This window comes from Zingiber officinale, chromosome 7A, assembly GCF_018446385.1.
Source record: "Zingiber officinale cultivar Zhangliang chromosome 7A, Zo_v1.1, whole genome shotgun sequence".
NCBI classification, from domain to species: domain Eukaryota; kingdom Viridiplantae; phylum Streptophyta; class Magnoliopsida; order Zingiberales; family Zingiberaceae; genus Zingiber; species Zingiber officinale.
In genome coordinates, this window is record NC_055998.1 from 131,766,524 (window position 1) to 131,838,612 (window position 72,089).

Here is a 72,089-nt window from a genome sequence, read left to right on the forward strand (position 1 = left end):
TTTAAAACAAGAGTATAAATGTTATCTTAATCCATCTTAATCTAATAAGAAGTATAATCAAATATCAACTGTGCTACAAACTTGCACAGTAGTGTCCATATAGTATATCTCAAACCCATAAGCCGGACTATGTTTTTTCATAATCCTCATGTAAACATTTAAGATTTGACTATTAACCGGCTTACCAAATAAAAAAGGACAGAATATAGGTCCAGTCAAACTCAGGAAGTCATCTTGCCAAATGACAATACTAAATGGAGAGAAAAATTATTTCCATTACAAATATTGAGAAAGAAGTGTTAAAACAAAATTTAACATAATCAAATTAAACGTACTCCAATTCATCCCTAGACAAAAATTCTATCAACACATTTCTCTCTCTTCTGATCCTTCTTCATGACCACAGAAATCACCTCTGTCTTTATATGCATCCATTTTATTCTTGGCAGGATTCTTGCCATCCTTCTCAACATCTACAATGGATTTTATCTATGTGGCAACATATTTAGTAATATAAGTTAAAATCTATACATGTTTAGCAACAATATATACTAACACACAAAAATTAGTAGACTTCAAAATAACCATTCTACGTTATGCTCCATTTACCCTTTTTTTTTCCCTTTCTCTTGCGTTTTGGTGTTGAGCTAGGGGGAGTTACAAACATTAACGCCTTTCTTTTCGCTACACGATCAGCTCTATTCCTCACAGTATCCACAATAGAAGATTGAAAAAGACTAATCTTCTCTATTTTTGAAGTAGCAACGTCACTGCCAGAAACACGCTCCTCACTTGAACCACTATTCTTTTCTACTTCCAATCCATCACCATCAGATCCTACTAATCCAGTGTTTTCTTTATTCAATTGAGAAATAACATCTTTTACTATCAAATCAACATTATCATCCAAGTTAGAAGTTAAATCTTCATCCACTTCCACATTCAACTCAAATAACCTGACAACTTCAGTCTCACCACCGACTTGGACTTCCACATTTTTATTCTCTTCAAAATTAAAATTTTCTTTTTCACCACATATTTTTTCACTAACTGGTTCTGCCTCCACATCATCATTACTCTTTTCTTCACTGCTTGGTTTAGTTATTATCTTATTAGTTAATCTATGATATCTCACATAATACTTTTACCATCAAAATAAGAGTAATGCAGTCAAAAAATATCTTATCATCATTATTTCTATATTTACCAAAGAACTTCCTTGTTTACCGCTTAACAGAATCTCTTCATCCGGAAATAGTACTATATCTAATACCTTTTCATAATTATAAATAACAAAATATCACTTCTACAATCATATTTAGAAAAAACATATTAAAAACATAGTAACTTACCCTACTGAAATCAATGCCGGTAAATGATCTCTCGGCAGCATCAAGTTGGATAAAAATCTTACTCCTTTCCCAATGAAACAACCGAGGAAAACACCATAACGACCTTGCATGTCCAAATAAAGGTATTCTTTCATATAACCAATCCTGAATACACAAAGATATTATTATAATAATATGAAATATTACAATCGTACTTAAAAAATTAAAAACTCACCATTAGGCCAACAGTACAACCATCTATATACTTTTTGCTTCCTTCCAACCTATTACCCTTATCGGCAGTATATAAAATAAGTTAGTGACACAAAAATCCATACGTTACATCTCCCTATGAGTAATTAAAGAACCTCGTTAGGTTATCAATGTAGGATATAATAAATCGAGGAGTGGAATAGTTACCAACATTAAAAAATAACACAGTTAAATAAAAGACAAATAAACAGCCTAACAAAATCATCCACTTCAGAATCATTCTCTGATCCAACTAATACAAACATTTTATCATGAATTGTAGTTTTATTTATGTTGCCGACTTTTCCTCCAAATAATCGAGCCACAAATTTGGACTCCATGTTGGTATCCAAATCAATAGGTTGCCCCATATGAGGCAAACCAAGGATGATGCAAAACTCAGTCGATGTGAATGGAACTACAATGTTGTCACCAAACAAGAAAGAACGCGAAGACTGCTGGAATCTGTTTAATACTAAATCTATTTTGGTACTACTAATTGGCATCTCAGGAATCTCGAGCCACGGGGCAAGTGGAGTGCTTTTGATCCTTTTTTTTTTCTTATTACCCAAATTGGGTAATACTTCATCCAACACTTCTTTGAAATATGTCAGTGAACAACATGAACATGATTGTTTACTGCTCTTGCTCTTATTCTTCTCCACAGATTTCCCCTTAACCTCATTTAATTTTATAACTCTGGTTTTCTTTCCCATTTCTGTATAAAAATAAATTACTTAACAATTCATACCATAAACTATAATTCATGGAAAATATGAGCATCAAAGCAAGTATATTATTCAGTTTATTGATAATCACTACACAACAACCACATATCTCATTCAATCATTCAATTGAAGAAGATAAAACACAATCATAAAACAAGTTACAATTAGAAATTCAGAACCCATTTTTATTCATACTAACAAAATCAATCACACTCAAACAATAAAAACAATTTATAATTCATACTATAAAGTACAAGTCATGGAAAATATGAGCATCAAAGCGCTTAAATTGAGTATATTATTCAGTTTTTTAATCAATTCATAAAAGTAATATATATCTTTCAATTCTTCAATTGAAGAAGATAAAATACAAATACAGTCATAAAATTACAATTCGAATATCAAAACTAATTTTATTCTAGCTAGCAGATTGGACAACATCAAAAATTTAAACTATTTATCCATTCATACCTTAAAGTACAAACCCTAAATATTTCGGGCATCAAAGCGCTTAAATTGAGTATATTATTCAGTTTATTGATAATGAATACCCAAAACTAACATATATCTTTCAATTATTCAATTGAAGAAGATAAAACACAAACATACTCATAAAATTACAATTCTAACATCAAAATTAATTTTATTCGAGTCAGCAGAATGGACAACACCAATAATTATAACAATTTACCATTCGTAGCCCTAAAGTACAATCCTACATATTTTGGGCATCAAAGTGCTTAAATTGAGTACATTACTCAGTTTATTGATAATCACTACAAAATTTACACATATCTCATATTCCTTAAATTGAAAAAGATACAGTACAAACTCATTCATAAAATTACAATGCAGACACCTAAACCTAATTTTATTTAACCTCAACCTCACAAAAAACACCCATGAACTAAAGCTTTGATTTTTCTAAGAGGAATAACAAATTAGTCAAAATTTAGAGCATACAAATTTTACTTACCAATGATTCAAGGGTTTAAGAGGGTTTAGTCGGGTTTTGCTGCGGGTATGATTTTTGCCTTCAACGTTGATGGAGATGGTTTAGGGACAAAGCCAGAGAGCGTGTCGCCGATGGTTTGGAGTCACGGAGGTGGAATGCGTTGCCGAGGTTTGGAGTCGCGAAGTGATGTGCCGGGCATTGGGAGAGAATGTATTTAGTTGAGCGTTTTAAATCCAAAGGACAATATAATAATTTGGGTTAGGGACTTGAAACAAATAAACTAGTTTGGTCGGTATTGGAAATAAATATAGGGACTGAATGTAAATGTTTAAGTTTGCATGGGATTTAAAAGTAATTTACTGTTACTATAATTGAAATAATTTTAATTAAAATTATTATAATTAAGTAATTTTAATTAAAATTATTCAAGATAATAATAACAATACTTAAGTAATTAACTAAAATTATTTGGAACAAAACTTGTCTGCGCTTTTAATTTTTATAAAAAATTAATTTAAAACACTTTTTTTAAAATTTAACTATTTATAAAATTATTAAAATGATTAAAATATTTAATAGTAATATATAACATTTAAATTAAATTTATATACAACACCTCTCTGCTGACAGGTTTTCCGAACCGGGACGCTTTGTTTCTTAAACCCTAATTTATATACACTACCTCTTGTTTTGGGTATCTCAGAGATCGGGAGCTTTAGCGGCGGCGGCGGCGGCGGCGATGGGCAAGGTGAAGGGGAAGCAGCGTCAGGACAAGTACTACCACCTTGCCAAGGAGCAAGGTTACCGCTCTCGTGCCTCCTTCAAGCTCCTCCAGCTCGACGCCAAGTACCGGTTCCTCCCCTCTGCCCGCTCCGTCCTCGACCTCTGCGCCGCCCCAGGCGGGTGGCTCCAGGTAGCTGTTAATCATGCTCCCGTAGGATCCTTCATCGTCGGCGTTGATCTCTTCCCCATCCGCCCTATTCGCGGTGCTCATGCCCTTGCTGAGGACATCACCACCCCCAAATGCCGCGCTGCCATCAAGCGCCTCATGGACTCCAACGGCTGCTCTGCCTTCGATGTCATCCTCCATGACGGGTCTCCGAACGTTGGAGGCGCCTGGGCCCAGGAGGCCACCTCACAGTCGGCCTTGGTCGTGGATTCGATCAGGTTGGCCACTAATTTCTTGGCTCCTAAAGGAACCTTTGTTACCAAGGTAAGCTAAAAAAAATAGAAAATCCTTATTTATTACATATTCGTAGTACTCATGGAATCCGAAACTTGAACTTACTATCATTTTTGCACGATTCAGTAGCATCACGTTTACTGAATTCTTTGCCATGGGAGATTAAATTTTATCCCTCCATGATCTTACTTTGATTGGTTTATAGCAGCAAAAAGATGAAAAATCATTTCCTAAAACATATTTCTCCTTATACACACACAAACACATAAGAAAAGTGCAAAGCCATGCTTTGATAGTTATAATAAGTGATACCTATTTCCCTTTCAATTTTGCAGGTTAAATTTTTGTTTTGGGAGGTTGTTATGTTAACGTTGAGTTTCTTTCTCGTTAGGTTTTCAGGTCGCAAGATTACAGTGCCATTATTTTTTGTCTCAAGCAGGTCCGTGTTTGTCTTGATAATAATCTAATATTTGATCACCCATCATTCAGTAATTAACACATACACATTCTTGTACGGATGATAGTTTTTTGATAAAGTTGAAGTGACTAAACCAGTTGCAAGTCGGTCGACCTCTGCAGAAATTTATGTAATTGGGGTAAGATATAAGGCCCCTGCAAAGATCGATCCTCGGCTTCTTGATGTGAAACATCTATTTCAAGGAGCGATAGAACAACCTAAGGTATAAAATAATCCTTTTGTCAATATTTGTAATGGCTGGTTCTTACTAGATTCCTATTAATTACTGAAAAAAATCTAGCTTCCGTGATGTAGGTTGTGAATGTTCTTAGAGGATCAAAACAAAAGAGAAATCGTGAAGGGTAAGCTATGCTCTAAGTTGCGTTAATGTGTTTGTCGTATACAATTTGTGCAGGTTTATTCTGAATGTGTTTCTTGACTTCTGCATGTTAATCACCAAGAGAATCTGTTTGCTACATTGCTTTTGTATAGGTATGAAGAAGGGAATACTACACTGTGGAAGGTTGGCCTAGTTTCTGATTTTATACAGTCAGAGTCATCAGTGGAATTTCTCAGCTCTGTAAATGCATTATCATTTGATGATCCAGCATGTTTTTCTTTTAGGGATCACGAGTTAACCACAGATGAGGTATTGTAGCTGCACTCTGTTTATATTTCGGGTTGAATCATTTCTTCGCTGCACTCTATTTCACTTTCTGTTTTGATCATGTCTCTTCTATCATTTTCTTACAATCTTTATATTTTTGTCAGATTAAATCGCTCTGTGAGGATTTGTATGTACTTGACAAAAAAAGTTTCAAGCAGCTGTTAAAGTGAGTCTATTCTATCACTCATATTTAAACTTTTGTATCTTTCTCTGAGATTATGATCAATATTTATTAATGTCATTTCAGTTTAGCTTTCAATTACTATTGCATGTAGCCTCAAAGGTAGTAAAGATATGTTTTGGTTTTGCATCAAACATATTCTTTGCAATTTATCTTGTGAATTTTTTATCTTAGCTATGGAAATTACTTGTTATCTTTGAATTTTGATCTTTGCTATCGTGATTATATGCATTGTGACTTCAGGGTTATAAGAAAATAATTGTTGATGCTTCTGAAATATGGTCTTTTGGAACTTTCTTGTTGTATTTTGAAAGATATATTTCTGAACAAAATTCTGTTTTTATGCTAGTTAAACAAAGATTCTTCTACATCTGTCTTCTCACTTTTTTGCTACCCCAATGTTACCTTTTGATGAATATCACACCATGGCTTCATACTTGCAAGTGATATGGCTTAGGTATACTGCTAAATTTCATGATTCACACATTGAGGTCAGAATCACCAGTAGCTGAACTTTCACTGCATTTTCTGCAACTCCCCTCAAATTTGCTTAAATCTTGAATTCAATATTTCTAATAGGTTGCTTACAACACAGCTGCACAATAATAAAAAATACCATCTACTAGAAATCACTAAAAAAGCTAATAGTCTGGAACTTTGTGACAAAATATGAAACGATGTAAGTAGACTATGGTTGTGCAATGCCTCCAACCTAAGGATCTAGAAGTTACAACTACAAAAAAAAGCAGGGTGTTAGTTCTAAGAAATAGAACAACAAACGACAATGTACATTAAGTGCATAAATGTTTCCAAGAGTACAAGAATATAAGTGAATTTTAACCATGATCTATCCAACAACAATATAAACAATACTATCCAGTGGCATAATATATGAAATGTGGTCAGTGCCACAAGGATACTTTACCAGTGCTAAGCAATAGTGAGTACAAACTTGAGTCTCATGTTTCTTAGCATAAAAGTCAGAAAATTTAGTGCTTTACACATATCTCCTAATCCACACCGATTTTGTACTTGGCCCCTACTTACCCCACACGCACAAGTATTATGTAAAACAATCACCCTAGTTTTACAATTATTATCTAGGATTAGAAGGGTTCTAGGTGTTCATCCCCCCCACCCCCCCAAATTCCAACAAACTACCAGTCTAACATTAGATAATTTCCCCTAAGAATAGAATTTGGCTTTTTGGTCTAGAACTCTTAAGAGTGATTCGAAAAGGCATTAACCTCTCCTTGATTTAACATGCTGGCCTAAAACACAATAGATAGCATTTAGTTCTTACTTTTCAGTCTAGAACCCCACCCACTCACACTCTCAGCCCCAAGCCACCTAGGGAAAAATTTATACTATTGACGGAATATAAGAATATTATATATACAATATATATGTCAATGTTTAACTCAGGAGAGCCTTTCAGGACCCATTTATTAGTTCCCTTCCTGTCAGTCATAGAAGCTGTTCTCTTGCTTGTGACTTTATAGTTGTATGGAACTAAATCTGGATCATTGGAGGCCATGGAACTTAAGTCCTTAGTTAAACCTCCTGGAATGTCAATTTCTTGTAAATTTGATTGTGTTCTGTATATGATTCCCTCATATTCTGTCTATCCTATTTGAAGTGACTGATCCCAAATCTGATCTTGACATTTGAATCCATAGTTTGTTGGGTACCTTGTTTTGTGATACACAGATTTGCTTGTGTATGAATATTCTTTTGGTAAGGAAGGGTTTAAAGATATTATTGACTGTTTAAATATTAATGACTATAATGTATGGTGATGTATCATTCAAGAAACTCACATAATTCTCATAAGAAGCAGTGCTGCTTTTGAAATCTGCATGAGGATTGCAATGAGCCTAGTTTTGCAGTGAGCCTCTTGAACTTCATGTAACATGTTAGTATACACATATCAATCATATTACATCACCAGATCTTTAGTGCCCAACTGCTTTACAACCAAATATACCATACGGGGAAAGAAAGCTTGTACAATCTTATATTCTCACCACCCGACAACAATGGGAATTGTGATGTAATTGTGTGGTACATGATTCAGTTTCCTCTACTCATTAATGTTCCTTTGGAAATCCATAGCTGTGGCTGTTCAAAAAACCACAAAAAATGTAAACTGCTATAAATGACAAATTACATCTCTGCTGTACTAGCTATTCCTACAATGACTAAAATACCACTGGGCTAATCTGTTAATAAAAGCTCTAGTCCCTAATACATTTTTTTTCCATAGATGGCGCATCCACATTAGAAATGCATTGTCTAAAGAGAAGGTGGCTTCAACAGCTAATGAAGACAAGATTGTTATTAAGGAAGATGATGCGAAAGAGGACGAGCAAGAGGACGAGGATGATAAAGTTCTAAATGAAATGGAAGAGCTGTCACAACTGATGGACAAAAAGAAAAAAAAGGCGAAGAAACTTCTTTCAAAGCGCCGAGCTAAGGTTTGTTATCTATAGCTGTCATGTTGATGTAAAGATTTCATATTAGCTTTTAGTCTCTTTCCATTTTTTTTTTGAATTTCAGGATAAAGCACGAAAAGCAATGGGAATACAAATTGATGCCACAGAAGACAGCTATATTGAGAGGGATTTGTTTTCTCTTTCTGCTATCAAGGTCGTGACCATATTGATTTTCTTTAATAATTGCCTCCATGACTTAGGTTCTTATGTCTTCTCATTTATAAACTTTACACTCCTAGGGAACCTTAGCAAAAAGAATGATGAGATTGGAAATATTTTGTTTTTGCTTAGTTCATGAAAGTAGACAATACAAATTCTGCTTATTGTCCTTATTGAAGGATTTCTTGTGAAAGTTCCAAATTCTAGTATGAGATACACTATAAATATTTGTTCCAAGATGTTTTTTTTTTGGGTTTTGTTGTCGCGTCTTCACCAATATCTTTCATATTGCCATTAGCATTTAAGAGAAGAGCTAAACTTGTCCTCTATGGACTTTTGCTACATAGAGAGAGCAGTTTAGCTTGTTTTTGTGAATTTATTCCTTACTGCTCACCAAGACAAGACTAGATGTTTTGTTCTATTGATCATCTTTTGCTTCTGCTTTTTCAGGGTAAGAAAGAATTGCTTGCAATTGATTCAACAGACCTCAATGATGAATATGGCGAGGACAATTTAGTGGACAGTGATGACGAAGAGGCTCAGAGAGAAATAGAAAAGGAGGATTCATCCGATGAAATGGACTCTGATGAGGAGCAAAGGAGGTAGTTCTTTTATTTTGCATTATATTATAGTTTTAAACTTTGTTTTAAGTTTGTCTACATTGTGTATTAAGATTTTCCTGCAAAATATTCATACTGATCTAATACTTTTTTAAATAGATACAATGAACAACTTGAAGAAGAGCTTGATGAAGCATATGAACGATATGTGACCAGAAAGGGGGGAAGCACCAAAGAGCGAAAACGTGCAAAGAGGACATCTGATGATCTGGATTTAATAGAGGCAAGACTCAACACCTATCTTTGAAATTAACAAGTATTTTGTTTCTAAACCTTGTGGGTTAGTGCCAACCTTGTTTGAGTTGTCTGTCACCAGTATTTACTACGGTTGAGTATTTAGTTGTTTTTTTCCGTACTTTTCAAAGAGTATAATAGTGCATTGGTGATAGTTTTAGCTCATAGTTATTAGATGCTTTTCTTTTTCCATTTTCCATATTCCATATTTAATCCAGAAGATCACTGCCACTTTTGGTTTTATTTGGAATATTTTTTATCTAAATTTCTTAATCTTTTGAGAATATGAATTTGTTGTTACTTGGATTTATTCCATCTGTGGTGACGAGTTTAAGTGGACTAGTGTGTTGGATTTCTTAGATTATTGCCAACTAGTGAGTTTGCATTAAAATTACCTATTTTCTTCATCATACTATTAGTTTACTTATGCTCATGCTATTTTGAAATGCTTCTCAGTTTAGTGGAGTTCCTTATATTTTCCATATCAGAATTAAGTATTTTGCACTCATACCTGAAGATTCCTTGTAAACTTTTGTTGGTTATATTCTACTGCTCTGATGATGTCTCTTTATCATACCATAATGTATAAATGTGTAGTTGCCGATACACTTTGATTTCTTCAGTATATGGAAACTGAAGAATTGATAATGAAGAATTTTCACCGTCCGTTCTGAAGTAACAATTTGTTATTTGCCCGTCTTGCAGGAAGAAAATGATGGTGATGACCTCGTTCATCCTGTTGAGGAATCTGATCAAAAACAAAATAAAGAATCAAATCCTCTAATGGTACCTATTGTTGAAGATGAGCAGCCAACTGAAGAGCAAATGGTGGAGAGATGGTTCGGTCAAGACGTGTTCACTGAGGCAGCAACAGACGGCATGCTTGAAGACAGTGAAAGTGACGAGGAAAAAGAAGCAAAAATTGTCAAAGTTCCTGCAAAGACCAAGGAAAACATTAAACAACCGCTGGATTTGAGCCTCCCTAAAAGCCTTCCTAAGTCAAAGAATACTGAGCAGGATGGCTTTGAAATAGTTCCAGCTGAACCCATGGAAACAAGTGATGACGACTCTTCATCTTCTGATGAATCAGATGACATGGATGATTATACAAAAGCTGAAATATTAGCTTATGCAAAGAAGATGCTGAGAAAGAAACAGAGAGAGCAGATACTCGATGATGCCTATAACAGATACATGTTTGATGACGTAGGTTTACCAAAATGGTTTGAAGATGAGGAGAAGAGGCATTGCCAACCCATCAAGCCCATCACTCGAGAAGAAGTTGCTGCAATGCGGGCACAATTTAGAGAGATTGATGCTCGACCTGCTAAGAAAGTGGCAGAAGCCAAAGCAAGGAAGAAACGGGCTGCTATGAAAAAGTTAGAGAAGGCTCGACAAAAGGCGAACTCCATTGTAGATCAGACTGACATATCTGAACGTTCCAAGAGGAAGATGATCGATCAGGTATACAAGAAGGCTGAACCAAAGAAGCCTCAAAAGGAGTATGTCGTTGCAAAGAAGGGTGTCCGAGTGAAGTTGGGCAAGGGTAAGGTGCTTGTGGACCGGCGGATGAAGAAGGACGCTAGGTCTTATGGCTCCGGAAAGCCAGGCAAGGGTGGTTTTAAGAAGGGAAATAAAACTACTAAAGGGAAGAAGGCCCAGAAGGGCAATCAGTCTGCAAAAACAAACAGGTCGGAGAAGAAAGGCAAGGGTAAGGGACGCAAGCATGCCTAATCATCATCGACTCCTATCTATTACAAACATTTTGTTTACCTTTCCGAAGCCATTTTCCTCAGAGTTAGCCTCGTTTACTATCAATTTTGACACAGAAAACAATGCTTCTAGAGATTTTTAATCAGCTATTGTAGCTTTGTCTTGTGTCTGTTGCTATTGTTTCTATTTCTTGTAGACTCATAATATTGACATTATGCACTTATTGTAAATGCTCTACTAGGTATGTTTGGTCCTTCGTAGGCACATACCCTTTGAAGATGTGCCAAGGTTCAATTCCAGCAGTGTGCCAGAGTAGCTAAACGCTTTGCTGTCTGATCAGGGAGGATGGCCGGCACATGCCTCTGAAGTAGGGCCACTGTTGGCATCATAAACTTGATGTTGTTGAGTTAGCTGGGTCTTGTTAACGCAGGTCCAACACTGCTTAACACCCAACTTGATTGTGAAACAATCTCCCATGCTAAAAGATGAATTAATATAACAATTTCCATCAGGAAAGCTTTTTTTCCCCTCTAGCTCAAAGATGAATCAATGATAGTTCCTCTTTCTGTGAACTATCACTGCTGGCTTTCACTCCTGATTAATTCACTGCACAAACTTTTAATCAGTTGGAGCACAACTTCAGTGATCCTCCAGCATCTCCCCTTGCAAAGGATATCTGAAGATATATTCTGCTCGTCATACATAATTACAGATAGACGAGCAAAGCTTGTCTGCCATGGAATATTTCACACAAGTTGCACAAGGAACATCGTTTTCTTTTTATATATAAAAGAAAAACAGCCGGCCACCCTAAGACTTTGGAAAGCTAAGGATCTTCTTATCCAGACAACAACTGCAGGAATCTATCTGTAGTTTTCCGTCCACTTTTAAGTGCCTTTCTTTCCTGTCCAAGTTTTTAATTTTTTAATTATTTTTTTTTCCAGCATTTGCTCAACACTGACCTTAATTTAATTCTCTCTATTATGTCTGTGATGGAATCCAGACCAAGCTCGGAATATCAAAAATGACGAGGACTCTTGTAAACAGCTGGAATCAATTATCTGTTCTGCAACTTGAACAGGTGCTGATTCCTCCCAAATTGCTCATCCCTGAATCTAGCTTTTCATGCATGTTTGTCGATGAAATTATTATCCAACTATATATAATGTCGGCCTGACTTCTCCACTCCAAAGTCAAAGGGTGTAAAATAATTATCACAAGCTATTCAAAGTTTAGACTGATGAAATAGAATCTGTTCTCCATATATAGTTCGAATACTGAAAGTGTTGTACATTTTTGAAGTTCTTAAAAATGATCAGTATATTCGTTAATTAAAACTCTTGAAAGTCTGTCTTTAAAGTAAGATGCTGAGATAGTGAAGGCGTATAGCATCATTCAAACTTGAATAAAGGTTATAGAATCAAATCAAACCACCAGATCTCTCAAACTGTGAGTGAGTAAATAGCACCCACATAATGCATGGTTTACGTTCAATATTCATGCATGCACGCACAGTTTGACGAGACAGTATTTATTATTCATGTATTCATTTATAGATTCTAAACACTTACTTTGGTATATAAATAACTGGCCCCTCTAAATTCCTTAATTAAAAAATAAAATAAAACTTAACAATTAATATTATGTTCTAATTATTGAAGCCTATCACGCACAATTAGAATACAATTCCAGATCTTTACATCTGCATCAGATTTAGCACTTCGAATCACCAACGAAGCACTACTGCCCCACCACCAGTCCACCACCACCGCCACAACCTCCTCCTTCTCCTCCTACTTATAAGCACCAGCCATGGCGACGGCCAACCCACAACAGCCAGCCCCAACCGACATGGCCTCCGGTTCCTCGTCGACTACGCGCAGCCGGCTTCCGGCGGAGGCATGGAGCAAGGAGGAGAACAAGCGGTTCGAGTTGGCGCTGGCGCGCTACGGAGAGGGCACCCCCGACCGCTGGGCGCGCGTCACCCGTGCCGTCGGCGGCGGGAAGTCCGTCGACCAAGTGGTGCGCCACTACGAGCGACTCCTCGACGACATCAAGCTCATCGAGACGGCCACCGAGCCGTTCTACCACTACCCCACCTACAACGCGAACCGCCGTGGCGGCCCCGCCTCCACCGCCGCCGCCGGCGACCAGGAGCAAAGGTAGCCGTTAATATATTCTGTTAAAATCATCAAATTAAATTCAACTTAAAACATGGAGATTAAATCGGAGAAAATTATATTATAACAAGAAAAAAAGAAAGTAGAGAGATTCTTTTTGGCTGGCTTTACGAAGAGGGAGACATATGGAAAGTAACCCTAGCTCACATGATATCTAATCCATTAGGTTAATTATATTATACTTACGGATAAGCTACATATATCATTAGCATCGATCATAGATTCCACTCATCATGCTCACGTGCATGCACTTTGTGTTGCATATATATAATATATATTAATTCTCCCTTGTTTTCTTAATTTGGTGCATTTTTAATATGTTAATGAGTTCTCATAGATTTTGTGTTTCCAATTATGGCAGGCTGAGGATCTTGAAGATCTAGTGAAGTAGCTAGTGTCTATGGCATGCATGTAGTTAATTAATCTTAGTGCATGGTGCTGATGTAGTAGTATTTGATCAGTATAAATATATATGTACTTGCTCTGATGAAAAATAAAAGAATTGTGTTCTATTTATGCTCCTATAATGATGGTTTCGATGCGCAAAGCTAGCACGAATTGGGGAGCTCCATGCGATTTTATGGACGATTTTGATGGACAAAACTAGCGCGGAAAACTTAGCCTTAGAATCTTACGTACGAAACCATATATCCTATTCAACCATCTTGCTATACATTTAGGGTTTGGGCATAAATTAATTTTTTTACATCGTTAATTCAAATCATAGTTGTTTGAATAATTAGCTGCTTCTTCTTTTTGAAGATGAATTTCTTCATATCTAAGTTGGAATCATTATCACTTACTCGAAGGTGGATTTTTTTAATTCGTAGTTAATAATCTTCCCTCTTTTTTCTATTCTTGTGCATTAATTATTTTGTAAGTGATCCTGGCTGAGAACGTTGATGATTAATTAACTAAGCATGTTAGAATGACGGCTAGGAATTCCCTACTCTGACGCTCAAGTGAGTCTTCCCAGAAAGAGAAGTAGAAGATGCGTAAGAGAATTAGAGTTTGATGCATTATGTGTGCGTACCTTTTCTCATTAGGATAAACCACATTTTCACCATTGTTCTTTCTATGCCCCTAGTTTTTCGCCATTGTTCCCACATTTTTTGACATAAGTGATCCTTTATGTGCTTTAATTTCTGACAACTAGGACTATTTTGGGTTAGTCGGGAGTGTAGAGTCGAAAAAAATTTAGATATTTTCATAATTGCATGATATTGTTCACTTTGGGCCTAAGTCCTCATGATTTTGCTCTTGGGCTCTCCCCAAAAGGCTTCATGCCAAATGGAAATATCTTTCTCTTATAAACCCATGATCTTTCTCATGTGTTATCAATGTGGACTATATTTGCAACCTTACAACCTCAACAATCCCCCCTCAAACAAAGGACCACAGACTTCTCACGTCCGATCCTTGACCCACCAGGTCTTCCTGCCCCTCGGTCCACTTGACCTACTAAGACTTCCTTGCCTAGCCGCAACTAGAACTTCTTGTCTGATGTCTGGTCCTCTTGATCCGAACATAGGAGCCCCCCACTTTCTTTGTTCGAGGTCAATATTGTACCTACATGGCTCAGTCGGATCATAGCTCTTGTGCACAGTCGGCGATTAAACCTTCTGGCAGTCCGGAATTTGATACCAATTGTAGGATCGAAAAGAATTTAGATATCTCCACAATTGCATGATATTGTCCACTTTGGGCCTAAGCCCTCATGGTTTTGCTCTTGTGCTCTCCCCAAAAGGCCTCATGCCAAATGGAGATATCTTTCTCTTATAAACCCATGATCTTTCTCATGTGTTTTCAACGGGGGACTATATTTGCAACCTTGCAACCCCAACAGGGAGTGGGGAGTCGTCTGAATTGGATCCTAAATCGAGAACCAAGTTTGGTCTTGAGTCGAGAGTTGGGAGTCAAGCTGGCAATGATCATAGCACAATTGTTTTCGACTTTTGACTGCTTATTTAGCAAGACTACTGACCCCTCGGGCCACATGATTCCTCCTGATTACCTCCTGTATCACTAATCTCTTCTTTAAGTCTAGTCGAAAGAGACGGAAGTCCAACTGACGGGACCAGTATGATGTGGTAGGACATTCATCTTTATCCTACTTGGCTAGACACGTGGCCAAGTGTAAATCCCGATGTGACTTTCAACAAGATATGCGCCTTAATTGCTACCACACCTCAATTAAATGTGGGGCATGTTTTTAAGAGCTTTGGTTTCCGAACCAAGAAGAAGTCATTATCTCCGAGGTTATATCATATTCATGTGAGGTGGCTTCTAGCAGGGAAGATTGAGTGTCTACCTAAGTACATACAATGATGATTGGAGCTACTTTGACCCATGTGATTGATCGGGCGCCCAATGATCCTCTCTACTTTCTAGATGATCTGGATCTGATGGTGATGACCAGGCGCATGAAAATATTAATCAAGTTACGAGGTCGTTGTCGTATTGCATAACCCTTGCTCGTGCATACGTCACTCTTTGTTGTCTTCACTCAGAGTTTTTTTGCATCTTGTTGTTTAACATTCACCAATCTGCCTTTGCGCCCCAATTTTTCTCTGCCAGTGTCGCTTTGAGTATTGGTTTAGTGATGGTTGCGAGGTCTTCGTCTACTCCTTGGTACATGCCTATGGAGTCAAGTTTTAGCAGTGGTGTGTTAGACCAACTAAGGACCACCCATATGATTTCAACTAATCATGGCCTAATACATATCCCAAAGGGAATGATCACCATGGTTGTCATTCTTCAACATGTTTGACCTTCTTCTGAAGTCAGTGGATTACGCTTTCCTATTCCTACTTTCTTCACTGATGTGTCCCAATATTTTTGTATTTCCATGTGTTAGTTGGGGCCAAAGTCATTCAGAATTTTAATCGGAGTGGTTATCCTATTTCATCTGTAGCAAATTTTGTATTTGCTCGATTATTCCATTGCTTCTTTTATCTAAAAAATGGAGTATGAAGTATTCTTTTTCTCTTCTAGAGTTGACAATGACCTACTCAAGGGCCTTCTTTCATCACACAAGAGGTGGAGATCATAGTTCTTTTTTGTCTGACCACCGAGTCCCTGTCTTGGCCAACTCACTAGCAACGCGAATTACTCCCACCTCCTCATCTTAAAGATCATCACCTAAAGCAGGGTTATTTTCGTGCCTAAGAGAGATTACAAGACCTGAAGTTTGACAACACTTTCTTGCTAGAGGAATGATTGCTCTATATGTTTGGAATAAGCCCCATTCTAACTCCCCTTCAACATCCCTTTTGGCAAGTTTTTCTTCCTTGTTTTTGAATTTTGATTTCTAATTAAGGTTTATCTTTGTTTCTGCAACTGCCACTATGTTGAAATCCTTCTTGGGCCAGGCGATGAGTCTGTCAGACACTGAGTTGGAGGCCCATGGCACTGAATTTGCTGATCCAGCTAGGGAGGCAACAACAAATAGAAAGCACCACCTGATCCAACACCCGTCTTGGTGGAGACATCACCTCCAGCATTAGCAAACATAGATCCCACACTCTCGGGGGACTCTGGGGTCCCTTTACGGATGAACCGAAAGAGGCGTCGATTATTTGGGCATAGCCCCTCTCCACCACAGGCTCGAGATTTGCTTTCCCCTCCCCTTCACAGAATTCTCAAGGAGAATCTTGTCCCCTGGTGGTCCTTCACCTTTTCCTATTCACCTCCCAACTCCGCCTGTAGAAATGATCCGTGATCCAATGGATGCCAGTTCCTAGTATCCGCTTGATCTGACTCTTCTCGAGGCCACAACCCCAACTTCCCTCTTGCAAAGAGACATTAGGGAAAGCTCTTCATGTCCCCCGTTGGAGCTCGATCTCCTGGCCATTCAACCCGGGAAGACTACCACACCCCCCTATGGACAAGTAGCTCCAAGAGAGTTTTAATTGGATCTCACTCTCCTTGGTCCAGTGGCAGTAAGGTTGAAGGAGGGTAAAGCGGTCACAGAAAGTCTTTCTCTCTGAACTCTAGTAGAGGAGCTGATGGGAATCAGGGTCAATCATATGTCAAAGTTGATAGTCTTCAACTGGTGGTTCTCGGATGTATAATAGCGTGGTGAAATACGTGCTCATATAACCAAATTGGAGACCCAATTGTTTTTTTTGAAAACAAAAGCTACCCTATCGCAAGTAGAGTTGACCCGTCTAAAGAACCTGAGGGATGATATGACTGTGAGCAATAGGAAATTCTTTATTTAAGGAAGATTATATTTGAGGGAAAGTCAGATAGTCTCCAAATGAAGTATGCAATTAATCAACTAAAAAGGAAGATAGATTCCCTAGAAGCTCAGAATAAGAAGCTAGAATTAGGAAGGAAAAAGCAACGGAAGGAGATCAAGAAGCTAAAAACCACGTCGGAGGTGCAAAAGGTGAAGCTCGGAGCAGCTGAAGTAGGGATGAATATCGCTAAAGATGAGTTGAACTGTTAGTATTAACCCCAGTACCAATTATGAGATGATTGTAAAGGGCTCATTTTTGTATCATATATTTTACTATTAATAAAAGGAAAAGTTGATTATTATATTTATTTCAATTCAATACCGATTGAATAAGTATAATAATGTTCTTGGATAGTAGGTTCTTATCTACAATATATCAATTGGTTGAATTGATAGTGAGATATTATAGATATACATAGAACACTACTCTTAACTATTCCTAGTCAAGTATTAACATACAAGCACAATATTAATACATTGAGACTAGCATGTAGGTCAGCGGATGACTTAATCTCACAAGTCATGAATATGAGATATCAGGTTGACATATGGGTATATATTAGAGAATATATACTGAATGACCCGCCATAAGAATGTTTCATGGATCGTTATATGAGTGTCATAAACATTCTTATGTGACTATTGGTATGAATAGTTCTTAGACCTGAAGTCACTACGATTCCCTATATAAAGAGTTGTATACTTTGGTATCGGCAAACGGCATCAGGTCGAGGAAGACGCCCATTGGGCCACCAAAAAGAAAGAATTCCTTCACTCCAAGGATTTTTATTGCATGGTTGGCACATGTTTTGCCCGAATGGTGCGATATGGCATGTACGGTGCTTTGAAGCAGCTGCAAGAGTCCAACCACCTGCCCGTTGACAAGTCTCCGTGCGCCGCAGCCACCACTCGCCAGCGCCCTCCGTTGCGCCGCAGCCACCACTCGCCGACAGCCTCTGTGCGCCGCAACCACCACTCGTCGGCAGCCTCTTCGCGCCGCAGCCACCACTTGCCGGCAGTCCATGTGTCGGCCGCCCATGCGCCGACTCTGCCCTAGTTCCGATTCTGTGTCACTATTGTATGTCGACTCCTGTGATGATCCAGTTTGTGTGTCGTATCTCGAGCTACAACCGTAGTGTGCATCGCTATTATGATTCAGCCTTCGAGCTATGGTTGAATTTCGATCTATGTGCCATTATTGTATCCTGGCCTGTGTGCCGATAGTTGTATCTTCGCCTACGTGCCATTGTCATATTCCGCCCTGCGTGCCGATGTCATATTTTGACCGACATGTCATCTTTTTGGATCCTTGCTGCACTGGATTCCAAGGCATCACTCTCAGATCTGGCTCCTCAGTTGGCTCTACCCATCTACTCATTAGGGCCGCGACGACTCGATTGACACCATGATCAGTTCACCGATCTATCCGAGGGCGCCCCCCGGGGCCAGGGTACGTCACCGTACTCGTCCTACATTTATTTTATTGTCTTTTTATTATTCAATTGCTTATATATTCGTGGGACCCGCCTCGAGCATTGGGGTACCAGAGACCGGGGTGACTCGGTCGCTGGCTACAAGTAATGTTGACCGGAGGACTTCTGATGATTTGGTCAACGCAGAGGACAGATCACCATCCGGGTCATAGAGATGCGGTCAACATTCCAGACACGTCATTCCGACAGGTCCGTCTTCTCAGCTTCCCGACAGGAACAGGAATTATACTAGATTTAGTAAACATTATGCTGCATTTAGAGGGAAGTATACCTAATATTGGACTTTTTGTAGCTATATTTCATACATAATTAATAGTTTTATCATTGACCATTATGTATAATTATGATCGTCAATGATGTCTCTTAATAATATTTCGAGCAATAGTTAAGGTTATTATCGACCTATTGTTGATAGTGCTTAATTAGCTACAAAATATACTAGATTTTAGTATAAATTATCCTAAATTTTAGATGTGGTATACCTGATTTTTGACCTTTTATACTTATAAATTGTGTGCTCAGGTTGTCATCACTCAACATAATTTCTACAGAATAAAAACCATATGTCTATCAACATTACAACACAAAAACCAACAGTACGAGAAGCATTAGCCATCACATATATTTTTCCATAAACAACTCAAAGGACGAGAAAAATTAGCCAAATGTTTTTTTTCAACAATCCATTATCATCTGATAATATCGTTGATGCAACACGTGCCTGATAATTGTTCATCTTCACGTCATTGGCAAACCTCCAGAAATCATCAGTGTCACGGGATAGACACTCGACCCACATGCAGGCGTTGATATCACAGTCAAGAGTGACACCTTGATGACGAAAATTTGCTCTGATCACTTCCTGACTGCTTATGGCAAAACTTGAAAGATGAGCAATGCAACCAATCAAAAACTGTGCCTACAAAATAGGGAATGCTTTAATACTCGGTCTTAAGACTTAATGTAGTAGAATATTGTCAAACTCACATATACTCTGGTTGCCCCAGCTGAAAAGGAATCATGGTTTGAATTCCATAGTTTGAATTTTCCTTCAGATACTTCAAAAACCAATAGATACCAATGTCACCTATCATTAATAGGGAAAATTATATATCTGCATCTTGTAAATATATCAACATTTAGATCCTGCAGTCTTCTCTTGGTGGTCGATGTCAACCTGGCAAGAAAAGGTTCGTATTCCATGTTCTGTAACTGCCTGTATTTGCCATATACCTTTAAATACAGCAACACTTCTTGTAGGGCTGTAAATGAACCAAGCGTTCGTGAACAAGCTTGGTGTTCGGCTTGGTAAGAGCTTGTTTATGTTCGTTCAATATACATAAGATTAATTAAACAAACAAGCTTGAACAGCTCGTTAAGCTAAACAAACAAGCTTGAACACATATGTGTTCAGCTCGTTAACGTTCGTGAACAATGTTCGTGAACAACGTTCGTGAACAATGTTCACGAACCATATTTATTAATAAAACTCTTTCAATATGCTAAATAAATAAATAAATTTAAATTATCAATCTTAATAACTAATCAAACAATTAAAAATTTCAAACAATCAAACAAACTTGAATTGAGAGCTTGATAACATCTAAACAAACCAAGCTCAAACCAAGCTCAAGCCAAGCTCGAACCAAGCCCAAGCCAAGCTCAAGCCAAGCTTGAATTGAGAGCTTGATAACATCTAAACGAACCAAGCTCAAGCCAAGCTTCAAACAAGCTCAAGCTCATAAAAAATAAACCAAGCCAAGCTTGAACACTCATTTCAAAAGCTTGGTTCATTTTAAGCTCAGCTCGGCTCGGCTCGATTATCTTATCAAACAAGCTTGAACACCCCAAAGTTCGGCTCGGCTCGGCTCGTTTACAGCCTTAACTTCTTGCTAGATATTTAAAACAAGAGTATAAATGTTATCTTAATCCATCTTAATCTAATAAGAAGTATAATCAAATATCAACTGTGCTACAAACTTGCACAGTAGTGTCCATATAGTATATCTCAAACCCATAAGCCGGACTATGTTTTTTCATAATCCTCATGTAAACATTTAAGATTTGACTATTAACCGGCTTACCAAATAAAAAAGGACAGAATATAGGTCCAGTCAAACTCAGGAAGTCATCTTGCCAAATGACAATACTAAATGGAGAGAAAAATTATTTCCATTACAAATATTGAGAAAGAAGTGTTAAAACAAAATTTAACATAATCAAATTAAACGTACTCCAATTCATCCCTAGACAAAAATTCTATCAACACATTTCTCTCTCTTCTGATCCTTCTTCATGACCACAGAAATCACCTCTGTCTTTATATGCATCCATTTTATTCTTGGCAGGATTCTTGCCATCCTTCTCAACATCTACAATGGATTTTATCTATGTGGCAACATATTTAGTAATATAAGTTAAAATCTATACATGTTTAGCAACAATATATACTAACACACAAAAATTAGTAGACTTCAAAATAACCATTCTACGTTATGCTCCATTTACCCTTTTTTTTTCCCTTTCTCTTGCGTTTTGGTGTTGAGCTAGGGGGAGTTACAAACATTAACGCCTTTCTTTTCGCTACACGATCAGCTCTATTCCTCACAGTATCCACAATAGAAGATTGAAAAAGACTAATCTTCTCTATTTTTGAAGTAGCAACGTCACTGCCAGAAACACGCTCCTCACTTGAACCACTATTCTTTTCTACTTCCAATCCATCACCATCAGATCCTACTAATCCAGTGTTTTCTTTATTCAATTGAGAAATAACATCTTTTACTATCAAATCAACATTATCATCCAAGTTAGAAGTTAAATCTTCATCCACTTCCACATTCAACTCAAATAACCTGACAACTTCAGTCTCACCACCGACTTGGACTTCCACATTTTTATTCTCTTCAAAATTAAAATTTTCTTTTTCACCACATATTTTTTCACTAACTGGTTCTGCCTCCACATCATCATTACTCTTTTCTTCACTGCTTGGTTTAGTTATTATCTTATTAGTTAATCTATGATATCTCACATAATACTTTTACCATCAAAATAAGAGTAATGCAGTCAAAAAATATCTTATCATCATTATTTCTATATTTACCAAAGAACTTCCTTGTTTACCGCTTAACAGAATCTCTTCATCCGGAAATAGTACTATATCTAATACCTTTTCATAATTATAAATAACAAAATATCACTTCTACAATCATATTTAGAAAAAACATATTAAAAACATAGTAACTTACCCTACTGAAATCAATGCCGGTAAATGATCTCTCGGCAGCATCAAGTTGGATAAAAATCTTACTCCTTTCCCAATGAAACAACCGAGGAAAACACCATAACGACCTTGCATGTCCAAATAAAGGTATTCTTTCATATAACCAATCCTGAATACACAAAGATATTATTATAATAATATGAAATATTACAATCGTACTTAAAAAATTAAAAACTCACCATTAGGCCAACAGTACAACCATCTATATACTTTTTGCTTCCTTCCAACCTATTACCCTTATCGGCAGTATATAAAATAAGTTAGTGACACAAAAATCCATACGTTACATCTCCCTATGAGTAATTAAAGAACATCGTTAGGTTATCAATGTAGGATATAATAAATCGAGGAGTGGAATAGTTACCAACATTAAAAAATAACACAGTTAAATAAAAGACAAATAAACAGCCTAACAAAATCATCCACTTCAGAATCATTCTCTGATCCAACTAATACAAACATTTTATCATGAATTGTAGTTTTATTTATGTTGCCGACTTTTCCTCCAAATAATCGAGCCACAAATTTGGACTCCATGTTGGTATCCAAATCAATAGGTTGCCCCATATGAGGCAAACCAAGGATGATGCAAAACTCAGTCGATGTGAATGGAACTACAATGTTGTCACCAAACAAGAAAGAACGCGAAGACTGCTGGAATCTGTTTAATACTAAATCTATTTTGGTACTACTAATTGGCATCTCAGGAATCTCGAGCCACGGGGCAAGTGGAGTGCTTTTGATCCTTTTTTTTTTCTTATTACCCAAATTGGGTAATACTTCATCCAACACTTCTTTGAAATATGTCAGTGAACAACATGAACATGATTGTTTACTGCTCTTGCTCTTATTCTTCTCCACAGATTTCCCCTTAACCTCATTTAATTTTATAACTCTGGTTTTCTTTCCCATTTCTGTATAAAAATAAATTACTTAACAATTCATACCATAAACTATAATTCATGGAAAATATGAGCATCAAAGCAAGTATATTATTCAGTTTATTGATAATCACTACACAACAACCACATATCTCATTCAATCATTCAATTGAAGAAGATAAAACACAATCATAAAACAAGTTACAATTAGAAATTCAGAACCCATTTTTATTCATACTAACAAAATCAATCACACTCAAACAATAAAAACAATTTATAATTCATACTATAAAGTACAAGTCATGGAAAATATGAGCATCAAAGCGCTTAAATTGAGTATATTATTCAGTTTTTTAATCAATTCATAAAAGTAATATATATCTTTCAATTCTTCAATTGAAGAAGATAAAATACAAATACAGTCATAAAATTACAATTCGAATATCAAAACTAATTTTATTCTAGCTAGCAGATTGGACAACATCAAAAATTTAAACTATTTATCCATTCATACCTTAAAGTACAAACCCTAAATATTTCGGGCATCAAAGCGCTTAAATTGAGTATATTATTCAGTTTATTGATAATGAATACCCAAAACTAACATATATCTTTCAATTATTCAATTGAAGAAGATAAAACACAAACATACTCATAAAATTACAATTCTAACATCAAAATTAATTTTATTCGAGTCAGCAGAATGGACAACACCAATAATTATAACAATTTACCATTCGTAGCCCTAAAGTACAATCCTACATATTTTGGGCATCAAAGTGCTTAAATTGAGTACATTACTCAGTTTATTGATAATCACTACAAAATTTACACATATCTCATATTCCTTAAATTGAAAAAGATACAGTACAAACTCATTCATAAAATTACAATGCAGACACCTAAACCTAATTTTATTTAACCTCAACCTCACAAAAAACACCCATGAACTAAAGCTTTGATTTTTCTAAGAGGAATAACAAATTAGTCAAAATTTAGAGCATACAAATTTTACTTACCAATGATTCAAGGGTTTAAGAGGGTTTAGTCGGGTTTTGCTGCGGGTATGATTTTTGCCTTCAACGTTGATGGAGATGGTTTAGGGACAAAGCCAGAGAGCGTGTCGCCGATGGTTTGGAGTCACGGAGGTGGAATGCGTTGCCGAGGTTTGGAGTCGCGAAGTGATGTGCCGGGCATTGGGAGAGAATGTATTTAGTTGAGCGTTTTAAATCCAAAGGACAATATAATAATTTGGGTTAGGGACTTGAAACAAATAAACTAGTTTGGTCGGTATTGGAAATAAATATAGGGACTGAATGTAAATGTTTAAGTTTGCATGGGATTTAAAAGTAATTTACTGTTACTATAATTGAAATAATTTTAATTAAAATTATTATAATTAAGTAATTTTAATTAAAATTATTCAAGATAATAATAACAATACTTAAGTAATTAACTAAAATTATTTGGAACAAAACTTGTCTGCGCTTTTAATTTTTATAAAAAATTAATTTAAAACACTTTTTTTAAAATTTAACTATTTATAAAATTATTAAAATGATTAAAATATTTAATAGTAATATATAACATTTAAATTAAATTTATATACAACACCTCTCTGCTGACAGGTTTTCCGAACCGGGACGCTTTGTTTCTTAAACCCTAATTTATATACACTACCTCTTGTTTTGGGTATCTCAGAGATCGGGAGCTTTAGCGGCGGCGGCGGCGGCGGCGATGGGCAAGGTGAAGGGGAAGCAGCGTCAGGACAAGTACTACCACCTTGCCAAGGAGCAAGGTTACCGCTCTCGTGCCTCCTTCAAGCTCCTCCAGCTCGACGCCAAGTACCGGTTCCTCCCCTCTGCCCGCTCCGTCCTCGACCTCTGCGCCGCCCCAGGCGGGTGGCTCCAGGTAGCTGTTAATCATGCTCCCGTAGGATCCTTCATCGTCGGCGTTGATCTCTTCCCCATCCGCCCTATTCGCGGTGCTCATGCCCTTGCTGAGGACATCACCACCCCCAAATGCCGCGCTGCCATCAAGCGCCTCATGGACTCCAACGGCTGCTCTGCCTTCGATGTCATCCTCCATGACGGGTCTCCGAACGTTGGAGGCGCCTGGGCCCAGGAGGCCACCTCACAGTCGGCCTTGGTCGTGGATTCGATCAGGTTGGCCACTAATTTCTTGGCTCCTAAAGGAACCTTTGTTACCAAGGTAAGCTAAAAAAAATAGAAAATCCTTATTTATTACATATTCGTAGTACTCATGGAATCCGAAACTTGAACTTACTATCATTTTTGCACGATTCAGTAGCATCACGTTTACTGAATTCTTTGCCATGGGAGATTAAATTTTATCCCTCCATGATCTTACTTTGATTGGTTTATAGCAGCAAAAAGATGAAAAATCATTTCCTAAAACATATTTCTCCTTATACACACACAAACACATAAGAAAAGTGCAAAGCCATGCTTTGATAGTTATAATAAGTGATACCTATTTCCCTTTCAATTTTGCAGGTTAAATTTTTGTTTTGGGAGGTTGTTATGTTAACGTTGAGTTTCTTTCTCGTTAGGTTTTCAGGTCGCAAGATTACAGTGCCATTATTTTTTGTCTCAAGCAGGTCCGTGTTTGTCTTGATAATAATCTAATATTTGATCACCCATCATTCAGTAATTAACACATACACATTCTTGTACGGATGATAGTTTTTTGATAAAGTTGAAGTGACTAAACCAGTTGCAAGTCGGTCGACCTCTGCAGAAATTTATGTAATTGGGGTAAGATATAAGGCCCCTGCAAAGATCGATCCTCGGCTTCTTGATGTGAAACATCTATTTCAAGGAGCGATAGAACAACCTAAGGTATAAAATAATCCTTTTGTCAATATTTGTAATGGCTGGTTCTTACTAGATTCCTATTAATTACTGAAAAAAATCTAGCTTCCGTGATGTAGGTTGTGAATGTTCTTAGAGGATCAAAACAAAAGAGAAATCGTGAAGGGTAAGCTATGCTCTAAGTTGCGTTAATGTGTTTGTCGTATACAATTTGTGCAGGTTTATTCTGAATGTGTTTCTTGACTTCTGCATGTTAATCACCAAGAGAATCTGTTTGCTACATTGCTTTTGTATAGGTATGAAGAAGGGAATACTACACTGTGGAAGGTTGGCCTAGTTTCTGATTTTATACAGTCAGAGTCATCAGTGGAATTTCTCAGCTCTGTAAATGCATTATCATTTGATGATCCAGCATGTTTTTCTTTTAGGGATCACGAGTTAACCACAGATGAGGTATTGTAGCTGCACTCTGTTTATATTTCGGGTTGAATCATTTCTTCGCTGCACTCTATTTCACTTTCTGTTTTGATCATGTCTCTTCTATCATTTTCTTACAATCTTTATATTTTTGTCAGATTAAATCGCTCTGTGAGGATTTGTATGTACTTGACAAAAAAAGTTTCAAGCAGCTGTTAAAGTGAGTCTATTCTATCACTCATATTTAAACTTTTGTATCTTTCTCTGAGATTATGATCAATATTTATTAATGTCATTTCAGTTTAGCTTTCAATTACTATTGCATGTAGCCTCAAAGGTAGTAAAGATATGTTTTGGTTTTGCATCAAACATATTCTTTGCAATTTATCTTGTGAATTTTTTATCTTAGCTATGGAAATTACTTGTTATCTTTGAATTTTGATCTTTGCTATCGTGATTATATGCATTGTGACTTCAGGGTTGTAAGAAAATAATTGTTGATGCTTCTGAAATATGGTCTTTTGGAACTTTCTTGTTGTATTTTGAAAGATATATTTCTGAACAAAATTCTGTTTTTATGCTAGTTAAACAAAGATTCTTCTACATCTGTCTTCTCACTTTTTTGCTACCCCAATGTTACCTTTTGATGAATATCACACCATGGCTTCATACTTGCAAGTGATATGGCTTAGGTATACTGCTAAATTTCATGATTCACACATTGAGGTCAGAATCACCAGTAGCTGAACTTTCACTGCATTTTCTGCAACTCCCCTCAAATTTGCTTAAATCTTGAATTCAATATTTCTAATAGGTTGCTTACAACACAGCTGCACAATAATAAAAAATACCATCTACTAGAAATCACTAAAAAAGCTAATAGTCTGGAACTTTGTGACAAAATAGTAATGAAACGATGTAAGTAGACTATGGTTGTGCAATGCCTCCAACCTAAGGATCTAGAAGTTACAACTACAAAAAAAAGCAGGGTGTTAGTTCTAAGAAATAGAACAACAAACGACAATGTACATTAAGTGCATAAATGTTTCCAAGAGTACAAGAATATAAGTGAATTTTAACCATGATCTATCCAACAACAATATAAACAATACTATCCAGTGGCATAATATATGAAATGTGGTCAGTGCCACAAGGATACTTTACCAGTGCTAAGCAATAGTGAGTACAAACTTGAGTCTCATGTTTCTTAGCATAAAAGTCAGAAAATTTAGTGCTTTACACATATCTCCTAATCCACACCGATTTTGTACTTGGCCCCTACTTACCCCACACGCACAAGTATTATGTAAAACAATCACCCTAGTTTTACAATTATTATCTAGGATTAGAAGGGTTCTAGGTGTTCATCCCCCCCACCCCCCCAAATTCCAACAAACTACCAGTCTAACATTAGATAATTTCCCCTAAGAATAGAATTTGGCTTTTTGGTCTAGAACTCTTAAGAGTGATTCGAAAAGGCATTAACCTCTCCTTGATTTAACATGCTGGCCTAAAACACAATAGATAGCATTTAGTTCTTACTTTTCAGTCTAGAACCCCACCCACTCACACTCTCAGCCCCAAGCCACCTAGGGAAAAATTTATACTATTGACGGAATATAAGAATATTATATATACAATATATATGTCAATGTTTAACTCAGGAGAGCCTTTCAGGACCCATTTATTAGTTCCCTTCCTGTCAGTCATAGAAGCTGTTCTCTTGCTTGTGACTTTATAGTTGTATGGAACTAAATCTGGATCATTGGAGGCCATGGAACTTAAGTCCTTAGTTAAACCTCCTGGAATGTCAATTTCTTGTAAATTTGATTGTGTTCTGTATATGATTCCCTCATATTCTGTCTATCCTATTTGAAGTGACTGATCCCAAATCTGATCTTGACATTTGAATCCATAGTTTGTTGGGTACCTTGTTTTGTGATACACAGATTTGCTTGTGTATGAATATTCTTTTGGTAAGGAAGGGTTTAAAGATATTATTGACTGTTTAAATATTAATGACTATAATGTATGGTGATGTATCATTCAAGAAACTCACATAATTCTCATAAGAAGCAGTGCTGCTTTTGAAATCTGCATGAGGATTGCAATGAGCCTAGTTTTGCAGTGAGCCTCTTGAACTTCATGTAACATGTTAGTATACACATATCAATCATATTACATCACCAGATCTTTAGTGCCCAACTGCTTTACAACCAAATATACCATACGGGGAAAGAAAGCTTGTACAATCTTATATTCTCACCACCCGACAACAATGGGAATTGTGATGTAATTGTGTGGTACATGATTCAGTTTCCTCTACTTATTAATGTTCCTTTGGAAATCCATAGCTGTGGCTGTTCAAAAAACCACAAAAAATGTAAACTGCTATAAATGACAAATTACATCTCTGCTGTACTAGCTATTCCTACAATGACTAAAATACCACTGGGCTAATCTGTTAATAAAAGCTCTAGTCCCTAATACATTTTTTTTCCATAGATGGCGCATCCACATTAGAAATGCATTGTCTAAAGAGAAGGTGGCTTCAACAGCTAATGAAGACAAGATTGTTATTAAGGAAGATGATGCGAAAGAGGACGAGCAAGAGGACGAGGATGATAAAGTTCTAAATGAAATGGAAGAGCTGTCACAACTGATGGACAAAAAGAAAAAAAAGGCGAAGAAACTTCTTTCAAAGCGCCGAGCTAAGGTTTGTTATCTATAGCTGTCATGTTGATGTAAAGATTTCATATTAGCTTTTAGTCTCTTTCCATTTTTTTTTTGAATTTCAGGATAAAGCACGAAAAGCAATGGGAATACAAATTGATGCCACAGAAGACAGCTATATTGAGAGGGATTTGTTTTCTCTTTCTGCTATCAAGGTCGTGACCATATTGATTTTCTTTAATAATTGCCTCCATGACTTAGGTTCTTATGTCTTCTCATTTATAAACTTTACACTCCTAGGGAACCTTAGCAAAAAGAATGATGAGATTGGAAATATTTTGTTTTTGCTTAGTTCATGAAAGTAGACAATACAAATTCTGCTTATTGTCCTTATTGAAGGATTTCTTGTGAAAGTTCCAAATTCTAGTATGAGATACACTATAAATATTTGTTCCAAGATGTTTTTTTTGGGTTTTGTTGTCGCGTCTTCACCAATATCTTTCATATTGCCATTAGCATTTAAGAGAAGAGCTAAACTTGTCCTCTATGGACTTTTGCTACATAGAGAGAGCAGTTTAGCTTGTTTTTGTGAATTTATTCCTTACTGCTCACCAAGACAAGACTAGATGTTTTGTTCTATTGATCATCTTTTGCTTCTGCTTTTTCAGGGTAAGAAAGAATTGCTTGCAATTGATTCAACAGACCTCAATGATGAATATGGCGAGGACAATTTAGTGGACAGTGATGACGAAGAGGCTCAGAGAGAAATAGAAAAGGAGGATTCATCCGATGAAATGGACTCTGATGAGGAGCAAAGGAGGTAGTTCTTTTATTTTGCATTATATTATAGTTTTAAACTTTGTTTTAAGTTTGTCTACATTGTGTATTAAGATTTTCCTGCAAAATATTCATACTGATCTAATACTTTTTTAAATAGATACAATGAACAACTTGAAGAAGAGCTTGATGAAGCATATGAACGATATGTGACCAGAAAGGGGGGAAGCACCAAAGAGCGAAAACGTGCAAAGAGGACATCTGATGATCTGGATTTAATAGAGGCAAGACTCAACACCTATCTTTGAAATTAACAAGTATTTTGTTTCTAAACCTTGTGGGTTAGTGCCAACCTTGTTTGAGTTGTCTGTCACCAGTATTTACTACGGTTGAGTATTTAGTTGTTTTTTTCCGTACTTTTCAAAGAGTATAATAGTGCATTGGTGATAGTTTTAGCTCATAGTTATTAGATGCTTTTCTTTTTCCATTTTCCATATTCCATATTTAATCCAGAAGATCACTGCCACTTTTGGTTTTATTTGGAATATTTTTTATCTAAATTTCTTAATCTTTTGAGAATATGAATTTGTTGTTACTTGGATTTATTCCATCTGTGGTGACGAGTTTAAGTGGACTAGTGTGTTGGATTTCTTAGATTATTGCCAACTAGTGAGTTTGCATTAAAATTACCTATTTTCTTCATCATACTATTAGTTTACTTATGCTCATGCTATTTTGAAATGCTTCTCAGTTTAGTGGAGTTCCTTATATTTTCCATATCAGAATTAAGTATTTTGCACTCATACCTGAAGATTCCTTGTAAACTTTTGTTGGTTATATTCTACTGCTCTGATGATATCTCTTTATCATACCATAATGTATAAATGTGTAGTTGCCGATACACTTTGATTTCTTCAGTATATGGAAACTGAAGAATTGATAATGAAGAATTTTCACCGTCCGTTCTGAAGTAACAATTTGTTATTTGCCCGTCTTGCAGGAAGAAAATGATGGTGATGACCTCGTTCATCCTGTTGAGGAATCTGATCAAAAACAAAATAAAGAATCAAATCCTCTAATGGTACCTATTGTTGAAGATGAGCAGCCAACTGAAGAGCAAATGGTGGAGAGATGGTTCGGTCAAGACGTGTTCACTGAGGCAGCAACAGACGGCATGCTTGAAGACAGTGAAAGTGACGAGGAAAAAGAAGCAAAAATTGTCAAAGTTCCTGCAAAGACCAAGGAAAACATTAAACAACCGCTGGATTTGAGCCTCCCTAAAAGCCTTCCTAAGTCAAAGAATACTGAGCAGGATGGCTTTGAAATAGTTCCAGCTGAACCCATGGAAACAAGTGATGACGACTCTTCATCTTCTGATGAATCAGATGACATGGATGATTATACAAAAGCTGAAATATTAGCTTATGCAAAGAAGATGCTGAGAAAGAAACAGAGAGAGCAGATACTCGATGATGCCTATAACAGATACATGTTTGATGACGTAGGTTTACCAAAATGGTTTGAAGATGAGGAGAAGAGGCATTGCCAACCCATCAAGCCCATCACTCGAGAAGAAGTTGCTGCAATGCGGGCACAATTTAGAGAGATTGATGCTCGACCTGCTAAGAAAGTGGCAGAAGCCAAAGCAAGGAAGAAACGGGCTGCTATGAAAAAGTTAGAGAAGGCTCGACAAAAGGCGAACTCCATTGTAGATCAGACTGACATATCTGAACGTTCCAAGAGGAAGATGATCGATCAGGTATACAAGAAGGCTGAACCAAAGAAGCCTCAAAAGGAGTATGTCGTTGCAAAGAAGGGTGTCCGAGTGAAGTTGGGCAAGGGTAAGGTGCTTGTGGACCGGCGGATGAAGAAGGATGCTAGGTCTTATGGCTCCGGAAAGCCAGGCAAGGGTGGTTTTAAGAAGGGAAATAAAACTACTAAAGGGAAGAAGGCCCAGAAGGGCAATCAGTCTGCAAAAACAAACAGGTCGGAGAAGAAAGGCAAGGGTAAGGGACGCAAGCATGCCTAATCATCATCGACTCCTATTTATTACAAACATTTTGTTTACCTTTCCGAAGCCATTTTCCTCAGAGTTAGCCTCGTTTACTATCAATTTTGACACAGAAAACAATGCTTCTAGAGATTTTTAATCAGCTATTGTAGCTTTGTCTTGTGTCTGTTGCTATTGTTTCTATTTCATGTAGACTCATAATATTGACATTATGCACTTATTGTAAATGCTCTACTAGGTATGTTTGGTCCTTCGTAGGCACATACCCTTTGAAGATGTGCCAAGGTTCAATTCCAGCAGTGTGCCAGAGTAGCTAAACGCTTTGCTGTCTGATCAGGGAGGATGGCCGGCACATGCCTCTGAAGTAGGGCCACTGTTGGCATCATAAACTTGATGTTGTTGAGTTAGCTGGGTCTTGTTAACGCAGGTCCAACACTGCTTAACACCCAACTTGATTGTGAAACAATCTCCCATGCTAAAAGATGAATTAATATAACAATTTCCATCAGGAAAGCTTTTTTTCCCCTCTAGCTCAAAGATGAATCAATGATAGTTCCTCTTTCTGTGAACTATCACTGCTGGCTTTCACTCCTGATTAATTCACTGCACAAACTTTTAATCAGTTGGAGCACAACTTCAGTGATCCTCCAGCATCTCCCCTTGCAAAGGATATCTGAAGATATATTCTGCTCGTCATACTAAATTACAGATAGACGAGCAAAGCTTGTCTGCCATGGAATATTTCACACAAGTTGCACAAGGAACATCGCTTTCTTTTTATATATAAAAGAAAAACAGCCGGCCACCCTAAGACTTTGGAAAGCTAAGGATCTTCTTATCCAGACAACAACTGCAGGAATCTATCTGTAGTTTTCCGTCCACTTTTAAGTGCCTTTCTTTCCTGTCCAAGTTTTTAATTTTTTAATTATTTTTTTTCCAGCATTTGCTCAACACTGGCCTTAATTCTCTCTATTATGTCTGTGATGGAATCCAGACCAAGCTCGGAATATCAAAAATGACGAGGACTCTTGTAAACAGCTGGAATCAATTATCTGTTCTGCAACTTGAACAGGTGCTGATTCCTCCCAAATTGCTCATCCCTGAATCTAGCTTTTCATGCATGTTTGTCGATGAAATTATTATCCAACTATATATAATGTCGGCCTGACTTCTCCACTCCAAAGTCAAAGGGTGTAAAATAATTATCACAAGCTATTCAAAGTTTAGACTGATGAAATAGTATCTGTTCTCCATATATAGTTCGAATACTGAAAGTGTTGTACATTTTTGAAGTTCTTAAAAATGATCAGTATATTCGTTAATTAAAACTCTTGAAAGTCTGTCTTTAAAGTAAGATGCTGAGATAGTGAAGGCGTATAGCATCATTCAAACTTGAATAAAGGTTATAGAATCAAATCAAACCACCAGATCTCTCAAACTGTGAGTGAGTAAATAGCACCCACATAATGCATGGTTTACGTTCAATATTCATGCATGCATGCACAGTTTGACGAGACAGTAATTATTATTCATGTATACATTTATAGATTCTAAACACTTACTTTGGTATATAAATAACTGGCCCCTCTAAATTCCTTAATTAAAAAATAAAATAAAACTTAACAATTAATATTATGTTCTAATTATTGAAGCCTATCACTCACAATTAGAATACAATTCCAGATCTTTACATCTGCATCAGATTTAGCACTTCGAATCACCAACGAAGCACTACTGCCCCACCACCAGTCCACCACCACCGCCACAACCTCCTCCTTCTCCTCCTACTTATAAGCACCAGCCATGGCGACGGCCAACCCACAACAGCCAGCCCCAACCGACATGGCCTCCGGTTCCTCGTCGACTACGCGCAGCCGGCTTCCGGCGGAGGCATGGAGCAAGGAGGAGAACAAGCGGTTCGAGTTGGCGCTGGCGCGCTACGGAGAGGGCACCCCCGACCGCTGGGCGCGCGTCACCCATGCCGTCGGCGGCGGGAAGTCCGTCGACCAAGTGGTGCGCCACTACGAGCGACTCCTCGACGACATCAAGCTCATCGAGACGGCCACCGAGCCGTTCTACCACTACCCCACCTACAACGCGAACCGCCGTGGCGGCCCCGCCTCCGCCGCCGCCGCCGGCGACCAGGAGCAAAGGTAGCCGTTAATATATTCTGTTAAAATCATCAAATTAAATTCAACTTAAAACATGGAGATTAAATCGGAGAAAATTATATTATAACAAGAAAAAAAGAAAGTAGAGAGATTCTTTTTGGCTGGCTTTACGAAGAGGGAGACATATGGAAAGTAACCCTAGCTCACATGATATCTAATCCATTAGGTTAATTATATTATACTTACGGATAAGCTACATATATATATCATTAGCATCGATCATAGATTCCACTCATCATGCTCACGTGCATGCACTTTGTGTTGCATATATATTAATTCTCCCTTGTTTTCTTAATTTGGTGCATTTTTAATATGTTAATGAGTTCTCATAGATTTTGTGTTTCCAATTATGGCAGGCTGAGGATCTTGAAGATCTAGTGAAGTAGTGTCTATGGCATGCATGTAGTTAATTAATCTTAGTGCATGGTGCTGATGTAGTAGTATTTGATCAGTATAAATATATATGTACTTGCTCTGATGAAAAATAAAAGAATTGTGTTCGATTTATGCTCCTATAATGATGGCTTCGATGCGCAAAGCTAGCACGAATTGAGGAGCTCCGTGCGATTTTATGGACGATTTTGATGGACAAAACTAGCGCGGAAAACTTCGATCGCCTTAGAATCTTACGTACGAAACCATCCTATTCAACCATCTTGCTATATTTTTAGGGGTTGGGCATAAATTAATTTTGTTACATCATTAATTCAAATCATAGTTGTTTGAATAATTAGCTGCTTCTTCTTTTTGAAGATGAATTTCTTCATATCTAAGTTGGAATCATTATCACTTACTCGAAGGTGGATTTTTTTAATTCGTAGTTAATTATCTTCCCTCATTTTTCTATTCTTGTGCATTAATTATTTTGTAAGTGATCATGGCTGAGAACGTGGATGATTAATTAACTCGCCAATAATCACAAGCTTTTTCAAAGGAGAAGAGCATGTTAGAATGACGGCCAGGAGTTCCCTACTCTGACGCTCAAGTGAGTCTTTCCAGAAAGAGAAGTAGAAGATGCGTAAGAGAATTAGAGTTTGATGGGTTATGTGTGCGTACCTACCTTTTCTCTCATTAGGATAGACTACATTTTCGCCATTGTTCTTTCCGTGCCCCTAGTTTTTCGCCATTGTTCCCACATTTTTTTGACATAAATGATCCTTTTTCGTCATTGTTCCCACATTTTTTTTGACATAAATGATCCTTTTTCGCCATTGTTCCCACATTTTTTGACATAAATGATCCTTTATGTGCTTTAATTTCTGACAACTAGGACTATTTTGGGTTAGTCGGGAGTGTAGGATCGAAAAGAATTTAGATATCTCCATAATTGCATGATATTGTCCATTTTGGACCTAAACCCTCATGGTTTTGCTCTTAGACTCTCCCCAAAAGGCTTCATGCAAAATGGAAATATCTTTCTCTTATAAACTCATGATCTTTCTCATGTGTTTTCAATGCGGGATTATGTTTGCAACCTTACAACCTCAACAATCCCCCCTCAAACAAAGGACCACAGGCTTCTCACGTCCGATCCTTGACCCACCAGGTCTTCCTGCCCCTCGGTCCACTCGACCTACTAGGACTTCCTTGCCTAGCCGCAACTAGGACTTTCTGCATGATGTCTGGTCCTCTTGATCCGAACATAGGAGCCCCCACTTTCTTTGTTCGAGGTCAATATTGTACTTACATGGCTCAATCGGATCATAGCTTTTGTGCACAGTCGGCGATTAAACCTTCTGGCACTTCGGGCTTTGATACCAATTGTAAGATCGAAAAGAATTTAGATATCTCTACAATTACATGATATTGTCCACTTTGGGCTTAAGTCCTCATGATTTTTCTCTTGGGCTCTCCCCAAAAGGCCTCATGTCAAATGGAGATATCTTTCTCTTATAAACACATGATCTTTCTCATATGTTTTCAACGGGGGACTATATTTGTAACCTTGCAACCCCAACAGGGAGTGGGGAGTCGTTTGAATTGGATCCTGAATCGAGAACCAAGTTTTGTCTTGAGTCGAGAGTTGGGAGTTGGGAGTTGGGAGTCGGGAGTCGGGAGTCGAGCCGACAATGATCAGAGCACAATTGTTTTCGACTTTTGATTGCTTATTTAGCAAGACTACTGACCCCTCGGGCCACGTGATTCTTCCTGATTACCTCCTGTATCACTAATCTCTTCTTTAAGTCTAGTCGAAAGAAATGGAAGTCCAACTGACGGGACCAGTATGATGTGGTAGGACATTCTTCTTTATCCTACTTGGCTAGACACATGGCCAAGTGTAAATCCCGATACGACTTTCAACAAGATCTGCGCCTTAATTGCTACCACACCTCAATTAAATGCAGGGCATGTTTTTATGAGCTTTGGTTTCCGAACCAAGAAGAAGTCATTATCTTCGAGGTTATATCACATTCATGTGAGGTGGCCTCTAGCAGGGAAGATTGAGTGTCTACCTAAGTACGTACAATGATGATTGGAGCTACTTTGACCCATGTGATTGATCCGACGTCCAATGATCCTCTCTGCTTTCTAGATGATCTAGATTTGATGGTGATGACCAGGCGTATGAAAATATTAATTAGGTTACGAGGTCGTTGTCTTATTGCATAACCCTTGTTCGTGCATACGTCACTCTTTGTTGTCTTCACTCCGAATTTTTTTTGCATCTTGTTGTTTGACATTCACCAATCTACCTTTGCCCCCCTTTTTTCTCTGCCAGTGTCGCTTTGAGTATTGGTTTAGTGATGGTTGCGGGGTCTTCATCTGCTCCTTGGCACATGCCTATGGAGTCAAGTTTTAGCAGTGGTGTGTTAGACCAACTAAGGACCACCCATAGGATTTCAGCTAATCATGGCCTAATACATATCCCAAAGGGAATGATCACCATAGTTGTCCTTCTTCGGTATGTTTGACCTTCTTCTGAAGTTAGTGGATTACGCTTTGCTATTCCTACTTTCTTCATTGATGTGTCCCAATATTTTGTATTTCCATGTGTTAGTTGGGGCCAAAGTCATTCAGAATTTTAACCGGAGTGGTTATCCTATTTCATCTGTAGCAAATTTTGTATTTGCTAGACTATTCCATTACTTCTTCTATCTAAAAAATGGAGTATGAAGTATTCTTTTTCTCTTCTAGAGTTGGCAATGACCTACTCAAGGGTCTTCTTTCATCACACAAGAGGTGGAAATCATAGTTCTTTTTCGTCTGACCACCGAGTCTCTGTCTTGGCCAACTCACTGCAACGCGAATTACTCCCACCTCCTCATCTTAAAGATCATCATCTAAAGCAGGGTTCTTTTCGTGCCTAAGAGAGATTACAAGACCTGAAGTTTGACAACACTTTCTTGCTAGAGGAATGATTGCTCTATATGTTTGGACTAAGCCCCATTCTGACTCCCCTTCAACATCCCTTTTGGCAAGTTTTTCTTCCTTGTTTTTGAATTTTGATTTCTAATTAAGGTTTATCTTTGTTTCTGCAACTGTCACTATGTTGAAATCCTTCTTGGGTCAGGCGATGAGGTTGTCAGACGCTGAGTTGGAGTCCCATGGCACTGAAATTGCTGATCCAGCTAGGGAGGCAACAATAAATAGAAAGCACCACTTGATCCAACACCCATCTTGGTGGAGACATCACCTCCAGCATTGGCAAACATAGATCCCACACTCTCGGGGGACTCTGGGGTCCCTTTACGGATGAACCGAAAGAGGCGTCGATTATTTGGGCGTAGCCCCTCTCCACCACAGGCTCGAGATTTGGTTTCCCCTCCCCTTCATAGAATTCTCAAGGAGAATCTTGTCCCCTGGTGGCCCTTCACCTTTTCCTATTCTCCTCCCAACTCTGCTTGTAGAAATGATCTGTGATCCAATAGATGCCAGTTCCTAGTATCCGCTTGTTTTGACTCTTCTCGAGGCCACAACCCCAACTTCCCTCTTGCAAAGAGACATTGGGGAAAGCTCTTCATGTCCCCCGTTGGAGCTCGATCTCCTGTCCCTTCAACCCAGGAAGACTACCACACCCCCCTATGGACAAGTAGTTCCAAGAGAGTTTTAATTAGATCTCACTCTCCTTGGTCCAGTGGCAGCAAGGTTGAAGGAGGGTAAAGTGGTCACAGAAAGCCTTTCTCTCTGAACTCTAGTAGAGGAGCTGATAGGAATCAGGGTCAATCATATGTCAAAGTTGATGGTCTTCAACCGACGGTTCTCGGATGTATAATAGCGTGGTGAAATGCGTGCTCATATAACCAAATTGGAGACCCAATTGTTTTTTTTGAAAGCCAAAGCTACCCTATCGCAAGTATAGCTGACCCATCTAAAGAACCCGAGGGATGATTGTTGGTTGCTACTCGGAAAACCTAATGGTTCCACTGTACAAAAATTTTGTACAAAGGTCTGAACCTTTTCCTAGCTACCATGTGTTCTTTTAAATTAAACTTGGATTGCCTACGGAACTTAACACGTTTGATCCAAAGTTTAATCTATTTGTTCTTTTAGGTTTAGACTTGGATCTCCTGCGGAACTTAACACTTTCGATCCAAATCACCTAGGTTATTAATTCTATTAAATATTAATTTCCAAAATTGGCTTCCAGTTCTGACATGCGAGGCACATGACCTTCTTGGATATGGGAGCAACCACCACCGACTAGACAAAGCCTTTTAAGGAAAGCTAATATTTAATTTCCTTAAATAACTTTAGGTCAACCGAAAAGAACAATCAAATCACAAGGAAAAAGAAAAACAAAAGAACACAACATCGAAAATAAATTCAAAATACTAGAATCGCATGTCTCTTGTATTTGGTATTATTTCCAAAAATAACTAGTATGATGCGGAAAGGAAAAATACTAGTTATACCTTTTAGAAAGACCTCTTGATCTTCTACCGTATTCCTCTTCTAACCTCGGACGTTGTGTGGGTAACGATCTTCCAAGATGAGGACCACCTAGCACCTTCTTCTTCTTCCTTCAAGTTTCGGCCAAGCACCAAAATCCAAGGATGAAGAACTTTTTCCACCAACTAAGCTCCAAGGGATGCAAGCTTTCTTTCCTTCTTCTTCTTCTTCTCCAAGTAGTATCCGGCCACCACAAGAGCTCCAAGCAAAGAAGGGTTTCGGCCACCACAAAGAAGAAGAGAGGGAGAGAGGATGGCCGGCCACAACACCAAGGAAAAAGAGGGAGAGAATAATAGAGGTTGTGTCTCATGAAGGCACCCCAACCCCCTCTTTTATATTACTTAGCTTTGGTAAATAAGGAAATTTAATTACAATAAAATTTCCTTAACTTTCCTTGACAACAATTAATTAAGAAAAATTAAATAAAATTTCCTAATCAATTATGTCTTGGCCGGCCACATCAACAAGAGCAAACAAGACAATTTCAATCAACAATTAAAATTCCTTATTTGTCTTCGAAAATTTTAAAAAATAAAATTTCCCTTTAAAATCCCTTCATAGTTGATAAAAAGAAATTTCTATAATTTTAATTTTTCTACATGTGAATAATTTATAAAGAAGAAAATTAAAATATCTTTCCAATCTACAAATAAGGAAAGAGATCTAATCTCTTTCTTTAATCTTTTGTAGATCCTTTTAAAAGAGATATTTTAATTTTAAATCTCTCCAATAAATTATATCTTTCACATAAGAAAAATTTAAAATTAAAATTATTTTTAATTTAATGGGGGCCGGCCACCTAAGCTTGGGTTCAAGCTAGGGCCGGCCACCCATGAACCAAGGCTTGGCCGGCCCTAGCTTGAACCACAAGCTAGCTTGGCCGACCCCTACATCATGGGTACGAAGGTGGGTATAGGTGTGTATAGTACTCTATAAATAAGAGGCTACGATAGGGACCGAGAGGAGGAATTGATTTTGGTCTCCCGATAAAATTAAGCATCCCGTGCTCGCCCCGAACACACAACTTAATTTTATCAATAATAATTCATTCCACTAGAGAACTATTATTGAACTACCGCACCAATCCCAAATTACATTTTGGGCTCCTTCTTATTATGAGTGTGTTAGTCTCCCTGTGTTTAAGATGTCGAATGTCCACTAATTAAGTGAGTTACTGACAACTCATTTAAGTAATATCTTAATCCAAGAATAGTACCACTCAACCTTATCGTCATGTCGGACTGAGTCCACCTGCAGGGTTTAACATGACAATCCTTATGAGCTCATCTTGGGGACATTATCCACCTAGATTTCTAGGACACAGTTTCCTTCTATAATCAACAACACACACTATAAGTGATATCATTTCCCAACTTATCGGGCTTATTGATTTATCGAACTAAATCTCACCCATTGATAAATTAAAGAAATAGATATCAAATATATGTGCTTGTTATTATATTAGGATTAAGAGCACACACTTCCATAATAACTGAGGTCTTTGCTCCTTTATAAAGTCAGTATAAAAGAAACGACCTCTAATGGTCCTACTCAATACACTCTAAGTGTACTAGTGTAATTATATAGTCAAGATAAACTAATTCCTAATTACACTACGACCTTCCAATGGTTTGTTCCTTTCCATTTTGGTTGTGAGCTACTGTTTATAATTTATAAGGTACTGATAAATCATCTTATGTATGTAGCACCACATACTATGTTATCTACAATATAAATTAATTGAACAACTACAACTAAATGTAGACAATTTGACCAAATGTGATTCTTTATTCAAAATAAATGTTTACAAAAGCTTAGGCTTTCAGTATACACTCTAATAATGATATGACTGTGAGCAATAGGAAATTCTTCATTTAAGGAAGATTATATTTGAGGGAAAGTCAGATAGTCTCCAAACGAAGTATGCAATTAATCGACTGAAAAGGAAGATAGATTCCCTAGAAGCTCAGAATAAGAAGCTGGAATTAGGAAGGAAAAAGCAACGAAAGTAGATCAAGAAGCTAAAAACCACGTCGGAGGTGCAAAAGGTGAAGCTCGGAGCAGCTGAAGTAGGGATGAATACCGCTAAAGATGAGTTGGACTGTTAGTATTAGCCCTAGTACCAATTATGAGATGATTGTAAAGAGCTCATTTTTGTATCATATATTTTACTATTAATAAAAAGAAAAGTTGGTTATTATATTTATTTCAGTTCAATACCGATTGAATAAGTATAATAATGTTTTTGGGTAGTAGGTTCTTATCTACAACATATCAATTGATTGAATTGATAGTGAGATATTATAGATATACATAGAACACTACTCTTAAGTATTCATAGTCAAACATTAATGTTGGTGCGGGAAACATCCGACGATCGAACCTAAGTTTTGATAATGGCAAAGGATTCAAAGTTAAGGTGCTTTGTTTTCTGACAGCGTTTGCTGAGTGTTTCAGGAAAGCCCTAACTGCGGTTAGGCAAGGTAAAACCCTAGGGGGTGGTAACCCTAGGTCATAGGGGGTGGTAACCCTATGCGGAAAGCCTTGGCAGGTCGATGGCTTCAGGCAAAAGTCCTAGGGGGTGGTAACCCTAGGTCATAGGGGGTGGTAACCCTATGCGGAAAGCCTTGGCAGGTCGATGGCTTCAGGCAAAAGTCCTAGGGGGTGGTAACCCTAGGTGGAAAGTCCTGGTGTCGCGAACCAGGTGAAAGTCTGAACTGGCCGGTGAAGCGGATGTTCAGCAGAAAGTCCGGGAGCATCGAGTGCCGAGCAAAAGTCCAGTCGATCTGGAGGATCGTACTGGCAACAGGTAAATCTCCTGAGTGGAGTAGGTGAGGACGCGTTCCCCGTAGAGGGAACAGTAGGCGTCGGGTCGACCTAGGGTTTCCGGCAGGAAATCCAAAGTCAGACCCGGACAGTCTGGAGACTGTCATAATTTCATATTCATACTATTATTTTTGTGTTGCAGGTATTTTTGGATTAACATACTTGCAGTACCAAAACACAAAGAAGAACTCGGATGAACAGTATCCGAGGCGCCCATGGAGCTTGGAGGCGCCTCGGGTGCGAGCCAGGAAAAGGAGGCGCCTTGAAAGGAGTTCAAGGCGCCTTGACCGAGGTTGAAGGCGCCTTGGATAGGTGAAGGCGCCTTGAACCAGATAGAGTTCGACCAGGTCCGTGCTGATCCACGCGGGTGACTCGGCTCGTTCAAGGCGCCTTGATGAACAGTTAAGGCGCCTTGAACACCCTTTATAAGGGGTCTCGAGCAGTAGCACAAGCACAACAACTTCCAAGCTTCCATTCTGCTGTGTTCTGCTCAAGTGCTGCTTCCGAAGTGCTGTTGCAACATTCCGACGACCCGAAGCTCAGATTCCCTTTCTACTACTGTTGTCGGTATAATTTTAATTGCAGTTACATTTTTGTAATTAATCTGTAATATTCATACGAAATTATAGTTGTTGCCCACGGAAAGCGATCAAGGATCGCGGGCCTTCGAGTAGGAGTCGACCTAGGCTCCGAACGAAGTAAACCACTGTGTTCTTGTGTTTGTTTCCTTTATTCCGCTGCTTTAATTACTCTACGAACGTTTTACGATTCCGATAATCGAACGAAATAGCCGCGAGCACTATTCACCCCCCCTCTAGCGCGTCTCGATCCAACAATTAATATACAAGCTACGGACAATATTAATGCATTGAGACTAGCATGTAGGTCAATGGATGACTTAATCTCACAAGTCATGGATATGAGATATCAGGTTGACACATGGGTATATATTAGAGAATATATACTGAATGACCCGCCATGAGAATGTTTCATGGATCATTATATGAGTGTCATAAACATTTTCATGTGACCATTGGTATGAATAGTCCTTAGACCTGAAGTCACTACGGTTCCCTTCATAAAGAGTTGTATACTTTAGTATCGGTAAACGTCATCTATAACAAGGTGGACAATAAAGTCGATCACTGGGTATGCAATAAATTATGTAAAGGGATGAGTGATATGGATGAGATCTATCCCTTCCATATGACAGAAGTGATATATGTGGGCCCCTTGATTAGTAGGACATAAGAAAGCATGACCATACGCAAATGAGTCAATATGAGATATTGAGCTTATTTGATTGAGTGTGTTTACTTAGAGATCAAGAAACATAAAGGTTGATAAGAGGATGACATGGTCTATACCTCATTGATTAATCTAGATATCAAGGATAGAGAGACCAAGTCATACAAGATAATAGCCACGGACAAGTTAGGTCGGATCTCGACTTTCTCGTCACTTGGTAGCAATGATGTCTTGCTAGATGCCACTCATTGCTTATGTATATAAATGTTGATTTGGGTACATTGCCAACATTACGAGAACCTATTGGGTCACACACAAAGAACAAGTAGATTTGGAGATGAGTTCATATGATGGATCATTGGATTAAGTGTAATCCAAATTAGACTCATTGAGTTAAACTCAAATAGATCCAATTGTTGGATTGAGTTCAATTCAAACTAGATTCGTTGAATTTGAATTACACGAGACTTAATGGGTTAGACTCATTGGGTGAACTTGAGTTCACCAAGGAAGTTGAATGGTCAAAATTGAACCATTGGATTGAATGGTCAATTTTGAGCCATTGGATTAGAAGATGAAAGGGAAAAACTCTTGGTATTCATGGGATATATATATATATATATATATATATATATATATATATATATATATATATATCATTTTGGATGATATTCTGATGATGATGAGAAGATGAAAAGCCTTTTGCATTCTTCTTCTTCCTCCTTCCCTCTCTTGGCTGAAACTCCTATTGAGGTTGCTAGCACAACCTTAGGTGTTTTCTTCTCCATCTTGTTTTGTTTATGAGACAAACAAAGACAAGGCTTGTTCATGTGGATACCATAGAGGCGCAGACGTGTGATCGTGCTGAGATTCGAGCTGTCGGGAGATCGTGTGCACGCATCAAGGGTATAATCCTATCATGTAACTTAGTATAGATTATTTTTAACAATATTTCTCCCCTTCGCATGGATCTACTGGATAGAGGATCTAGTTAATTTTAGCTGCGCTTTCACGTGTTTAGTGCACTAGATCCCAACATTGGGCGTCTATCAAAAAAGGCTTAATCTTTTGGAGGTAGAGTTGAGAGCTACTCAAGAGGAGATCGAGTCTAGCAAATCTTTGGTGGAGGACCAACTACGTGAATTGGAGTCTTTTCATAGTGAGGCGGAGGCCACTCTTGCAAGAATCGAGAATGAGCTTTAGGTAATATTAGAAGCTAAACGCCAAGAAACGGAATTTGCCCATGCATTAGCTTGGGCCTGACTCCGTGAGCTTGAGACTACCCATTCAGAGGCTAAAACCATTCACGATAAGGCAGAGGCACTAAAAGTCTCTAAGGTCAAATTGCAAAAAGCTCTCGAAACCCAAAGAAATGATAGGCACAATTGCAAAAAAGCTCTCAGGATATCAGGTCAAGGAAGACGCCCATTGGGCCACCAAAAAGAAAGAATTCCTTCACTCCAAGGATTTTTACTACATGGTTGGCACATGTTTTGCCCGAATGGTGCGATATGGCATGTACGGTGCTTTGAAGCAGCTGCAAGAGTCCAACCACCTGCCCGTCGACAAGTCTCCTTCAGTCGTTAAATTATTGAAGATCACAGACAACATCCCTAAGGAGGACGTGATGGATTTTACTTAATATTTCTTCCCTATTAGAGTCAAATTAACTGTTGTAATTAATGTCCTTGACTTTGTAAAAAAAATCTTTTGGTTTCTTGACACTTCCTTTTGATTTTATACTGGATGTTTCGGCTAAACCATTGTATCCAAGGCTAAAGTCTTGACCTTGACTTTGTTCAAATCGAGGGATTTAAATCTTGAAAAAGACACGGGTGATATGGCGGCCCTTCGATGAAGAGGAGGTTGATATCACAGTTGGAATCTTAACCCTCAACTATGTCAGAGTTAGGGTCCTGAAAAGGACATGAGCGATATAATATGTGCTCAACCCTTATGCAAAGGGGGAAGTTGATATCGCAGCCAGAATCTTGACCTCAACTATTCCTGAGTCGAGAGATTTTAATTCGAAAAGGACATGGGCGATACAATATGAGCTCGACCCTTAGGTGAAGGGGAGGTTGATATCGCAGTCAGAATCTTAACCACAACTATGCCCAAGTCAAGAAATTTGAGCTCTAAAAATGATACGGGTAATACGATATGTGCTCGGCCCTTGTGCGAAGGGAGAGATTAATATCTCAGCCGAGAAGATCTTAACTTTGACTATATCCAAGTCGGTGGAGTTTGGGCCCTGAAAAGGATACGAGCAATACAATATGTGCTCGACCCTTATACAAAGGGGGAGGTTAATATCACAGACAGAAAGATCTCGACCTCTACTATGTACGAGTCGGGAGATTTTGGACCCTAAAAATGATAAGGGCGATACGACATGCGCTCAACCCTTATATGAAGGGGAAGGTTGATATTGTAGCCGGGAAAATCTTGACCCCTACTATATCCGAGTCGGGGGAGTTTGAGCCCTAAAAGGACATGGGCGATACGATATGCACTTGTCCTTTATGCGAAGGGAGAGATTCATAGCGTAGCCAAGAAGATCTTGACCTCAACTATGTTCGAGTTAGGGGAATTTGGGCATTGAAAAAGACATAGATGATACAACATGTATTCAACCCTTATGCGAAAGAGGAGGTTGACATCACAACTGAAAAGATATCGACCCTTACTATACTCGAGTCAGGGGAATTTTGAGAAGAGAACCAATCTGAAAAAAGATTCATTCATTTTTGTTAAAAGTGGGTATAATAAAGCTTTTGAGAAAATGCATAAAAATTAACTATAGGATATTGGGACAGTCTAGGAGTGATAAGACTTCAAATGATTGGCATTCTATGGTCGATCCAACCTCTTGTCGCTTGAATTTGTAATGTAGTACTTTCCCGAGCCAAGCTTTTCCATTATCCAAAATGGTCCCTCCCATTCAGCTTGCCCACGTCCCCTACCGGCGTAACATTCTTCCAAACTAAGTCTCCAACTTGGAAAAAGCTAGGGATGACTCATTTATTGTAGTTGAGGTGCATCCGTTAGCGATATGCAATGAGTCATGCGATGATCTTCTCCCTTGTTTCCATAATTAGGTTCAAGTTGAGAAGACGTAGTTCATCATTGTCTTGCTTATAAATACTTCTTTCTGATAGATTCGTCTCCGATCTCCATTGGAACGACTGTTTTCCCACCATAATGGAATCATTTCGGTACTTTCTTGATGGGTCGTTCCATAAATCAAGAGGATACTGGGTAATCCATCTATCCAACTCCCTTTGACATGATTTAATTTAATTTCCAGCTCTCTTACTATCTCCCTATTGACCACCTTGACCTATCCTTTGCTTTGAGGATATGTCATAGAGGTGAAGGATTGCTGAATGCCAAATCTTTCACACCACTCCTTTAACTGGCGATTTGGAATTGTCGGCCATTATCCAAGATAAGTTTGTGAGGCAAACCTAATCGGCAAATGATATTTTACCACAAGAACTTCATGACCTCATTTTTTGTTATCCGGACTATCAGAATAGCTTTTACCCATTTGAAAAATAGTCCACTGCCACTAGAAGGAATTTCTTTTATTGTCGTCCGATGGGAAAATACCCACAATATCCATGCTCCATTGATCAAAGGGATAGATCACGGTGGAAGTTTTTAATAACTCAGTTGGGCAATGAGAGAGGTTTTAGTATTTCTGACAATGAAGGCAAGCAGCGATGAATCAAGTCGTGTCCGTCGGTAAAGTCGGCTAGAAGTACCCGACTACTAGTACCTTAGCTTCCGATCTAATGTTCTTCCTCTCATATGATTTCCACAAATTCCCTTGTGAATCTCTCACATAACATAGTCAGTATCGTCCGGGCAAAGCATTTGAGGAGGGTCGGGAAACTAACCATCGATATAATATATCCCCGATCAAAGTAAATCGGGGAGCTCTCCTTTTGAGCAACCATGTTTGCTCAGGGTAGACAAACAGAGTTCCTTGCTCTAAATAAGTGGTGATAGGTACCCTCCAATTAGCAAGTATACTTTGGTTCGCGGTTTGTGTAGGATTGGTACGTGTCAATAGTGTTGGATCATAGAGACGCTAGAGGAGGTGAATAACGTTCATCGAAAAGCACGAGTTAAAACGAGTTACGTAGAGGAATAAAGAAACAATAATAATGCTAACAAAGCCAAGTTTTACTTGGTTCGAAGTCTGTGATGACTCCTACTCCAAGGCTCGCAATCGTCTAGGACTGCAAACGAATCGAGCTGGCTCAAAAAATATTCGATTTGTATTTGAATTTATCAAATTCGAGCCGAACTCGAACATGTTCGAACTTTTTTTCGAGCCAATCTCGAGCCTAAATTATATTGTTCAAGACACTCGCACGCCTTAATATTTATTAATATAAGTTAAATATATATTAAATAAATAAATTTTGAGCCTTTCGAAGCTATTTTCAAGCAATAATTTGAATAGTTTGTGAACATGTTCGAATATTTCGAGCCAAACTTGAACCAAACATTTTGAATTTTTTGAGCTTCGAATTGAGCTCGAACTTGAATATACCTATTTCGAGCCGAATTCGGGCCGAATTCAAGCTTTAAATTTTTCTACATATTTGGCTCGATTCGATTCGTTTACACTCCTACAATCGTTGATTACTTTCGTTAGGCAATCACTATCAGTTTGAATAATATGTTATAAGTATTGAGTATAAGAACTGAAATAATTGTTACTGACAACTAGAAAGGAATTTGAAATCTTTCATTTTTCAAACTTTAGAGTAGCCTTTCGATATCGTCGAAGACTTTTGTAGCAATACACAAGAATGAAGTTTGTAGTAGATGATCTTATGAAGCTGCTGGTCAAAAGCCCTTATATAGGCCCATTTTGGGCGCCGTAACCTTTAGGTGCCTGGACCATGCTGACACGACGACCTCTCGTCGAAACTTCATTCGCGAAGTTTTATCCAACTCCGGGGGCCTAGACCGTTGACGTAGACTAAGCCAGTCGATGCCCTCTAATTCAGCTCCTAGATAACTTTTCTGATCCGGGCGTCTGGACCAGCTCCGGGTACCTGGACCACCCGGGCGCTTGGCCAGGCACTCACTGGTCGTAGCTAGTCCGGGCGCCCTGATACTATTTTTACAGCTTTTCTTTCCTACAAAAATAAGTTAGTCCAGACAATAAAAATATATTTTTCATATAAAATAAAGTTAGCACAATTCAGTAGGATAGTAGTAGTAATTAGATTCTATCTCCACGAGATCAGAATCTAGTCAAGGTCTCAGCTTAGGCTTCCCAAATGGACCTAAGCTTGACTGACTTCTACTGTTCCCTCAACCGGGAACGCGTCCTTACTAGATCTCTCCTCCAGTTGCTTATCACTTACTTACCGACTGCAGTCGCTTAACTTGCCTTTGATCCACCAGGTCCTCTCACTAGTTGTCAGGTCTGCAAACCTAATTAGATTTCAGACTGTTGTAAGGCCCCGCAGACCCAACCTGACTTCCCGTCAAATATTGAGTCCCGCGGAAGTATCTGGACTTCACACAAACTATCGGATCCTGCGGACCTAGTTAGCTTTCATCTTGGAATCAGGTTCTTCAGACTAGTCAATTCCTACACACTTGGTAGAAAGATTTAGACAAATAACACATCTAACTTTTGTGTTACAGGATTATATGACCTCTTGAACCTTAAAGGGTTATAACTTTTGAGTCAGAATTCAGAATCATGTTCTGTTAGCGGTCACGTGTCCACAACTCAGATATCTTCATTTGAACAGGTTTCGATTGACTAAATAGGAGGTTTAGTCGATCAATCAGGGCATTTCATCAGTCGATCGAATGGAGGTTCGATCGACCGAACAGGCTAAAATGGAAAAATAGATTAGGCTCATAAACATGGTATCAAACATGATTGGTCAATCGAAACTGAGGATCAATCAATCGAACAATAAAAGCATTAATGATAAAGTAGATTCGAATAGCAGCAAAGAAGGCAGTTTGAGGGATCGATCGACCGAACAAGTTGATCGGTCGACTGAACAATTAATGCACTTAATAGAGCGAAGAGCGGATCTTCGTGAAGAAGAAAATCCATGTGATCAGTCGACTGATAGGTAGATCGGTTGATCGAAAGGATCAATCAACTGAATGTCTTTTCGATCGAAAGAACATGGCTTATAAAAGAATCTCGAGATTAGTATTGAAGAATAACTTTTTGTGCAATCCTTTGTTCCACTCAGCTCGTGCTTCTACCATTCTGCGCCTCAACTTCACGTGCAAGTTGCTACACCGAGAAGTGTCAACAAGCTTCAACATGTATTCTTTGTCGATATACTTTTATTTTAGCTTGCATTCTTACAAGAAGACAGTAATGTGTTATTATCATTATTTTTATTGTACAAATTACTTCTTTTGAATGTTTCAAAAAGAAGAATTATAGTGAATTATCCAACTGTGTAATCAAGGATCGCGGGTCTTGGAGTCGGAGTCGACATAGACTCCAAATCAAGTAACCAAACAAGTCATTTACATTGTTTTACTTTTCCATTCCGCTACTTACTTTGATAAAAGAAAAGGATTTTAAAACAAACGATATTCACACCCCCCTCTATCATATCTTTTTTATCCTTCAAAATTTACTTGGTTCCCAAAGGGTCAGTACGTCTAAGGCCTAATCATCGAAAGCGTCCATCCATTAGTGGTCTTATTTTTAAAATTTTCTAGAGGCGGAGAAATCTGTCTTATAGTTTGTATGCAAAGACAAATGGAAATTAAATACAAGCGTATAATAATGTAAATACAAGCAAACCAAACAGGTCATCATCGGTCGGTCTGGAAGCTCCTAAGCGCCATGCACTCCTCCTAGCACTTCCTCGATCGAACGAGTAGAGTCTTGTCACTTTTTTTGAGAACAGAACATATGAATAGTAGTAGAAAAGCGAATATTGAATATAGAGCATTCATCTCCTTTTATAAAGTTGGATCAGATCTTTATTTGTATTAACTATTAACTGAATAAAGTCATATCTGGATCAACTGTTTTCTGGATGAAGTCATATTTAGATCAAGCATTATCTTTATCCACATTATCTAACTTATCCTTATCCTCATCCACATCATAAACTTGAATATGATCAATTTCCATGTTAACATTTCTGACAACTCAGTAATCTAGAATCTAACTTGGTCGGTCTACTAAACTGCTGGTTCGATCTACTAAACCAATTTGGGTACGATTCGATCCGAGTCAAGTCTAGTTCATCCATTTGCATTTGTCTGTTCTCTACTTTGCTTCCAGCTACAAGTTCTTGCAAAATAATCATACAACTGTTAGAGTCTATACTAAAAGCATAGCTTTTGTAAACATTTATTTGTTGAAATAAAAGAATCACATTGGTCAATTTCTGCATTTATTTGTTAAATGTAATTATTCAATTAATTTATATAGTAGATAACATGGAGTGTGGTGTCACACTCAGAAGATCATGTTGTCGGCTCTCTATAAATTATAAATAGTTGCTCGCGACTAAGATGGAAAGGAACAAATAATCAGTATAGTCGTAGTGTAATTAAGTATTAGTTTATCTTGACTAATAAATTACACTAATACACTTTAAGTGTATTGAGTAGGATCATTTAGGTAAGTTCTTTTTGTACTGACTTAGTAAAAGAACTAAACCTTAGTTATTATGGAAGTGTGTACTCTTAATCCTAATATAATAACAAGCACATATATTTAATATTTATTTCTTTGACTTATCAAAGGGTGAGGTTTAGCTCGATAAATCAATATGCCCGATAAGTTGGGAAATGATATTACTTATAGTGTGTGTTGTTGATTATAGAAGGAATCTGTGTCCTAGTTATCTAGGTTGAGAATATCCCCAAGAGGAGCTCATAAGGATTGCCATGTTAAACCCTGCAGGTGGACCTAGTCCAACATGACAATAAAGTTGAGTGGTACTACTCTTAGAGCTAGATATTAATTAAGTAAGTTGCCAGTAACTTACTTAATTAGTGGACATTCGTAATCTTAAACACAGGGAGACTAACACACTCATGATAAGAAGGAGCCCATAATGTAATTTGTGATTAGTGCGGTAGTGCGGTAATAACTCTCTAGTAGAATGAATTATTATCGATGAACTTGAGTTGTGTGTTCGGGGCGAACACGGAATACTCAAGCTCATCGGAAGGCCAAAACCAATTTCTCTTCTAAGTCCCTGTCGTAGCCTCATAATAGCCTCAAGTCCATCCAAATGTAAGGCTCTTCTTGGTGTCCAAGAAGTGGGCCGGTCCAATGTTTGGTGACCAAGCAAGGGTCGGCCACATCCTCTCCTATAGGGGTCGGCCCTTTGCTTGGTGACCAAGCATGAAGGGGCCGACCACAATAATTTAAAAAGGGAGGGTTGTTTTGAATTTTTAAAATCTTCTCTTTGTAGAAAACTATAAGTTTTAAAAGAGAGATTTTAATTTTTAAAACTTTCGTTATTTGAATTAGGCCACATGTTTAAATAGAGAGTTTAAAAGATTTGAAAACTTTCCTTTTTTAACCATCCTCATGGTTTAGGAAAAAAAAGGGAAAAGAAGTTTTAAAATTTAAATTTTCTATCACCATGTTAAAAAAAGGAAATTTTATAAGAGAAGTTTTAAATTTTAAAACATGGTTTTAATTTTTAGAACTTTCCTTTTTTAACTCTTACTTTAGGAAAGAGAGCTTGTAAAATTTTGTAAGAGTTTTCTTCTTGTAAAATTTTATAAAAAAATTATTATTTTTCTTTCCTAAATATGGTGGCCGGCCACCCTGCTTGGTGTCCAAGCAAGGGGTCGGCCAATCCCAATCCTAAACCAAATAGGATTGATCACAACCATTGATTGGTGATTGATTCAATCAAGAGGAAAGAAAAGGAAAAATTAAAAGGAAAAAGGAAAAACTCTTGGATGATTTTATTTTGTAAAAAGCTTTTCCTTATTTGCCTTGGGCAAGTAATATAAAAGAAGGGGTGAGGGGGCTTCATGAGACACAACTCTTATTCTTTTGCTTGGGTGATCTCTTGGTGGCAGGCCCTCTCCTTTCTCCCTTTCCCTTTGCTCTCTTCTCCTTGGTGGTGGTGGTGGCCGAATTCTAGAGGAAGAGGAAGGACTCTTTTGGGTGGTGTTCATCTTGGAAGATCGTCGCCCACATGACGTCCAAGGCGAGGCGAGGAATACGGCAGAAGATCTTGAGGTTATTAGCTTACAAAGAGAAGGTATAACTAGTATTTTTATTCCGCATCATACTAGTTGTTTTTCTTTGTATGAATTCTAAATACAAGAGACAATTAGATCTAGTTTAATCGAATTTATTTTTCGATTTTATGTTTTTTTCTTTTTCGAATTTGTGATTCGATTGTTCTTTTTGGTTAACCTAGAGTTATTTAAGAAAATAAATATTAGCTTTCCTTAAAAGTCTTTGCCTAGGCGGTGGTGGTTGCTCCCATATCCAAGAAGGCCATGTGCCTCGCCATGCAGTCCTGGAAGTCAATTTTAGAAATTAATATTTATGGAATTAATAACCTAGGTAGATTTGAATCAATAGTGTTAAGTTCCGCTTACGATTCAAATCTAAACCATTAAGAACAGATAAGTTAAATTTGGAATCAATGATGTTAAGTTCCGTCTGCGATTCCTAATTTAACTTCTAAAGAACACAATAGGTTATTTAAGGAAAGGTTCGACACTTGTACAAAAATTTTTGTATAGTGGAACTGGTACGTTTTCCTAGGATTAACCAACAACAACAACAAACAAGCAATTTAAACTTTAATCCTATAAGTCTACTTGATTTACTAGACTTACCTTTGTTGGGCGCTGGGAGTTCCATTCTGTTTAAATTTCTCGTACAAAAATTGTACAAGTACAGAACTATTCCTAACAACCCACACGTTCGATCAGACATGTGTTTGATCAATCAAGCAAGTTCTTGAATGATCAAAGCACATCTTGATCGAAGTACAAGATCGCTGACCTTTTGTATTGCTATTCAAAATCGATATCCAAAATCGATATGAAGAGAACAAAACTAGATACGCAGCGGAATTAAAGAACTAGTTGTACATTTCTTCGTAGCTAAAGACCTCTTTATCTTCTGCCATATTCCTCTCCTCTTATTGAACATCGTGTGGGTGACGATCTACCAAAACAACACCACCCTTCTTTTCTTCTCTTCCAAAACGCCGGCCACAAAAGGAGTCTCTAGGATGTGACACCTTCTAATCTTCTTCCTTCTCTTCTTCTTCCTCTTCTTTCTCTTCTTCCTCTTCTTGCTTTTCTTCCTCTTCTTCCCTTTCTACAAGCTGCCGGCCACCAAGATGAAGAAGTGGCGCTGACCACCAAGGAGGAGGAGGGGATAAGGGCGCCGACCCTAAGCAAGGAGGAGGAGGGTGAAAGGGGCGCTGACCTTAAGTTAGGAGAGGGAAAGGGTGTCGGCCACAAGGAGGAGGAGAGGGGTGTTGGGTGATACTCAGAATTCTGTTCTATTTCCCCTATACAAAAATTTGTACAAGCACAGAACTTTTCCTAGCAGCCCATGTGCTCTACAGAAGTTAAACTTAGATTGCAAACAAAACTTAACATTTTTAATCCAAGTTGTTCTTCAGAAGTTAAACTTGGATTGGAAATGAAACTTAACATTTTTACTCCAAGTTCAACCCATGTGTTCTTCATAAGTTAAACCATATTACAGAAGTTGATTAAATATCTATTTTAAAGATTGGCTTCCAGGTTAAATATGGTGAGACACTCGACCTTCTTGGGTATGAGATCATCCACCACTTCCTAGACAAAGCATTTCAAAGAAATTAAATATTTAAACTTCTTACAGTAACCTTAGGTTTAACTATAGAGATCATAATAGAAACACAAAATTGAAACACAAAATCGAAACATAAAATCGAAATACAAAATCGATAGCCTCTTGTGTTGGTATTTCAGGATCCATACAAAGAATACAAACTAATTATGCAGCGGAAGCAAATAATTAGTTATACCTTTCTTTGCATCTAAAGACCTCTTGATCTTCTGTTGTATTCCTCTCCTCCTCTTGGACGTCGTGTGGGCGACAATCTACCAAGATGAAATCCACCCAAACCTTCTTCTTTGCCTACAAGTTTTGGCCACCCAAGGAATGCCAAAATAGGAAACTTCCTTCTCTTCTTCTTCCCCTCCAAGCAAACCGGCCACAAGAAGATGGAGCTTGATGTGCCGCCAACCTTAAGAGAAGAAAACAAAGGGAGAAGAGAAAGAGAGAAGGGCTGGCCACCAAGGAAAAGAGAAGAGGGAAAGCTTAGGTTTTGGCCCTAAGGGAACAAGAGAAATATGGAGATGTGTTATTCCCATAAGACACCCTCTACCTCTCTTTTATAATCCTTGGTCATGACATAAAAGGAAATTTTAATAATAATTAAAATATCTATCTTTTAAATTTCCTATTGTGATGGTTACACAAGGAAAGTTTAAAAAATTAAAATCTATTTCTTTTAAATATTATAGATGTCTCCAAAAAGGAAAGATTTTAAAATTAAATTTCTCTTCTAAATCATGGTTATAAAAAAAGAAAGTTTTATCAAAAATTAAAATATCTCTTTTTAAACCATTATAGATGGCAAAAAAAAAGGAAAGATTTTAAAATTTAAAACTCTCTTTTAAAACCATGTGGACGACTTCAAAAAAGGAAAGATTTTAAAATTAAAATCTCTCTTTTAATCCTTTGTAGATTGCTATAAAAGGAAAGATTTTTTTTTAAAAAAATAAAATATCTCTTTTTATTTCTTTAGTGGTCGACCTCTTGCTTGGTCACCAAGCAAGGCTTGGCCGGCCACATCTTGGACACCAAGATGGGTTTGGCCGACCCCTTGCTTGGGCACCAAGCAAGGATGTGGTCAGCCCCTATCTTGGGTAAGAAGCTAGACTTTGAGTGGATAAAAAGGCTTTTAATACGAGGCTACAACAGGGACCTAGAGGAGGAATTCGTTTTGGCTTCCTGATGGACTTGAGCTTCCTGTGTTCGACCCAAACACCCAACTCAAGTTCATCAATAATAGCTCATACCACTAAAAAGTCATTATTGAACTACAGCACCAATCCCTTATTACATTATGAGCTCCTTCTTATCATGAGTGCATTAATCTCCCTGTGTTTAAGATATCAAATGACCATTAATTAAATGAGTTACTGATAACTCAATTAATATCTAGCTCCAAGAGTAGTACCACTCAACTTCATTATCATGTCGGACTAAGTCCACCTGTAGGGTTTACATGATAATCCTTATAAGTTCCTCAATGGGACATCATCAACCTAGATAACTAGGACATAGTTTTCTTCTATAATCAACAACACACCATATAAATAATATTATTTCTCAACTTATTGGGCCTATTGATTTAACGAATAAATCTCAACCATTGATAAATTAAAGAAATAAATACTAAGTATATGTGCTTGTTATTATATTGAGATTAAGAGTACGCACATCCATAATAACAGAGGTTATATTCTTTTATGCAGTCAGTATAAAAGGAACAACCTCAAATGGTCCTGCTCAATACACACATAGTGTACTAGTGTAATTTTATAGTCAAGATAAACTAGTACCAAATTACACTATAATCATTCCAATGGTTTGTCCCAATCCATCTTGGTTGTGAGCTACTATTTATAATTTATAAGCATGTAACGACCACCCTTCTTACTACTACTACTCTCTAAGGATGACCGTTACTTAACTACTAACTCTACTTAATCGGTATGATTAAAAATCACATGGAAACCCTACCGAAAATTTTGGCAGAGTCTCCCCTGTACCAGTGACCATATTCAACAATACATGCAATATATACTCAGCCACAAGCGGCTGGAACACATATCAATCAACCACGCAGTATAATAAATCAAAAATAAAGAAAACAATACCACAACTCATCACACCATGTCACAATTCATCTACTATGTCCTAATCACATCAAAATATCATGTACTATCTCAAATACTTCTAACATAGCAAAAGACAATAGAAACTAAAATAAAACTTCTTTCCTAGTCCCAAGGCTTCCATAGTCCTAGCATCACACATCCTTCGAACACCTCCTTGTCGCCTTCCTTTCTATATCTTTTCCTTTCTTGTATCTGCAGTAAGAGGAAGTGCAATCTATAAGCAAAATTTGCTTAGTAAGCGCTATCTAACTCACAAAATCACGAATGTGCATGTATACGAAAAGAACTAGAAACTATATGCTCTAAAAAGAAATAAAGCATAAACATAACTGCTCATGTCAAACTAATAGCAAAGAAAAGCTAAGGAATCTACTCATGTAGTTCTAATAGCTAATCATGCTACTCATCTAATAGGTAAACATAAAAACTACTCATCCACTAGATAAACATGGTAGAATAAAGAACTAAACTTACTGATTTTCAGAACTATATGAAACTTATTTCATTTGTTCTAACTTAATCTTTAATACTTTATGTTTATGTAAAACTCGTTTTACTTGTTCAAAAACTTATACTTATAATACTTCAAAATAATAATCAACTTCTTCTTGGGGCCGACAACTGTACTTGCTATGCGCGCATCCCTAACTAGACCCGAGATAGCTGGTCCCGAATCTGGTAGGGTTTACTAGGTTATCTAAACCTAGGGACCGACTATGGGAGCCCAACCCAAGGACTACTGAGAGTCCTGCATACTAGGTTATCTAACCTAGGGACGACTATGGGAGCCCAACCCAAGGACAACTGAGAGTCCAGTACAGTGCCACTGATAAAAGTAAAATACTTGTTATCTTTTAATACTTCTAATATATAATGCCTCGACATTTTCTTTAGCACCTTGTGTGCCAAAATCCCTAAAGTCTTGACTTCGGGATCTACTTAAAGCCTTAGCCTTTTTCTTTCTTTTCTTTATCTGTCTTATACTTGTTAATACTTCTAAAAGAATTTAATGGAACTCTTATTTTTCCACTAGAATACATGGTTGTTCATGCTTGTTAAAATAGAAAATGAAAACTAGAAAATCTGCATATCATACAAGCTTAAACTAAATCTAAAACTTGTTAGAACTAAAACCTTAAATCTTGCTACAACAGAATTAAATAACAACATGAACTTAGAACTAAACTTGGGTATAAACAGTTAGAGCTTAAGGTAAATCATGTATAGGAATATGATGGACTTAAAGCTATGCATACCAGAAGCAATAAATTCATATTAAAATAAAGCCTATGTTATGCTTAAAGAATTCAAAAATCTGCATTGCTTCTACAGGCTGTTCATGTTATTCCAATAGCAAATAAATCTAGAAATCTGCTCGTGTACATTTAATAGTAAGGAAACTAGAAATAAAGGAATCAAATGCTTAATGAAATCTAAGTTTCTGCATTGCTACTGAAAGGAACTAAAACATGAATCATCATCTTGTTATGTGCCATGGCTATAATGGAAAAACATAGAAAAGTGCCTCTGCTTCAATCCACGGCAGAAATGGAAGAAAAGAAAACAGAAAAGTGCCTCTACTTCAATCTACGACAAGGAAGGAAAACTACAATACCACCCATGGCCATTCGTCACTAAACTATTTGTTAAATTCTAAACCTAACAATTCTGTATCAACTTCATGGCAGCAACTTCGAATCTAACCACAATTCGAGAGACTTAATAGGAGCCGATGGTACACTTTGGGATAGCAACAAACAAAACAAGGTGCGCTAGTACAACAGATAATTTCAAACCCAATCCACAAGTCACAACAGACTCAATGAATTTCATTGCCAACAAATAAAATTCACAACCAGCTGCGCTAGTAACCAAAAGCAGAATTCGATCAAGACTTGAAACATCTACTATAATCTGACCGAAATCTTCATGTACCAGAAAAGAACCGGAACAAATCAAACCTTAATTCAAATCTGTAAAATACTAATACAGCAACAAGCCTCAGAGATCAACAGCAAGCTAAAAAAAACTCAATACGACAGCAAGCTTCGGAAATCAACAGCAAGCTTCAAAATCAACTAGATTCAAATTCCCAACCCACGGCAACAACCTCAAATCTCTGTTCTCTACTTCATGCTAAAAAAAATGAGAAAACAATCCCAAACCTACTCTTACCGCAGGCGAGAAGCTACTTACCTTCGTTTCCTTGACTCACAGCCGAAGGAGGGACCTTCTAGTGCTTCTAGGGTTCGGGTGAGCTCCAAATCTCGGCGATCTCTTGCGTCTACACCTTCTCCTCACTGAAGGGGTCTTGAGAACGTGAAGATCTCCCGGAAAAGGTCCTCGCCGGGTGCCAGAGACAAAGCCCTAGGCTCGGCTTCGATTCCGCCCGGGCACAGGAACGCCGCGCGTGAGAGAAAGGGGAGGAAGGAATTTAGGTTTTGTAATTAATCCCTAAGTTCTTCCTTTGAATTCTCTAAGGTTTCTATTAACTAGTACTACTTAAATATATATCGATATAGGTTTAGTTAAGAAAAGTTCGGCTGGTCTGTTGGGGGGCTGTGTTCTGCTTAAGGCCCGGCTCGTGGGTTTGAATCCCGGCTGCAACCTATTTTCTTCTTATTATTTCTTGCTATTAACTTCTATTACTTAAATAAAATTCTTCCTTTACTTGATCAAGTATCAACTACTAGCCCAGTTGGTTAGTCGGGTTTTGCTCGGGTCAAGGGTTGCTGGTTCGAGCCTCGGCTTGGACATTTTTTGTCAAAACTTCTTTCTTTTGGTAAAAATACCAAACGACCTCCAAAAATTGCATAAAAATACTCTAAAAATTTCTAAAAATCTCTAGACTTTTTCTAAAACATTTCTAGATTTTAATAAGGTCTTTTAGGACTCCAAATCATGAAATTTGGGGTGTTACAAAGGAACTGATAACATGATCTTCTATGTAACACTACACACTATGTTATCTATAATATAAATTAAATGGACAACTGCATTTTACTAAATGCAGACATTTGATCAATGTGATTCTCATTTCAAAATAAATGTTCATACAAAAAGCTAGGCTTTTAGTATACATCCTAACAATCTCCACTTATACTAAAAGACTATGCTGCCATATATGCTGCCATACATCTGATTCTCATCCCCTCAACATGCCCATCCAAAGCTCTCGCCTGAAGGGCCTAAGTGAAAGGATCCAGGTTATCTGCTGATGCAATCTTGGCAGCAACAACTTCTCCTCATTTTACGATGTCTCGTATTAGGTGGTACTTGCGCTCAATGGGTTTACTTGCCTTATGGGCTCATGGTTCCTTCGAGTTTGCTACTACACCACTATTATCACAATAAATTATGATAATTTTGGGTAAACCAGGAATCATATCTAAGTCCATCAAGAAGTTTCTGAGCCATATAGTTTCTTTGGCTGCCTCAGAGGCTGCCACATACTCAGCTTTCATGGTAGAGTCCGAAACACATTTCTGCTTAACACTCCTCCATGTTATGGCTCCACCTCCCAAAGTAAACACATACCCCAAGGTCGACTTACTATTGCCTATATCTGATTGGAAATTAGAATTCGTGTAACCCACAGGAAGCAAATCATCTGTCTGGTAAACCAGCATATAATCTCTAGTCCTTCTCAGGTACTTTAATATATGCTTTACGGCAGTCCAATGTCCCTGTCCTGGATTACTTTGATATCTGCTAACCATGCCCATGGTAAAACAGATATCCAGTCTCGTACATAGCATTGCATACATTAGGCTTCCTACAGCTGAAGCATAAGGAACTGCCTTTATGTCATCTATCTCCTTTGATGTTTTAGGATACATCTCTTTAGATAAAGATACTCCATGCTGAAAAGGTAGAAAACCTTTCTTGGAGTTTTACATGCTAAAACGAGCTAGGATAGTATTGATGTATGAAGCTTGAGATAAGTACAACATTCTTTTCTTGCGATCCTTATTACTTTGATTCTAAGAATATGTCCACATTCTCCCAAATCCTTCATATCAAACTACTTGGACAACCATACCCTTACGTCTGACAACACTTTGACATTGTTGCCAATAAGCAAAATGTTATCTACGTATAGTATAAGAAATACCACCACATTTCCATCACTCTTCTTGTATACACAAGACTCATCCAGACACTGAATAAATCCATAAGATTAAATCGGATGTTCCAAGATCTCGAAGCTTGCTTCAGTCCATAGATAGACCGATGTTGTATCTTTTGTTGGGATCTTAGATGGCTAGAGGGGGGGTGAATAGCCTCTTAAAAACTTAAACACAAATTTCTACAAAGAAACTTGTTAGCACAGCGGAATTAGGAAACTAAAACAAAGAGGAAACAAGCACACTAACACACAGATTTACGAGGTTCGGGGATAACTTGCCCCTACTCCTCGGCGTGTCCGTAAGGTGGACGACCCCTTGATCTTCGGTAGATCGCACCCCGGATAAATTCCGGCTAAAGATCCTCCTTCTCGGTGGAGTAACCTCTCCACAAAGTCTCAAGAAATATATATATGTTAAAGCAAAAGACTTACAGAGCTCGGTGGTAAAGAAGAATGAACTAACGCTTACAACCACGCGAGGATCAGTGGAAACAGAGAACTCACAGATAGCAGTTTCTCACCCGAGAGCTCAAGAACTTAGCACACCTCAACGATCAACAGAACGTGTTTTTTTTTCACTTTCTTGCTTTCTTGTTGTTCTTTCCTCTCGCATTTTACTGCTTCTTAAGCCCCTGTTCTCTGCTGTCATGGATCGTGGTCAAACTGCACAGAATCATCGCTGCAGCCAATCCTTCTTCCTCCTTACTTGGTTCTCTGAACTCACACCAATGAAATCACAGTCTTCACTGGTGTCTTCTGAGCTCGAACCAATCACCAGGAGTCAAGCGGATCGCAGCCAGATCACACCAGTAGCCGTTGATGCCTCAAATGCACCATGCGCCGTGAATCACAGCAGAAAGGCCATTTGTCGTATTCCTCTTATGGACTTAATTTGAAATTAGGCTTGGAATGATACCTGTGATCCTGCAAACTCAAAAGCTAACAGCACAGAGGGTTATATCACATGAATCAGGCAGATCAAACGCAGTGGAGGAATCGTAGAAACAACGAACAAATCTGATTGTGTGTGGATCGGTCACCAGACCGATCCATGGACCGGTCACCAGACCGATCCATGGACCGGTCACCAGACCGATCCATGGACCGATCAGGACATATCCTGATCAGTCCACAGCTTGTCTGATCGGTCGTGGAGACCGATTAGACTGCAGGTGGATCGGTCTCCACGACCGATCCCCTGCCTTCTTCTCTTTGCAATACCATCTCCTGATCGGTCTCCAAGACCGATCAGATTGCACTCAGTGTGCTATTGAGTGTTTCCTGATCGGTCTACAGACCGATCAGATTACACTCAGTGTGCTACTGAGTGTTTCCTGATCGGTCACCAGACCGATCCATGGAAACTTAGTTTCACTGGATCGGTCTGCCGACCGATCCACTGTCTTATGTATCACTGGATCGGTCTGCCGACCGATCCAATGTACCATGGAATGCCCACTTAGGTCCCTCTCTGACCTAATCCGGAGAACAAACTACCGAGCCCTCTCCAACTTCGTCCGGTCCAGAGAACGAGCTACCGAGCCCTCTCTGACCTAGTCCGGAGAACGAGCTACCGAGCCCTCTCCGACTTCGTCAGGTCCAGAGAACGAGCTACCGAGCCCTCTCTGACCTAGTCCGGAGAACGAGCTATCGAGCCCTCTCCGACTTCGTCCGGTCGAGAGAACGAGCTACCGAGCCCTCTCCGACCTAGTCCGGAGAACGAGCTGCCGAGCCCTCTCCGACTTCGTCAGGTCCAGAGAACGAGCTACCGAGCCCTCTCTGACCTAGTCAGGAGAACTAGCTCTCTCCGACTTCGTGTGCCAAGTTTCCAACTTGGACTTTTCCCTTCCACTTGATCAACCTTGATCATTAATCAAACCGAGTTTAATTAACATCTGATACAAACTTAAATCCGTGTCAACATCAAAACAACAGTCAGGTCAGACTGTATCAACAATCTCCCCCTTTTTGTTGTTTTACAACACGATTTAAGTTTAGATCAGAAATATTCTTATTTCCATAATTTTAGAGGAATCAAGATCCTCCCCCTAAGATGGATACACCACTAAGTCAATAACGGGAATCAAGATTCTTCCCGTTATCTTTTCCCCTAAAATCAAGCCTTCATACATCTCTAAACTTAGGTGTCCTCTCCCCCTTTGTCAAACACCGAAAAGGTGCAAATGAGGTGACAAAACTCAAAAGGCTCCCCCTTAACCCATACTGTCTTTTTCTTAATGCACTTAGAGTTCCCTCTAAGTGTATTATATGACAATAAGAAAGAGATAAGATACAATCAAGTCATGGCATAGGAACAACATATTAATATGAACTGAAGCATAAGGAAAAGCAAGAAATAGACAAATGAATAGCAAAAATATATGAGTAGCATAAGTATCCAGGTCAGACAAAGATATCCAACAAATAGCATCCAAAACACAGACAGGCAAAGTGACACACAGAATGTATCAATCAATATCCTCAACAGGAGGAACCTCATCATCATCTGCGGGAGGCACGTAACCCTGAGGAGGCATGCTGGAGCTCGAAGGTGGATGACCCGAGAAATGCTGCGGAGGTGGGTAGTTGGCCATCCAGCCCAGAAGTAGCTGCTGCGTCACCAACTGCTGACTGCGTAAGTCATCGTAGCGCTGGTCGATCCGAACACGCAGTCCATGGAGATCAGCAGACAGCAGCTCATCGTGCTGATCGAAGCGGCTCTCTAGCTCAGCGATCTTCCAGCGCAGATCAGGATCGACCTCATCAGCAACAGGAGTAGGAGCAGCAACCTGTCGAGGAAGTGCCCGTGGTAACTCTCCCAGACCTCTCCCATCCTTCCACCGAACAGCCCCATTCTGTCCCAAGATACCGGACTTGGAAAATGCCCGTTTCCCAAGTCTGCAATCTTGTCTGACCATCTTCACTATCCTACCCTTAGACACATCTATCAGAAGGGTCTCGAGCCAATCTGTAATTATATGCCCATAAGGCATATAAATAGTGGAGCTGCTAGGCTGAGTATATGAGATGATCGAAGAATAGATGCTGGACATAATGTCAAAGTCGAGACGCCGACGCAACCCATAAAGCATCAAACAATGATAGGGTCGGATCTCTGCTAGAGGTTTGGATGTGATTGGAAGAAGATAGTTTGTGACTATCTTAAAAAGAATATAGTCAGGGGCAGATAGTCGTAGGGCGGCAAAGGTGGGAAAATCAACATCCAACTCATCCAGTCCATCTGGTCTAGGATGACCGAAGAAGTACTCATAGATGGAATCAGGTGAGACATCAAATGGAGGAGGTAAAGGATGGGGTAAATCAGGATAAATGGGAAAAGGATCTCCTGAACACATTCGGCAACCTAGATACCCAAAAAATTCTACGACGGAGAAATCGATAGTTCTTTTAGCAACTCTGGTTCTATAGGCACCATCACTGGCCTGATGAAGATTGTTGTAGAATTCAGATACTAGGTCATAGTTGATGTCCCTTTCTAGGTAGACTAACGAGTCAAGTTTATAATAAGCCAGGGTTTCGGATACAGAGGGACAAAACTCATCCATGTACTTTCGATCCACAGATCGACATGGGAGTAGCTTGAATGTCCTCTGTTGAAACGCTTGTTCAAACTGTCGGTTCGGGAATCTCGAAGAAGAGGAAGGTTGAGGTCGGGAGGGTGCCTGGGACTTGGATTTCTCAGCAGATGACTTAGACGTACCCTCACCGGCTGATTTCTTCCTAAATAGGTCAAAAATGGGACATGGTCGGGGCAAATGGGAGTCCACGGGAGCCACAGAGTCGAGAACCGAGACAACACACAGAGATACACTGTGAAAAGAAACTAAAATGCCAAAAATGAACAGATTTCGGGGAGAAAGGAAGTTACCTGGGCGCCATTTGAGGCTTTCGGAGAAGATGGAGAGAAGAGTCGAGACTGAGGAGTGGTTCGGCTAGGGTTTTCGACGTGAAATGAGAGGACGAAGAATTGGGGGAAGTTAAAGAGGGTGATCAGATCATAAGATCGGACGGCTGACCGAACAGGAGAAATCCTGACCGATGAGGGAACGTCCTGATCGGTCAGGAAGCGTCCTGATCGGTCGTAGAGACCGATCAGGGAACCTCCTGATCGGTCCCCGGACCGATCAGAGGTCGATCAGTGACTAGTGATACGTGCCAGAACCCCTGATCGGTCTGCTGACCGATCAGATATCGAACAGAGAGGTGGAACTCTCCTGATCGGTCGTAGAGACCGATCAGATATCATCCTGATCGGTCCCTGGACTGATCAGTGTCTGATAATCAGTGATTTCAGTCTCTGAAATTCATATCGAAGGCTCTGAAACTTGGTTCAACAACTTCCAAGTTCAGAACCTAGGATCTGAAGAGCCCACAGATTATATTCAGTGATACCAATGAATATTTCCTAATGATGAGCTCTAATGATTTGGAATTATTTAGGGCTCGAAAGTTTCAGACACTTCATAACAAACGTGTTGAATCTCAAAGTTTCAAAACCAGAGAAGTTTGTTTTGTTTGTTTGCTGAAACTATGATCTATAGTGAACCAAGGTAATAAATCTGACTCAGGCTATCGGTTCAAAAAATATCCTTGCTATGAGTAGTCACAAGTTTGTCAAAATATGTCAAGATTTCTTCACCAACTTGTCCTATTTTCAATCAAAATCAAGAAGGTATCAATCAAGGGTATCAATCAACACATCAACAAGGTTAGATGATTTCTAGACACAGGTCCAACCAAGATTCCTTGGTTGGAATATATGAGTAAGATCTAGGAGCCAAATACACATGAATTATGTAATGGCCTTCCTCATACTCAATTTATGTCTCTTCAACCTAATTATTCAAGGGATGCATGATACATTTTGAATAATTTGGTTGATCCTAGCATCTCACCCCATATGTAGCAAACAAAAACAATTTGTTAAACCTTATAGTTTGTGTGAGATGTCCCCAAGTTGCCCAAATTAATTTCCCAATTTCTCTTGTAGTTTTAGTTGTCCTTATTGATCATGATGAAATCCTAATGGCCTATTGAGCCAAACACATCCCCAATTCTCTCCTTAAATGACTAAATTCATTTTTCGGAAGGGGTTTGGTGAAAATGTCGGCTAAGTTTGACTTTGACTCAACATATGTGAGTGCAATGTCTCCCCTAGCTACGTGATCTCTAATGAAGTGATGACGCACTTCAATGTGTTTGGTCCTTGAATGATGGACTGGATTTTTCGTTAGGTTTATTGTGCTAATGTTGTCACACAACACTTGCACTCCTTTATATGAAAGTCCATAATCTTCTAGAGTGTGAATCATCCACAACAATTGTGATACACTCTCTCCCATGGCAATGTATTCAGCCTCGGTCGTGGAGAGAGCAACACAATGTTGCTTCCGACTTGACCAACTAATCAACGATGAACCTAAAAATTGGCAACCCCCACTAGTGCTTTTCCGATCCAATTTGCATCCAGCATAATCGGAATCGGTATAGCCTATCAAATCAAAAGACTCCGTACGAGGGTACCACAGTCCTACTCTAATTGTGCCCTTGAGATATCTTAGAATTCTCTTAACTGCAGTTAAATGAGATTCCTTGGCACAAACTTGATATCTAGCGCACATGCCCACAGCAAAAAGTATGTCCGGTCGACTAGCTGTGAGATATAGAAGACTACCGATCATGCTTCTATATTGCGTTAGATCAACTGGTTTCCCACTCTCATCATTGTCAAGACGAGTGTTTGTCGCTATTGGAGTGGATACTTCCTTAGAGTCACTCATTTTGAATTTTTTGAGCATCTCTTGAGTGTATTTCGTCTGATGGACATAAATTCCATCTCGAGTTTGTTTGATTTCAAGTCCAAGGAAGAATGTCAATTCTCCTACTAGACTCATCTCAAACTCACTTTCCATGTGAGAAATAAATTCATTCAAATAGCCCTTGTTATTTGAGCCACAAATTATGTCATCGACATACACTTGGGCTACAAAAATGTTTTCACCATCTCTACGTAGAAATAGTGTTGGGTCTATTTGGCCTCTTACAAAACCCTTTTCTAGTAAATATGTTGACAACCTTTCGTACCAAGCTCGTGGTGCTTGTTTAAGCCCATAAAGTCTTTCTTGAGCTTGTACACGTGATTTGGAGCTTCGGTATTCACAAACCCCGGTGGTTGTTCAACATAGACTTCTTCTTTAATAAAGTCATTTAAGAATGCAGATTTAACATCCATTTGATAGAGCTTGAAACCTCTATGTGCAGCAAAAGCTAGCATCAAACGAATGGACTCTAATCGGGCCACGGGAGCATAAGTCTCATCATAATCGAGACCTTCGACTTGACTATAGCCCTTGGCTACAAGTCTTGCCTTGTTTCTTACAACTTCTCCCTTTTGATTTAACTTATTTTTGAAGACCCATTTAGTTCCAATAATGGTGGTCTTCTTAGGTCTAGGAACTAAGTCCCACACTTGGCTCCTTTCAAATTGACCTAACTCATCTTGCATAGCTATGATCCAATCAGGATCGCGCAATACCTCATCAACTAATTTTGGTTCAATCTCTGAAATCAATGCGACTTCATTAGACTCATTTCTAAAGAATGACCTATTCCTAACCCCTTGTTGAATGTCTCCCACAATCTGGTCTTGGAGATGACTAGAGGCTATCCTAGATTGCCTTGGTGTTGACGGTGCCTCATGAGTGATCTCACTAGACACATGTAAGGGCTCAGTATCAGGTAAAGGTTCAGACTGAGCTCTCTCTTGCCTTTGCTCATCGTCATCGGAGTCAACTTCGACTCTTTCTATGTTTCGATCATTCAAACTTAGCCTTCTAAGTTCAAATTGAATTTCTCCTACATCCCTTGATTGATCATTTAAGTTAGGGATTTCTTCAAAAGCTACATCAGAGGACTCTTCAATCAATTTAGTCCTATTGTTGTAGACTCAATAGGCTTTGCTGGTGAGTGAGTACCCGACCAGTATCCCTTCTTCAGCCTTGGCCGAAAATTTTCCAAGATGGTCCTTGGTGTTCAAAATAAACACCTTACAACCAAACACCCTAAGATGTTTAATTATAGGGGGTTTTCCAAACCAAAGTTCATGGGGAGTCTTTCCTATAAACCTATGTATCAGGATTCAGTTTTGCACATAGCAAGCTGTATTTACAGCTTCAGCCCATAAGTAACTCGGTAGTGAGTACTCATTGAGCATACTTCATGCATCCTCTTGTAAGACTCGGTTCTTTCTCTCCACAACCCCATTTTGCTGTGGGGTCCTTGGAGTAGAGAATTCATGCCTATATCCCTTTTCTTGACAGAATTCTAAAAACCTATGATTTTGAAATTCCCCACCATGATCACTTCTAATGGTTTTAATTGTTGTTGATTTTCCATTTTCAGTTCTTCTACAAAAGGAAATAAAAATATCTATGGTTTGATCCTTAGTTTTCAAAAAGAAGGTCCATGTATACCTAGTAAAGTCATCAATAATCACTAAACAGTATTGATCCGGCGGTAAGAATGGGGGACCCATTTTTTGAAGGGTCTCAGCTTGATGACCGATGAAGGGCTGACTAAGCGGTTAATGGCTACGCCGAGCAGCTGAGTAGGTCCGAGCGGAGCTAGAGATAACCCATCCAGGGGCTTGGGTTTCCGACGCCAAGGCAGGAGAATCGAAGGGCCGAGCGGGAGCTGCTCGGCTGGAACCAAAGGGCCGAGCGGGCCGTCCGTTCGGCCAAGATAAGGGCGAGGGTACAAATGTGGCCGAGCGGCCTATGCGCTCGGCTCGGGATATGGGACATCAACAGAAGCATGTCTGATGATTAGGCCGTACACAAGATCGCACAAGGGAGGATCTTGCCGTCACATCATGGCAAGGTTGATACAGTAGCAGTATGGCCTCATGAACATCTTCCTGACAGATCCATATCTAGGCATGGCCCTTCTAACAGACCCATACCTGGGCAAGGTCAAAGGCAGGTGGTTGCTTCGATTGGCGCGCTCAGGCTTCTTCAGGAGGTCTATATAAGGTCTCCATTTCTTCACCGGAGGTACACGAGTCTTATGAGAAATCTTGATCTGGAGACCACCTTCTTGTTATTCCTCGCCTGACTTGAGCGTCGGAGGGTCGTCGCCGGGACACCCCTCCCGGCTCGGTTTTGCTGCAGGTTCACCGGAGCACTCGAGGACCCAGCAAGGAGCGCCGCATCCCCAGCGTTCGTTGACCCTTGGTTCGAACAGGATCAAGTATCTACTTCCATTTAATGAAATAACACTACTGCAATCAAACAAATCCATATGTAATAAGTCTAAGGCAGTAGTTGTACTTACAGCGCTTTTACCTTTATGAGGCGCTTTAGTTTGCTTACCCTTCTGACATGCATCACACAATTTGGTCTTTTGGTACTTGATGCTTGGTAAGCCTCACACTAACCCTTTGTTGACCAGCTTCCGGATATTCTTCATGTTCACATGAGCCAACCTCCTATGCCAAAGCCACGATTCTTCTTCTTTTGACATGAAACACTTAGCAAGAGCATTAGTAGCACTTTTAAAAGAAACTTGATAAATGTTATCTACCCTTGTGCCTACTAGTACCGTGTCATGTGTGTCAATGTTTTTGACTAGACATTGACTCGAATGAAACTCAATTGTGTAACCCGTATCACACAATTGACTGACACTTAGGAGATTAAAAGTCATCCCCTTGACTAGAAGGACATTCTTGATTTGGAGATATTCAGATATATGAATGTCTCCAACCCCTATAACCTTAAGGCTACCATTATTACCAAAGGACACATTACCTCTATTTTTGTTTTGAATGGTAGAAAATAGTGACTTGTCCCCGGTCATGTGCTTGGAGCATCCACTATCAACAAACCAAGTTGATAGACGCTCCCCCTTTACCAATGCCTACAAGACACGAAATATAGATGTTTTAGGTACCCAAATCTTGGGACCTAATGCATCTACAATGAAAGACTTAGGCACCCATGCCTTTGTTACCTTCTTCCTAGTCTCATGAACCCTAGAAACATGCGATCTATGAAATTGGGTTCTTGACACTAAAGAAATAAAGCTAGACTCCTTAGGTTGGTATCCTAATCCAGCCTTGTTGTAGACCGCCCTTTGGGCATTTAGAATCATGTCTAGGGTCTTAGAGCTAGTTGAGAATTTTTCAAGCATTTTCTTGAGTTTCTCAACCTCACCCTTCAAGGCCTTGTTCTCATCCTCAAGGACCTCTAGATGTAGGTCATCAACCTCATCTTCCCTAAGGGCCCTCAAGTTTTCTACTTCTTCTTTTAATGATTTATTTTCTGTTTTTGATTTTTTAAGCAAGGTAGACAAATGTGTAATAGTCTTATAACATTTTTCTAAGTGAGAAGAGGTTACCTCTTCATCATCCGAAGATGATGAAGCCGCGACTGAAGTGCTTGAGTCATCACTCTCGGACTCGGACTCCTCCCTTGCCATGAGTGCCAATTGCCGAGTACTCTTCTCCTTCTTCTCTTCCTCCTCCGATGAGCTTGAGGAAGATTCATCCCAAGTGGCCTTGAGAGCTTTCTTCTTCTTGGCTCTTTCCTCCTTCTTTTTGGCCCGTTCCCCCTTCTTGAGTTTTGGACACTCACTCCGGTAGTGGCCTTTCTTGCTACACTCATAACATGTAACATTAGTCTTATCGATATTTTGATCATTAGGTTTACCTTTTCCTTTGTATCTTCGGCTTCTTCTCATAATTCTCCTCACGAAGTTGGCCATCTCACTTGATGATGATCCGCCTTCATCATCAGACTCGGAGGAGGATGTAAATGAAGAAATCTCTTTCTCCTTCTTCTTTTCCCTCTTTCTTCTTCCATCCTTGTTCTTTGGTCCTGCAACTAAGGCAATACCTTTCTCTCTTTGACCTTTGTTAGTAAGTTCATGAAGTTCCATTTCACAAAAGAATTCGTCTAATTTAACAATGGAAAGATCCTTGGAAACCTTGTAGGCATCTACCATAGATGACCACAAGGCATTCCTTGGAAAGGCTTTAAGAGCGTACCTTACTAGATCGCGATTCTCCACGCGTTCATCTACGGAATGTAGACCATTGATGATTTCCTTGAACCTCCCATGTAGTTCACTTACCGTTTCGTTTTCCTTCATGGTGAGATTTTGTAGTTGATTCAAGAATAGGTCCCTCTTGGCTATCCGAGAATCTCGAGTTCCTTCTTGGAGCTCGATAAGCTTGTTCCATAAATCTTTTGCACTCGAGAATGGACCTACCTTGACGAGTTGGTCCTTGGCAATCCCACATTGTAAGGTGACTACCGCCTTGGCATCGGCTTGCCCTTTACAAGTTTGTTCGGTAGACCACCTTGATGAATCGAGTTCCTTACCTTCTTCGTCCTTCGGTGGTGTGAATCCTTCCTTGACCGAGAACCACATGGAGATATCAGTCTTGAGGTAATACTCCATGCGGCTCTTCCAATACTGAAAATCTGCTCCGTCGAAATAGGGAGGACGATTGGTGCTAAATCCTTCCTTCATAGCCATCTTCTTTTGCTCTTTAGGGTGTTAATCTGAATGAAAGAGCGCCTCGCTCTGATACCACTTGTTGGGATCTTAGATGGCTAGAGGGGGGGTGAATGGCCTCTTAAAAACTTAAACACAAATTTCTACAAAGAAACTTGTTAGCACAGCGGAATTAGGAAACTAAAACAAAGAGGAAACAAGCACACTAACACACGGATTTACGAGGTTCGGGGATAACTTGCCCCTACTCCTCGGCGTGTCCGTAAGGTGGACGACCCCTTGATCTTCGGTAGATCGCACCCTGGATAAATTCCGGCTAAAGATCCTCCTTCTCGGTGGAGTAACCTCTCCACAAAGTCTCAAGAAATATATATATGTTAAAGCAAAAGACTTACAGAGCTCGGTGGCAAAGAAGAATGAACTAACGCTTACAACCACGCGAGGATCAGTGGAAACAGAGAACTCACAGATAGCAGTTTCTCACCCGAGAGCTCAAGAACTTAGCACACCTCAACGATCAACAGAACGTTTTTTCTTTCTTTTTCACTTTCTTGCTTTCTTGTTGTTCTTTCCTCTCGCTTTTTACTGCTTCTTAAGCCCCTGTTCTCTGCTGTCATGGATCGTGGTCAAACTGCACAGAATCATCGCTGCAGCCAATCCCTCTTCCTCCTTACCTGGTTCTCTGAACTCACACCAATGAAATCACAGTCTTCACTGGTGTCTTCTGAGCTCGAACAAATCACCAGGAGTCAAGCGGATCGCAGCCAGATCACACCAGTAGCCGTTGATGCCTCAAATGCACCATGCGCCGCGAATCACAGCAGAAAGGTCATTTGTCGTATTCCTCTTATGGACTTAATTTGAAATTAGGCTTGGAATGATACCTGTGATCCTGCAAACTCAAAAGCTAACAGCACAGAGGGTTATATCACATGAATCAGGCAGATCAAACGGAGTGGAGGAATCGTAGAAACAGCGAACAAATCTGATTGTGTGTGGATCGGTCACCAGACCGATCCATGGACCGATCAGGACATATCCTGATCGGTCCACAGCTTGTCTGATCGGTCGTGGAGACCGATTAGACTGCAGGTGGATCGGTCTCCACGACCGATCCCCTGCCTTCTTCTCTTCGCAATACCATCTCCTGATCGGTCTCCAAGACTGATCAGATTGCACTCAGTGTGCTACTGAGTGTTTCCTGATCGGTCTACAGACCGATCAGATTACACTCAGTAGCTACTGAGTGGTTCCTGATCGATCACCAGACCGATCAGGAAACTTAGTTTTACTGGATCGGTCTGCCGACCGATCCACTGTCTTATGTATCACTGGATCGGTCTGCCGACCGATCCAATGTACCATGGAATGCCCACTTAGGTCCCTCTCTGACCTAATCCGGAGAACAAACTACAGAGCCCTCTCCGACTTCGTCCGGTCCAGAGAACGAGCTACCGAGCCCTCTCTGACCTAGTCCGGAGAACGAGCTACCGAGCCCTCTCCGACTTCGTCAGGTCCAGAGAACGAGCTAC

General features: G+C 38.9%; 4 protein-coding genes across 4 annotated transcripts; all 4 read left to right on the forward strand.

Moving 5' to 3' along the window:
• The first annotated feature begins 3,907 nt into the window (after positions 1-3,907).
• LOC122002608 (pre-rRNA 2'-O-ribose RNA methyltransferase-like) lies at positions 3,908-11,212 on the forward strand. The gene is made up of 11 exons (XM_042557835.1): positions 3,908-4,479; positions 4,841-4,888; positions 4,974-5,129; positions 5,222-5,268; positions 5,399-5,555; positions 5,678-5,739; positions 8,021-8,231; positions 8,314-8,403; positions 8,859-9,010; positions 9,128-9,251; positions 9,968-11,212. The coding sequence occupies exons 1-11, from the start codon at positions 4,006-4,008 to the stop codon at positions 10,994-10,996; spliced, it is 2,550 nt and encodes an 849-aa protein (XP_042413769.1). The 5' UTR covers positions 3,908-4,005; the 3' UTR covers positions 10,997-11,212.
• A 1,515-nt stretch (positions 11,213-12,727) lies between these two features.
• Positions 12,728-13,538, forward strand: LOC121999731 (protein RADIALIS-like 4). Its single transcript, XM_042554372.1, has 2 exons — positions 12,728-13,137; positions 13,517-13,538. The coding sequence occupies exons 1-2, from the start codon at positions 12,788-12,790 to the stop codon at positions 13,536-13,538; spliced, it is 372 nt and encodes a 123-aa protein (XP_042410306.1). The 5' UTR covers positions 12,728-12,787.
• Positions 13,539-24,697: 11,159 nt separating this feature from the next.
• On the forward strand, positions 24,698-32,004 carry LOC122002609 (pre-rRNA 2'-O-ribose RNA methyltransferase-like). Its single transcript, XM_042557836.1, has 11 exons — positions 24,698-25,269; positions 25,631-25,678; positions 25,764-25,919; positions 26,012-26,058; positions 26,189-26,345; positions 26,468-26,529; positions 28,815-29,025; positions 29,108-29,197; positions 29,651-29,802; positions 29,920-30,043; positions 30,760-32,004. The coding sequence occupies exons 1-11, from the start codon at positions 24,796-24,798 to the stop codon at positions 31,786-31,788; spliced, it is 2,550 nt and encodes an 849-aa protein (XP_042413770.1). The 5' UTR covers positions 24,698-24,795; the 3' UTR covers positions 31,789-32,004.
• Positions 32,005-33,573: 1,569 nt separating this feature from the next.
• LOC121999732 (protein RADIALIS-like 4) lies at positions 33,574-34,319 on the forward strand. The gene is made up of 2 exons (XM_042554373.1): positions 33,574-33,923; positions 34,298-34,319. The coding sequence occupies exons 1-2, from the start codon at positions 33,574-33,576 to the stop codon at positions 34,317-34,319; spliced, it is 372 nt and encodes a 123-aa protein (XP_042410307.1).
• Positions 34,320-72,089: the final 37,770 nt, after the last annotated feature.

Bases quoted from the DNA above. Each gene is read 5' to 3' on its own strand.
- LOC121999732 (XM_042554373.1), top strand. From the start codon at position 33,574: ATGGCGACGGCCAACCCACAACAGCCAGCCCCAACCGACATGGCCTCC. The intron at 33,924-34,297 runs GTAGCCGTTAAT...CAATTATGGCAG, and splicing joins GCCGGCGACCAGGAGCAAAG to GCTGAGGATCTTGAAGATCT.
- LOC122002609 (XM_042557836.1), top strand. From the start codon at position 24,796: ATGGGCAAGGTGAAGGGGAAGCAGCGTCAGGACAAGTACTACCACCTT. The intron at 29,026-29,107 runs GTTTGTTATCTA...TTTGAATTTCAG, and splicing joins TTTCAAAGCGCCGAGCTAAG to GATAAAGCACGAAAAGCAAT. The intron at 30,044-30,759 runs GCAAGACTCAAC...CCCGTCTTGCAG, and splicing joins ATGATCTGGATTTAATAGAG to GAAGAAAATGATGGTGATGA.
- LOC122002608 (XM_042557835.1), top strand. From the start codon at position 4,006: ATGGGCAAGGTGAAGGGGAAGCAGCGTCAGGACAAGTACTACCACCTT. The intron at 5,556-5,677 runs GTATTGTAGCTG...TATTTTTGTCAG, and splicing joins ACGAGTTAACCACAGATGAG to ATTAAATCGCTCTGTGAGGA. The intron at 8,232-8,313 runs GTTTGTTATCTA...TTTGAATTTCAG, and splicing joins TTTCAAAGCGCCGAGCTAAG to GATAAAGCACGAAAAGCAAT.
- LOC121999731 (XM_042554372.1), top strand. From the start codon at position 12,788: ATGGCGACGGCCAACCCACAACAGCCAGCCCCAACCGACATGGCCTCC. The intron at 13,138-13,516 runs GTAGCCGTTAAT...CAATTATGGCAG, and splicing joins GCCGGCGACCAGGAGCAAAG to GCTGAGGATCTTGAAGATCT.